General features: G+C 37.2%; 2 protein-coding genes and 1 pseudogene across 3 annotated transcripts in view; all 3 read left to right on the forward strand.

The window, feature by feature from the left end:
- Positions 1 to 19746: 19746 nt before the first annotated feature.
- LOC148878023 (putative NAD(P)H dehydrogenase (quinone) FQR1-like 1) lies at positions 19747 to 23923 on the forward strand. Of its 2 annotated transcripts, XM_088947927.1 has the most exons (5): positions 19882 to 19974; positions 21754 to 21815; positions 22129 to 22222; positions 23084 to 23346; positions 23483 to 23923. In XM_088947927.1, exons 3-5 carry the CDS (start codon positions 22139 to 22141, stop codon positions 23712 to 23714), a joined length of 579 nt encoding a protein of 192 aa, XP_088804053.1. In that variant the 5' UTR covers positions 19882 to 19974; positions 21754 to 21815; positions 22129 to 22138; the 3' UTR covers positions 23715 to 23923. The 2 variants fall into 2 exon arrangements, with proteins under 2 accessions (XP_088804052.1, XP_088804053.1); XM_088947926.1 differs by lacking the exon at positions 21754 to 21815 and having other exon boundaries at positions 19747 to 19974.
- A 26384-nt stretch (positions 23924 to 50307) lies between these two features.
- On the forward strand, positions 50308 to 50992 carry LOC148878024 (tetraspanin-2 pseudogene; annotated as a pseudogene).
- An 18498-nt stretch (positions 50993 to 69490) lies between these two features.
- LOC148878025 (uncharacterized) overlaps positions 69491 to 72089 on the forward strand; it is a 2758-nt gene continuing 159 nt past the window's right edge. Inside the window, exons 1-4 of the mRNA XM_088971358.1 lie at positions 69491 to 70146; positions 70328 to 70379; positions 70797 to 71093; positions 71688 to 72089. The exon at positions 71688 to 72089 is cut by the window's right edge and continues 159 nt beyond it. Coding sequence (XP_088827484.1) covers positions 69491 to 70146; positions 70328 to 70379; positions 70797 to 71093; positions 71688 to 72089 — 1407 coding nt within the window. The remainder of the gene's footprint in view (positions 70147 to 70327; positions 70380 to 70796; positions 71094 to 71687) is intronic.

A 72089-nucleotide genomic window follows, 5' to 3' on the forward strand; every position in this document is an offset into this window, starting at 1 on the left:
AATTCACTTTCATCTTCTGACAAATAGGATTCGGATTGGGCTAACCAAGGGGTAGACAAGGCATCTAAAGGATTGTCCACTATATCCACTTTGCACTCATCTTTCCCTAGGTTTGGATAGTTAGAGGCACTAAAAACGTTTAACTGGACTTTCTGCTCCCTTAATGAAATGTTCATTTCTCCCGATTTGCAATTGATGTTTGTATTGGTCGTTGCTAGAAATGGACACCTTAAGATTATTGGGATGTGGTTCAGTTCATCAGTTAGGGTCATGTCTGGGATGATGAAATCCATTGAGAAGTGACAACCCTCTACCCTGACAATGATGTCCTCAATAACACTTAGACGAGTCTTGACTAACCAATTAGCGAGTTGCAGAATTATCGGGGTAGGTTTCAACTCGCTGATTGTGAACCTGTCATGAATGGACGGAAGCATATTTATACTGACCCCTATATCCAATAAGGCCCGATCAAAGGTGATTCTAGAGATGACATAGCTTATGAGAGGAGCACTAAGTCTTTCATTTTTTGGGGAAAGTGGTTTAGGAGAGTTGCACTAACATTTGCCGAGAGCATTATTCTTTGTGGGGCCAATCATGGCTCCATCATTTGAGTACACAACTCTTTTAAAAACTTGGCATAGGTCGGGATATGTTGGATTGCATCGAGAAGAGGGAAGTTAATACGGAGCACTAAGGTCTTTTATTTTTTGGGGAAAGTGGTTTAGGAAAGCTGCACTAACATCTACTGAGAGCATTATTCTTTGTGGGGCTGATCATGGCTCCATCATTTGAGTACACAACTCTTTTAAAAACTTGGCATAGGTCGGGATATGTTGGATTGCATCGAGAAGAGGGAAATTAATATGGAGCACTAAGGTCTTTTATTTTTTGGGGAAAGTGGTTTAGGAAAGCTGCACTAACATCTACTGAGAGTATTATTCTTTGTGGGGCCGATCATGGCTCCATCATTTGAGTACACAACTCTTTTAAAAACTTGGCATAGGTCGGGATATGTTGGATTGCGTCGAGGAGAGGGAAGTTAATATGGGTTTCCCTGCTCTCCTCGTTGCAAGTCTCTTTCTTCTTTCGCACCAGCCTGACTATGAGTGCAGTTGGAAAGGGAACTATGGGTTGGTTCATTATGGACTCTTCTTCTATGTTTTCCTTTACTTCTTCTTCTCCCCCCAATTTAGGGTCTTCCCACTCCTTTTCTTCTTCATTAACTCTCTTTTTCTGACACTGGTTCTCTAACATCCTCCTACTCCTTAAGGTTGTAACAGCTTTGACATTTTCAGGCTGAGGGTTCTTAGGACGTGGATGAATTTGTTGTGAAGGAAAACCTAGTGGATGATTTCTAAGAGTCGCAACCGGTTGACTTGGTATTTGTCCTACTTCTCTCCTCGCCTTGGCTTTGGCTAGCCGTCCTATTTGGCTTTCTAATCTATCAATGGACTACTGCTAAAGCTGCATGCATTAGTCATCTACTATATGGGTTTGAGGAGGTTGAGGGTAAGCCTGATACAGTTGGGCCGGTTGGTTCCTAGGATACATCTACTGGAATTGGGTCTACCCTTGTGGCCTCTGAAATTGCTGGGCCATGGAGTTAGATGAATGGTACTACTGGGACTGTGTGTAGGTTTGATATGGTTGAGCTGGTTAAGTCCCAGGGTAATCATTGTATTCCCAGTGGGTCTGGCCTTCAGACCATTGAGAGTGCACATCTGGTAGGGCAATTTCTTGGGCTTGGGCCCTATAAGTGAAGTTGGGTTGATTTTCCCACCCGGGGTTATATGGACTAAAGAGTGGGTTATCATTGGGTTGGAAAAATCTATTGGCCACATGTACTTGGTTTGGACTGATTGGTTGACATGGGCCTGCCGTAGGGCACTGGCTAACATGATGGGCTGGGCTTGCGTAGATGGAACATGATGGATAAGGCTGACAAGGTTGGGTATGGACCACTTTGTTGCCAATATGCAAGGGCTTGGTCAATTTTGTGGGCCATCCCATTAATCTTGTCTAGTTGTCGAGACACATGGTTCCAATCTATCTGTGGCTCAGGTTGGAAGTAGTTTCTCATTTCACAAACTCTGGCTGTTGAATTAATTTTGTCTTAATCCCCCCTTTTTTTGAATTAAATTTTGATATTTAAATTTTGCAATTTAAACTCAAATTTGAATTTTTAATTTTTTCTTCTATTTTTTTCTTTTTTTAATTTTTTTATTTGAAGTTTGAAATTTAAATTCAAATTTTTTGAAATTTAAGTTCAAATTTGGATTTTGAAATTTAAATTCCTGAAAGTTAAATTCAAATTATATTTTTTAAATTTTTTAGTTTTTTTCTTTTTTTTTTCTAAAATTCGAAATTTAAATTCAACTTCAAATTTTGAAATTTAAATTCCTAAAATCTAAATTCAAGTTGAAATTTTTAAAAATTTTTCCTTCTTTTTTTTTTTTTAAAGCAAACAAATCAACCACACCACTTAGGGACTAACCTAGGGTTTCCTAAACTAGTGGTTCAACAAATGTGAATCCTTTTAGGTTCACTTGGAATTACACAAATTCCTTTGGTTAGCCAGGTAAGAGGTGGGGATGTGGGAGGCTCCCCTTGCTCTCGCAATGACTTAATTAAGTAACCACAAAACCCGCTTAGGTGTAGCCGTTTAATCTCTTTCCTTAGACACCAATTGCGAGTTATGGAAAATTATTACAAGCTTCCCTAAAATTCAGCATACCTTTGAACCAAATGTGAGGCTCCCTAACGGATCTTGTTATCCAAATTTTAAATTAGGGTTAGGGTGAATCGCAGGTGAATGGTGGTGATTTTTGGGCCAAGGAAGGGTGATGAAATCCCCACCTTATCTTATTTAAGTTGGATGCCCTTAAACGGATTAACAAAACAAAAACAATCAAACAAAATGAATGCAACTAATTACAATGCATGAACAATTATTTCTAAGATGCAATTCAGCAATTAAACATAAAAGAATAAATCAAACAACTAAGAAAAAGAAACAATTAAAATAATAAAAAGAACACCTAACACATTAACAACTAACAATAATAATTTCAGCTATTAAATAAACCTATATGATGCATGCTCTAGAATTCAAATTCAGATTTTAAAATTTTAAATTTTTGAAAGTTTAAATTCAAATTCAGATTTTAAAATTTAAATTCCTAAAATTTAAAATTGATTTTTTTTTAATTTTTAACTTTTTTTATTTTTTTATTTTCAATTTTCCTAAATTCCAAATTTTAAAATTTAAATTTAAATTTAAATTCAGATTTCAAGTTTAAACTCAAATTCGAAAATTTCAACAATTTAGTAATTAATTATTCAATTAAACAACTAAAAGAAAAGAAATTAAATAAAGAAACAAGTAATAATTGCAAACAGAAAATAAAACAACAATTAATTGTGCTAAACAGAATTAACAACTACCAAAAACAAATTCTAACAAACTAATTGCTAATCTACAAATTAAACTGAAAACAAAATGATCAAAAAGAAAATTACGCAAGAAATAGATAAAATGAAAGAAAAAATAAAAATCTAAAAAAAAATAAACCAAAAATAAAATAAACAAAAGAAGAAAAAAAATTATGCTGAAATTTTTTGTATTTATATTTTTTCATTTTTTAATAAAAGAAAAACAAAAATCTAAAAATTAATATGAAAATAAAATTAACGAAAGAAAAATATGCTGCAAAAATAAATAAAATATTTTTTATTTTGTTTCTTTTTTGTTTTTTATCTGAAATAAAAGAAAAAAAATGAATCTAAAATTTAAACTGAAAATAAAATAAAATAAAACAAACAAAAAAATGTTGCAAGAAATAAAATAAAATAAAATAAACGAATTTTTTTGCTTTTTTCTTTTTTTTTAATCAGAAATAAAAGAAAAACACAAACCTAATAAAGAAAAAAAATCGAACAAGAAATTAAAACAAAGAAAGAAGAATAGATCTAGAAACTAAATGGAAGCAAAATAATACTAAAAAATAAATCAGATTTAAAAACATTAATTAAAAAAATCAAAAATCACTATTCTACCAAAAAAAATTGTTTGAAAATAAAAATAAGAAAAGTAAAAATAAAATGTAATGACTACACTTGAAACGCAATCCAATTTCTCTTCTCTTCTCTTCCGATCCATAGTCCCGCAATGCTACGGTACCCCACCTTTTGCTATTTTGTCCTACAAAATCAAAGAAAAACAAGAATTAAACTGAGATAACGAATCAAGTAATCAAACGAAAAAGAAAAAGAATGAAACAAATCCGAAAAAAGTAAATAAAAAATTTTCTCCGTGCTTCCCCAACAATGGCGCCAAAAACTTGGTTTGTCCGGAAGCATGTCGTTAAACACTTCAAAACACCAGTTTAAACATTTATAATTTTATTTCGATTCTCAAACAACTACTAATGTAGTAAAGTGATGAGAACATGTCGTATCCACAGGGAAGTGAAGGAAAAATAATTATGTACTTAGATCGAGAGAAGAGAACGCAAGTGGAGTTACAGAAATATAAAATTAATTAATTAAAAAAATAGAATTCAATAAAACCAAATTCAAACAATATTGAGAAGAACAAGTGCATAAAAATAAATATCAGAAACAGATAAATAAAAGGAACGAAATAAAAATGTTTGAGAATCCGATCAAAGGTAGCAATCTCCGGATCTCTCCTTCGACCCTCGAACTTCTCGAGCTTGGCCTTCCGTCTTACCTGGCCGAATTTCAGATCTACAGAAAGAAATAAAACACAAGTTAAATCTAATAAAAATAAATTTGCAAGAAGGAAAAAATTAAACTGGAAATTAAAGAACATGAAGTAATTCTAAAACTGAAGAAAAAAAATGGTTGGGATTCCAGAGGTGGCAGTAGTGGTGTCGGTGAACTGCAAGTAGGAACCCTTCCTCTTGCTTGGGTGTCCTCCTCTTCCTTTACCCTTGAACTTTTCAAGATCAGCTTTCCTTCTTACCTAGGTGAATTGAGCAACCCCTTCTATAGCGCCCCTGGGACCCTTTTTATAGAGAAAGGTGGACACAACTGGGAATAGGGAGAAAAAGATGGGGGTGGCAGTTGGGTTTTAGCAAAGTTAGGGACGTCCTAGGGTTTCTAATGGATGGTTAGGATGGTTTTGAACTGATCCTATGGCTGAAAATAAAAGGAGAGGGCACCTAATATTATGTAGGGTTGAGATTTGGGTGCCCAGAATTGGAGGGTGTAGATTAGAACATTTAGGGTTGAAGGGTTAAGATTAAAAGAATAGGTAGCACCTTAGATTGAATGGTTGGAATATAAGATGGAGGGAGTGGCTGAGATTTGGAGGTGAGGGGCTGAATGGTGAGGATTAGTAGTTAGGTGTTGCCCTAGGGTTTAAAAACTACAAAAAGAATGCCCTAGAATAGATGGTGGAGATTAGAAGGAGGGAATGGTGGAGATTGCACAGTTGGGGCGGTTAGGGTTTGCTAAGGAGGAAAAAAATGGGTTAAAAAGGCTCCCTAGGGTTTCCTAAGTAGAGGGGAGCATGGTAATACACTAGGATGAGTGCTAAATGGGTTTAGCAGATAGGAGGCCCCCTCCTGTTCTCAGTTCTTTACAAAAACACCCCTTCTCTTAGCTGGTCTTCACACCGACTTCCCAAAAACTGCACTTCAGCATAGAAAATTTCCCAGTTTTCTACATAATTTGCATAGAAACTCTTAGACGTCACATAATTGCATTTAACTAGGAAAATGACACATCTTAACTATTCTAAGGCCGAAAATACCCTTGAAATGTTGCCCTTAAGGCATCAAAATGCAGAGTTATTAGTGGGCCATTAGTATGGTCAAACCTAAAGAGGATTCTTTAAGATCGAAAAGCTAAATGGAGAGGAGCGGAAGCCTTGCATGAGGGCTATGACAGCCACCGACTGGTTCAGTACTTGGACGTGTAAGGCTTCAGGGGTTGAACCTTGCTAGGTATTCTCTAAGGGACTCCCCTTTCCTTTACTACACTTGGAAGAGACTTGTCGAAGTTTTCCAGTGTTTCTTATTGGCCGTGAATTGGTTCTCTAGCTGCTTCCAAGAGGAAATAGAGCACGGGGGAAGGAAAGTGTACCAATTTAGGGCCACATTCTTAAGAGTTGCTAGGAAGGCTTTGCACATCAGGCCTTTGGATGAGTCGTGCACCATCATTTGGGCCTTGAAGGTTTCAAGGTGGTTATTGGGATCTATGGATCCATTGTACCTTTCGAATTGTAGGGCTCGCCAGTTGGCTGGGGGGAGCTCATCCATGATGTCCTAGGTGAAGGGTGGCTTCCTTTGCGGGCTGGTTGCTTGGATCTGTGGGTCGCACCATTGGAGGGGTTACTCAGATCTTTGCATCTCTGTCATTTGGAATTGCAGCAAGCGTAGGTTTTTCTTTTTTGGGCACTGTTGGGTGATCTTTGACTGAGTTAGACTCGATGATATAGATTGGACTAATGAGTTCTGTTACGGCTGTCGTGTTTGCGGCACTAGGTCGACGAGCTCGATCTTCTTGGAGTTTGTTGCTTTTCTTGGTTAGGCTGCGCCTTGTCCTTGTCCAACCAGTGCGCTTTGGGGTCCTTAGGGTGAGGATAGGCCGTGGTATGCATCGGGGTAGGAGAGGGGACGGTTTGAGGAGGCAGTGCTATAGACTCCAATGACTGCATCACCGCCAAGATTTGGTCGACCTTGCCATGCATTGCCTGAAATTGGGCAGGGTTGACCTTCGCCGGCTGTTGAGGTTGTTGAGTTTTGCAGTGTGGAGGGTTGTGATGAGAGTAGGATCCCTGAGATGGGGATCAACATGTTGAACATTTAGATGTGTTTCTTGGCATCTTTCTTGATTGCGTGGAGAGATGATTAGGAATAGCTTTTTGTGTGATTCCCACAGACGGTGCCAATCTGATACTACTTGACTCGAGGTAGTTCCTTAACCAAAGTCACAGTTAGATAATCTTGCCAACTGAGCGGAGTCAAGGTGGAAGGACAGAGTTGTGTTCCAAGATCTAAAACCAAGAAAACAGTTAGAGGCCTGAGGAGTTATCCCCGAGTAGATACTCTGACACTCAAGTTAGCCAAGAAAGGTGGGTGGTCAAGCCGAGCAGTTAGAGAACAGTGTCGGTCCGAGCAGAGTAACAATGGAAACTAAGAGTTTGATCCCTTATCTTGAGTAGGAGGTACTTTTTTATAACCAAGAATCCGTGTCCTGGTCGGATGAGACTTTCAAGGTTATTGGGATGAGGTTGTTCGACGTGGTTTTCGAGATAAGACATAATCCCCAACAGAATTATCCCCATTTCTCCTTTTGTGATCGTGCTTATCCTCATGACATGATGCCGACATGGCTGAAGCGACTGAAATAAAAAAAGAGGCCGCGGAATTGACGTGAGCGAGGTGATAAAGTAGCCACAAAAGTGACACATGGCACAGTAGGTACATGTAACTCTTGTAGGACCGGTTGTCAAATACATAACGTACCAGTGCAAAAATTACACGTAAACTATGAAGACACGTGTGAAATAGAATGATGCAGATGTTTTGAAGTAGCTGCAACCGAATGGTTTGCAGTGCTTTTACTATTCAAAGCAAAATTTTCAAAAAATTTTATCCGAACGATTTTCATAGCGAAAATAAGAAAACATAATTATATCAAATGCTTTATACTTTTCTTTTCAGGAACGAAATATATATTGCGTATGTATTAACCAGCACAGCAATTGTGGTATGCACTCAATGAATTCAGTGATCATCCTCATCCAGGTGATGAGTTCTCCTGAAACTTAACCCATGTTCTCAAGACAATTTAGACAAATAGGTCAAAGGATGGATTGGTGTGTGTGTGTTGCACAGAAACAAAAATCTCTCAGATAATTAATGAAGGGGATTGGTGATTAGGGTCACCCATGAGAGGACAGGATTCGGCTTCATGCTAGGAATTGAGACATCTCAGGTTTTCTAATTAAACAGGACGTGTCACTTCTCTATTGGCAGTAAACTACTGATCGACAACTAAAGCTTGAAACATATCTACATTTTTATGAGCAGAAATATCACGAGGCATATAAAAAGACAAAATTTTGTGGGCTTAGGGGTTACAATGGCTATGAAGCCACAATACCTATCCCCAACAATAGTCAACGGATTGGTAACAAGCACCCAATGGGCCGGTGTCTTAATGGAACTCTATTAACTGGGCCTCAAATCAGCTTGAAACGTGGTTGAATTTGTCTTCTAGATGCTGGAAAACACTTCTATAAGAGCCAGCAGGTCTTCTAGTGATGATGAACGTTTAAGAAGTTTACTTTTAGGTGGAGCCATCCATATATGCTGGTTCCAGATCCTCTGAATGTGTAATAAATGGCGCATGTTATAAGGTTTCTATACTTCTACTTCAATCTCAATTATGCGTTAGTAGCCTGAGACGCAAGCCACTAAAGCAGTTCAGCTATTATTGTCTATTAGCAGGAAGAACAAAAGGAAAAAAGAAAATTGCAGCTAATGGAAGAAACCCTAGAAATTAAATGGCTAAAAATAATCTAAAATGTATTTCTTTTCCTTATACCTTAATACAAAGCATGTTTTAGATGGGCCCATGACAGGTTGGGCCCTGATTGTCTGTTTCATCATATTCTGTATCAATGTCTTGGGGATTTAAGCTAAAAACCATCCATTATAAAAGCTCGAACTTTTTCAAACATTACTAAAAAAATTATCTTTATACTCAAACACCTGATCTGCTCTTCACACCAGGGCGTCTAAAAGCGACTTCACATGCGCATCCTATCAGAGGATATCTTTCTTACTTATAAATTATTATTCATGAGAGATGTTTCCAATGCACAGTGGATGTGCCTGTGAGGCGCAGATCCCATTCCGATTCAGATGAAGGTCGCAAACTAATAGTACTTATGTCTACCAATGTAGACCTTCCGAGTTGGAATAAACATCATCTGAAAATGGCACTCGTACTAGCCACGTTTTGTGTTTCTGATTTATGAGGTTAGGAGACATGGAAATTATATGATTCACATTTGATAACACCCCGATGTTTGGCCAACTGTTTCCAGATCAGTAGTTCAATCATCCAGTCCAATTAAATAAATCAGTCTGTGACAATTAAAAAAATTAAAATAATAATTGATATAAAAAACCATTGTGTGGGTTAAATGAGTTGATGATTTGACTGCCTACGTCAGTGAATTGCTGATCAAATCAACAATTTTAGACAGTTGGAGTAAAAATAGAACCATCTCTCAACCGATTTTCAGGCTGAATGGTCTGACGGTCCAAGTCAAAGATTGTTCGAAAACCATGGAACACCCGTTAATACAGGATGTATTCATTTGAAGATAGTCAAATAGGGGATTTAAATTTTTAATACATCACGTATTCATTTGCTTAATATTAACTAATTGTCGCTGTCGCTCCACCATTGTTACCACTCAAATCTCTTTCTCTCTCTCTCCCTCATTTTGGCCACTTCAATTATATGTTTATTTACATGAGAATGTTTTAATGCATGTTCTGATTTTTTACTGAATTTATTTAATTGATTATTTACGTTGTTCTTATGTTTTTTGGATTTTTATAAATTGCATATATTTAAATTGTTAACAATAAACTGATATGTTGTTTGTTAGCAAACTTATTAACAGATTTATCTATAAAATATGTTCCATTATTCTTTATTCAAATGTTCATAATTTCATATGTTATTTATTTATTAACATATTTGCATACTTGTTTGGGTCAAATTAAATATGAAGAAGAAAAAATGGTTTGGTTTGGTTATTCATGTTCATAAAAGGGTCCAAAGTCGCAAACACATATTAGAAATTGTACCAAATTATAATAAAACGGTTCGGTGGTTTCCATGCTAAAATAGTATGGTTTGGTCTAAAAATTTCCCAAACCACAATTTATTAGTTTGATTTAAGATATTCTCTAAACCACATCAAATCACACCACAAACACCCCTATTATGGAATGGTCAAACCCCATCATACATAATTACTTATCTAGGTCTCATAGATGTTATTTTAAGTTATTTTATTCATTACATACAAAAACCAAGCCAATTCTAAATCATTTTATTCATAATATATAATATTTTGATTATTTTGATTAACTTAATTAATAAATGATAAATTAAATTCAAAGCAAATTTGATTAAATGATATATGAATTTGTTTAGCTGATAAGATTCTAGTCAAAAGTGAACTTTCAAATTCAAAAGTGTTGTTTTTGCACCATTTTCAAAAGTTGACAATGAGAAAAATAGAATTTGCAGATCAAGCGGAAGCAGGCATGCAGGACGACGAGGCAAGATATGGAGAACAGACAGTCTACAACTGAGTGTTGGTCAACGTATATTCGGTACAAAACTTATTTAGTTCTAATAGATGAATCAGGAGGATTGAACTTATTTATTTATTTATTTTGAAACTATCAAACCAGTCAGGCGATAGGCTTAAAAAGAAAAAAATTGTTTTCTAATTACGATTTAGTCCATAAAGAAAAGGGTTGTTTATGGACCATTCACAGGAGATGTTCCCAATGCACAATGGATGTGCATTGGGAAATCTCAAGTAATTATTTGTTATCATTCACAGGAGATGTTCCCAATGCACAATGGATGTGTATGTGAGGCACCCATTTGTGAGGAGCAGATCCTGCTCCAATACTCAGCTTTATCTATTTATATTTGTATGGTTGATAGGGTTGATTATTTGATGTGATTATTTTTGTTAAAGCTATGCTTTTCCGCCAAGCTCTCTCAAGGTATAAGAATATAGGATTTGATAATCTCTCCTGCTAAAGAGCTTAGTAGTTCTGATTTCTGTTACTAAAGGTACTGCTTAAGGTCATTTTTTGTTCAATTCTTATTCTTTCTCATTCTCACCCAATATGAAATTTTAAAATGGAAAAGAATGAGCAAAAATAGGCAAAATGAGAAAATATTGCTATGAACCATACACTTTTTCCTAAAATTGAATTCCTTTAAGACTGACATGTGTCTTATGTTGCTCATTTTCATTCTTCAAAAAAAAAAATGTATTGGTATATTCACAAACCACCATCCTAGGTCTCCAATAGTTGATGTTTACCAATTGGCATAGATGTTTTGTAAAAGTATTTTTGTAAAAGTGCTTTATAAAAGTACTTTTATAAAAATTTGTAAAAATACTTAGGTAAAAGTGCTTTTATAAAAGTGCTTATGTAAAAGTGCTTTTATAAAAATACTTTCGTAAAAGTGTTTTTATAAAAGTACTTTCATAAAAGTGCTTTAGTAAAAGTGTTTTCATAAAATTACTTTCGTAAAACTATTTTAGTAATGTACTTTTATAAAAGTATTTTCGTAAAAGTACTATAAAAGTGCTTTTATAAAAGTATTTTCATAAAAGTACTGTAAAAGTGCTTTTATAAAAGTACTTCATAAAAATGCTTTCATAAAAGTGCTTTCATGTAAAAGTACTTTTATAAAAGTGCTTTCATGTAAAAGTGCTTTTATAAAAGTGTTTTCATAAAACTACTTTTGTAAAAATGTTTTCATAAAGTACTTTTTTTAAAATATTTTCATAAAAGTGCTTTCGTAAAAGTAAACATCTATGGTAACAATTTTATAGGTAGAGTTTCTTCAAAGAATGAAATGAGCAAGATAGGGCATGGTTATTTTTCATGTTGCAGGCTATCAAATTTTTGCGTTATGGGGCTGATTTTTTATTCTAAAAAGAATGTGGCCCTTGGCAAGAATTTTGTAACCAAACACTTTAATGTTATTCATTTTTACCCATTTTTGCCTAAAATGAGTAAGAATTAAGAGAATAAGGTCTAGAGTAGTGAATCAATGTGCCCATTTCTCTCTCTCTCTCTCTCTCTGATCTTGACAATAGACAAGATCAGCTAACATCTGAATTTCAATTTCTTAACTATAGCAGAACAGCCTAATCTTTTTTTTTTTTTGTTAAAAACAGCCTAATCTTCTATGCCCTAATTGTTCTCGAGTTTGTCTTGGTTTATGAGCACTAGCCATGCACCCTTGTTTCAACATAATAGTAATTTCTTTTCCTTCTTCTTCTTCCACAAAAGGGAAAAATAATTTTTATAAATGAATCCTACAAGGTATGTTTAAGTCTCTTTGAAAAATGCCAACTGTGTTGTTTAAATCAATTTATGAAAATTTAGGGTATGTTTGTCTTTTACCCTGTCATGGTAATGTGATTGATGCCCTAAATGAGATCACAAATTTTCTTAGACCATCACCTTCACGTGTATAATGTTTTGGCCCACCCACCTTTGAATGACCAGAACCAGTTCTTTCAATCATTCTCTCATTTTGAAAATACAGTTTTAAAGAAAGAAGCAAAAGGGGGAAAGAGAGGATTTCAAACACTTTAATTGCATGTCTCAAAAAACCATTAAACCTAGAAGCTTAAGCTGTTAGATGAGGTCCTTAAATAGGTTGATATTCTCTAATAGTTGAACCAAATTGACAAGGCCCCTTAATAGTTAAATGGCTTAAATTTGCCACACCATCTAACTGCATTAAAAAACCATGTTTGTATATATTAAAAGTTCATGGCGATGATGACACAAACAAATAAAAGATATGAGTGAATTTTCTCTTCCTAATTGAGTCATGAGCTCCATACCGTATTTACCTCTTATTTAAACAAACACATAAAAAGAAAAATTATCAACTCTTCTTATATTGAAAATTTTTCTAATCCAATAATCCAATATAATGATAGAAGCTTAGAGGCCCAAACGTTGCCCAATGAGAGCGCCCTCGGTGAATAAAGTAGTTTTTTTTTATTAGAATTACTGTGAATTACAGTACTAATTAAACATCTACATTCTTTTTTATTTTTTCTTTTAATTTTTATATGCGAACTTAACAGCATCTACTACATGCTGCAGGCACGTAAATGGACGGTTGGCCACAAAACAAAAAGGAGGGTTAGGCAGGCTGAAGGCATTATTTATTTATTGAATTTAGTTAGTATCACTAAATTATCAATTAGAAATGATAAAAGAAAGAAAAAGAAGAAGTTCAGACGAACATCAAAATTAATATAAGATTGAAATGTATAAAATAATCGCATCACGAGAGTCAATTTTTATGACCCATTCAGTGGCAAATTAAACTATTCAAAACCCCCAAGCCACAAAATTAATGAAAAATAAATAAATAGAAATGCTGCCCAAATAACTTACATGTACTGTCTAGTAAGTGTACATTTCTGTAGTAGAGAAAGAAATGCTGTATCAGAACTTAGAAGTTGAATAAGTCATCGTAATAAGTGGAAATAAAGAAAGAAAATTAATCTGAAAGGGTATAAGTCACAGGACAGGAAAGGTCTAGAATATAAGAGAATAGGTGAGAAGATTAATCTTTTACTACTAATTATGATTAGGGAACCTTAATATGATAATTTATTTATTTTATGCGTAAATGGGATGAAATTGAAGGCGTGGTAGGGAGGAGTCATTAAAAAGAAGCACACTTCAGGAGAGCATTGAATATTTGAATGCGAATGCGAGTTTCCTCTCTCCTCACTCCTCTCTACTCTAGTATCTCTGCTCAGAAAGAAAAAGGAAGGAGTGGATGACTTATGATTTCTCAGTGGGCTCCACAATGCGAAAGCTCATTTGCCTTGAATGTCAAGTTGTCATTCATGCCCCCAACTATTTTTTCATCAAAATATTTTGGATTGAAGCTCTAATAAACCAGCTCTAATTTGGAAGATACTAGAGGATGATTACAATACGAAATTGAATTGCTTGTGGATGAATTTAAATAGCCCCTATCTTTGACTTTATACTTAGTAAAAATTTCAAAAATCACAATATGAAGAGGACAAAAGGATAGATTGAGGTGTGGACAACTGTGTTTTAAGTATATAAAATAGATAGTAAACTAAAAATTCTACTCTATCCGCCCAAAGTTAATCCTCTCTTCTCGATTAATCATATAGAAGTTGATTAGGCGATTAACACAAGTTTGGAGATAGAGTAGAGGTAGGAATGACTCAAGCAGGCTGCATGAGTAAAGAGAGTGGGGAAAACAAAAGATTTTTTGAATTTACATCTCCTACCCACATGATACTACAGTTATAGTGAGGTGTGGTTAGGGTTCTATGCGTAGGAGATCCGAACTCGTAATTCTTCTATTAAAAGTTTAGAAAAAAGAACGTAATTAACGTAAAGTTAGATGTGCAATGAAGATTTATGAACTGCCAATTCCTGCTTAAATAAGAAATAAATAAGTAATTAAATAGCAATGATTTCAAATATCGAGATTGCATGGATTTGGAATTATTGGATTTGTTGATTTCCGTGAATCTCGAGACTGGGTGTTTAAATTTTTCGGTGCCTTGGAATGGAATTTAACAGAACATGGAAAAGAAAAGGGAAAAATACCGCAAATTAATTGTATTTTAGAAGTATTCGAAGTAATGCAAGGAGATAGTTATTTTACTCTTCATAGAATTCAAAGTGGAAACACAACTCATTTCCGTTATAATTGACGACACTCAACAGCATCCCACTAGCCACTGAGACTTGTATATTTGAAAAGGTAAGTACATGACTAGAAAGGAGATTTTTGAGTATTACCTAAAAAGGAGCTTTTTAACGAGAGGAAAAAAACTTCTGTTTCAGCAATCAATTTAGCACAAATTGAAAGACATGGCAACTTCTTTCACCTAACTCAGCCATGATCAGAGGTCTCTCAAATGTCAACCAAAGCCCAATTCAACACAATGAGTTGCTGCTGAAAATTAGAGATATCCTAGTATTTGGACAAATCCATTCTTCAACAGTTCTAATCTATCTATGGTCAAATCATTAATTTGGACAATTTAGTATTTATTTTCAGTAAAAATAGAGACCGAATCAGTCCCCCACAACGTCCCATAGCACATCCCTGCTGTGTATTGGGAACATCTCCCGATAATGATATTATCATTCTTGGTATTATCATCGGGAGATGTTTTTATACACGGCGGAGATGTGCTGTGAGACGTTGTGGGGGGCAGATTTGAACTTGTAAAAATATCCATCCCCGCCATGAGAGTATGATTGGGAGTCAGTTACATATAAGAAAATTGGATCCTCATTCCAAACATTTAAGAATTCTACTTGTTTGGGGTAGAAATAAGCACAACTCTCTTAGCTTTCTATTAGATAATATCAGTTCTAAACTTAATAAATGGAAAGATTATGCTATTAGTCAAGTTGGCAAGTAAACTTTGATTCAATCGTCAGTCCCTGTCTACTGTCTACTGTAAATGTATGATGTCCATTTTCCTCAAAAGTCCATTTCTCAAATTGATAAAAAATATAAGGAATTTATGTGGGCTAGTTAAGCTAATAAATCTCATCCTTACCTTTGGTGCTCCTGGAATAAAATCATTCAACCCAAGAAATTAGCCTGGTGTTGTATTAACGAACAACATAAACTTTGAGCTCAAGCGTGGAGGTCTAAATATCTAGAAAATAAAGCCCTTTTTCCTTATCGAATCAAAACCAATGCTTCCCCTCTTTGGAAATCTGTTCACCCAAATCTACAACAATTGCTTCAGGGAGTAGAGTTTTTAGTAACTCCCCTATCTGAGGCTTTCATTGGTCAAGTCCTTGGATTAAGGCCTCTAATAACTTTGTTATGGTTTCTCAACCATTGCCTAATCAGCTTTAGGATGCTCTTATATCATCTTTACTTGAGCGAAAGCAATGGAATGAAGTTTTACTTCAAGCCCATTTTTTCCCCCATGATATGTCAAATATCTTGCAAACCCCTCCCTATTTTCCCGAAGCAAACAACTTTTAGTTGGGTTTGGTTGAAACACCTTAGTAGAAAATTTTCGTCCAAAAATCTCCAACATCACACTTTTCGGGCTCTCTCCCCTGTCCAAAAATCCTGTTTTAAATGGATTTGGAAGTAACATCTTCCCCCTTGTTATCAATTGTTTATGTGGAGATTAGTGAATGATATTTTACTTGTTAAAGAGAAACTTTTTCATATTACTCCTAATATTCAATGTGCTTTATGTAATCAAGGAAACAGATGTATTAACCATCAATTTTTTCACTGCCCCTTTGCTCAATTTGTTTTCTTTGCGGCTTCTTGGAATTTTAATCTTCATGCTCTATGTCAAGGGTCTTAGTTAAAATGTATTTATTCTTTTATTCAATCATTATCGGATAGAAATCATGTCTTGAATATTTTAAGTTGGAATCCTTTGGTTGTCTATTATATTTGGTTTGCAAGGAATAAAAAGATTTTCAAAGACCGTAATATTTCTATCCATAGGACTCTATCTCGGATCAACTCTCTTTTTCTATCTATAATCCAACCCTCTATTGAATCCATTTCCCCCCTGTTCCGTAGGCAAATTTCACCTTTAACTTTCCACACTAATATGAGCTTAGTCCTCTTTACTGGTGGGCCGGGGTTTAATTTCTTCACAAGCTTGTTCTCTTAGAGGCATTTGCTTACCAAATTCACTTTTTCTTGTCTAGGTGTGTTTGGTGGAAGATCTTCTAGTTCGGGATCTATGGAGGAGGAATATTTATTGGCTATTTTGCAGGGAGCTCAATTCGCATCTTGGTTTCTTGATAGTCATATTGTCATTTGCTCTGACTCCCAAAATGTGTTTAATAGAGCTCTCTTGGCGAGACAAGCCTGGAGAATTTGTAAGAATCCTAACTCCTTGCTAGCCAAGGTGTACAAAGAAAAACATTTTCATGGTGAATTTTTTTTAATTCGGAGGCCAAAAGTGGGTGCTCATGGGGGTGGCAATGCATTTGAGCAGGGAATTGAAGGAGATTTTAAAGCAATGGGGTCTTTGGAGAGATGGAAATAATGGAGAATCCATTGACATTTGGTCAGACCAATGAATTCCTTCAATTCCAGGCTTTAGAGTTCAGATGGAGAAACCGCAGGGATGCATTCTCTCAAAGTCAAAAGTGTCTGATCTAATTGAAAGCAATTCTAGGAGCTAGAAAGCAAATACTATCAGAGATATGTTCCCCCCTGAGATAGAAAATGAGATCACGAAGATCTATATTCCGACTTCTACTTGTGAGGACAAGTTCTGTTGGTCTATTAGGAGTAGTGGAAATTTCTCTGTTAAATCTTCTTACCTAATTGCAAAAGCCAGAGGCAATGAAAACCCAATTCTGTTATCTGCTGCGAACTCTAACGGAGCCTGTCTGTAGTCTGTGGAAAGTGATTAGGAGTTCCCGTTCTGTGCCTGAAGCTAAGACTTCGCTTTGGAAAGGCATCCATGCATCTTAAAATCCCGTTCTGAGTGTCCTTTATGCAATTCAGGCCCAGAGACAGTTGAACATGCCCTCTTATACTGTCCTCTAGTTAAACCAATTTGGTTCGCTTACAGCCTTTCGATAAGAGTGGTTGCTGCCTTCGGTAAATGATAATTCGTTACCGGAAATATCAGTTAAAAGACATTATTTCTGTTGTTAACAATGCTAGCAGCAGGCAATTACAGGAAGGAACTCAAGCGACTCGGAAAAACCGCCGATACCAAACGCTTAGCAGCATCGCCATCCCTTCAGTTCATAATGGCAGAATCATTCGCAATGATATTTGTGGCAGCTAAAGCTTGTTGGACACTCCTCGATCAGCTTTGTTTGCAGAAGCATTAGCTATTTAGCATGGGCTTAAACTGGCAAAGGAACAGGGATTCTGTTTTTTAATTAATGTTTCCTCTGATTGTTCTATTTTGATTAGCATCCTCAATGGATTTACACTTACAGAGGTGGAATCTATGCATGCATTATCTGTTTTGTTTTAGGAGACGTTAAGGTTGTAGCAAGTAAGTACCTTTGCCTCAGTTAGGTGACTTTATGTTAGTAGGGAGGCAAATAGAATTAATTGCTCACATGCTTGCTAGCAAGTCTTCGCCTTTTGGTATATATATAATATATGGATGTCTTCCCCTCCCAATGAATTCGTTTTATACCAAAAACAAATAAAAAAAATGGTCCAATTCCTATAATTTAATTATTTTTATAAAAAAAAAAGAGCATTTTCCATCTCCAGACATTTTATCCAGGTTAATACTTTGCTTGTTGTCAATCTCTCTCGAATGGAAGATGGGATTGGGCAGCGGGAGCCCCACCTGGCGATAGTACTAGTACCACTCCATGGCGTAGATGACAATGCTAATGATAGAAGGGTAAGGCGGGGCGGCAGGCCGCAGGCCGCAGGCATGCAGCTACCAGACTGCAGACTGGACTACTACTTTTACATCTATTGTTGATCTTCAATTTCAACCTTTACAAATATATGTGTAATGGTTGATTGAGCATGGCCAACGAAAATGATGTCTCAGCTCGCCATGAATTGCAGCCACTAGCTGGAGACCAATTCAAATCCAGTGCTCTCTGCTCTGGTTGGCCATTGCCTGCTGTTTCTGGCGCATCCATGAATCATGATATGATATTTGTATATCCTGCACTACTCTGATATCATACTTCCAATGGAAGAATATATCATGTATGACAAGGTCCACATGTCCGTCCACATGGCATCAAGTAAGCAACAGCCACATAACACCATTTCTGTTTGATCATCTATGATCAATCCTTCTTCCAACATAATGGAGATTGGAGAGCTGCCCATGCTGTCGTGGTAGTAGTTGACCGTGAATGACGACGCCACGGTGCCGTGTTAGGCTTTAACACTTCGACTACTCGGGCGGGTCATCGTCATTCCAGTCCAGAGGCAGGATGCCCATGCCCATTTCTAGAGACCACAGATCACCTCCTAACAAGACACATTCCAACCCTTTACTAATATCATCTCACATCGCACATCTCATACATGTCAGGTCTCACTTTTATAATGTCTCAAATTAAGATGTGCAGTGTCAGATGATGTTGGTAGCGCTGGAACGTATTCTATTGGCAGAAATTCCCGATTCCCACTTCTGTATTACACGTCTGTATCTCTTGCTTATTTCCTCCTGACGTAAGCCTTATTTTTTTGTCCTGATTCCTGAGCCCTGGCGAAGAGATGACACATTCTTGATCTTGATACAGGTGCACAGCATAGGACCCATACACGTGTTCGTTTGTTTGGGGCTCTTTAACTTGCCACGCGGCAACGCCTTCCTATGTGTCTCCTTTCCGGTACACTACATTTACCCTTCCAATAAATATTCGTAGACCAGTTTCTTTTTCTCGGAGACGGAGAGATAAAAATTTTGAAGGGAAACATTTTTTTTCAACTGATTTTAATTTTTAAATAAAAAGTACTTTTAAATACTTTCCCAATTATGTATTACTATATGTGTATGTGTTTCCGATGCATGTGGATTGGATTAATAAATGTGATGAATCTGAACTGTTAAAGAGTCTAGATGCTCGGCGCGAATCCCCGGTCAAAGATAGACACGGCCTCGATGACGTATCACAGACGGCAGGATGTGTGTCATCAGATAAAATTACATACAATTCTTACAGCTAAAAAAAATAAAAAGTAAAAAAGTCTCGGTTGATGAACGGCTATGATCCCACTACATGACGTCAAAATTAATAACCAACAAAGTATAGTCTTTAATCAAGAAAAAAACATTCATTTTCTGCATTATAATTGAAATATGGAAACTGGCATGACATTTGACTCTAATATATTTTACTATTTTAGTTTAATTTTCGTTTTTTATGGAAAAAATAAATTAGGCGAAGAGAATGATGATGGGGCGTGACAACAGATCAATTATAAAACCCCCCACTAATGTTGCAATTAGTGACTAATTAGAATTAATTAAAAAGCTTAATTAATCTAGTGGTGCAATATAAATTCAACTGAGATCTTCCCCTTCTCTTCTCATCCCCTCATCCATACGATTTCGAAGAGACACAAAGAGAGACATTACTCCTACATTCTCGCACTTCGATTAATGGCGACCAAAGTCTATATTGTGTAAGCGTTATTCTCTCTCTCTCTCTCTCTCTCCGGGATGTTGGTTGATCACTGCACGGGCAATTCTTCTTTGATCATTTTCATTCTAGCATTTTTGGCTAATTCAATTGAATAACCTTCTTTCGTCCTGGATTTCTCCTTTTTCTGTCCATGCTTACATTTTGCGTTCTTTCTCTTTTTCGGGATTTTCAGATCGTTTTTTTTTTTTTTATTTGTGATCATTTTTATTTGAGCGAGAGATTCTGTCTTTATTTCTGTTTTCTCTTCTTTTCATTCCGGAGGAGAGTAAGATCTATCATTTCGAGTCAAGATCGATGGAACGTTTTATTGGTTTGAATTGTGAAGAATTTCTTGCAGTTCTTGGGTAGTTGTTGGTGTGACCTTTCTCTTCCATTTTTCGACGATTAAGGAATTAAAAATATATTTTTTTCTTTCTTCTTTCTGCTTTTCTTGGTGACCTATTCAAGATACAGCCTAACTTAACCAGTTGAGCTTCGACTTGCCGAAATTTCTCTATTTCTTTTCTTGCATTTGATATTTCTATTTTGGCGGCGGATTCATTGTTGGATTTTGTTTTTGGTGAAAGATGCATTCTTGGAATTTATCGATGGACAAAATGCAAATCAAAAGAAATAATTGTAAGAAAATGAAATTTCATCAACCCTAGGGTTTTAGTTAGATTCTTTTCCTATTTAACCTGGATTTCAGCTCGTTTGGGTGTTCGGCATTTTGTTTTCCTTCTTTTCTTTTTTAGATTAAAATTTCGTTAGTCTTATTTTCGTTAAGACTTCTCGACGAATCATTAAATTACATCCACCCAGTTAAATTGGAGCCTAGGGCTGAAAGTTCGCTCATTTGCTTAATCCTTACTCTAATTTCATCTTCCCTTATTTTTAGTAAACGGATGAAGAAAACAGAACAAGCTAGATGTTCCAGAACCCTTCTTTCCTCTTTCGTGCCGCAGGGTTTGGTCGTTTTGATGCTTTTACTTCATCGTCCTAATCTAGGTGGTTGGTCTGTTGGATTTTGTTTGTGTCTATAGAGGTTCCTTCCTGTCATTGTCAAATTTTCCTATAGTGGAACCATTCTAAATTTTAATTTGATGGTGCTAAAGGTTTCTTACTCGGATATTGATTCATAACCAAATTTTGTCTAGCTTTCTGAATTTTAGTTTGGATAGTAGCTTTATGTTATCCAATAATCTTGCTAAAACAGGTTGTTGAAGGAGATATTTATTTCTAAAGCTAAATTAAAGTCCACTAAGTAGAATCCGATGAGCTCAACCAAATCTATTGTCCACTTATCCATTCCAAGTTGGACCTCTTGGCTGATATTTCCAGTATCTTTGTGTTGATAGCCTTTCTTGATCACTGAGTAAATAGAGTTGGACCTCTTGGCTGATATTTCCAGTATCTTTGTGTTGATAGCCTTTCTTGATCACTGAGTAAATAGAGTGCAGACATATTATGTATCTATGCAAATAAAGAACACAATTTTTTTTTTTTATCATTTAGCTTATTAAATTCCAGTGAAACCCTTGCTTCTTTATCTTTCATTTTAATCTTATACCAAACTGACCAAGATAACGGATTGGAATATATAGTGGAGGTCCTCGATATAATGGTTTCTGCCTCAAGTATCCTATCCCTTGTGTCATGTCATGATTCTATAGGTGGATTCCTGCTGATCTATTACTCGTTATTTTCATACATGACACTTGGTGTGGTGGTCATGTAAACACTTTGATTTATGTTGGATGTTGATTCCGTGCATTTGCAGGTAGGCTGTCCATTTCGTTTTGACATTATGCATACTTTCTAGATTGTGGACCTCGGTGCACAGTATGCCCGCTAATGCTTTCTCAGCTTTTCAGTTTCTATTACCTTACCATGAACTTTGTTGTCTCTATTAATCATTATCTTGTAGGTTGAAGTCCTTTTTCATACTTGTTGAAGTAAAAGTTGTTTTGGTTATTCCTATTGGACCATTTTACTAGAAAACAATAAGTTTGTATTATTTCTTCCTTTCCATTGGAAAAGGGGATTAGAAACAGATCATTGATATTTCTCTCCTCATGTTTTTATCATCAATCTTCTTCAATAGATTTTTTTTTTCTTCGAATGATGGTGATTGAACACCAACATGACATTACAGGTACTATTCCATGTACGGGCATGTTGAAAAACTAGCTGAAGAGATAAAGAAAGGTGCTGCATCTGTAGAAGGAGTGGAAGCAAAACTATGGCAGGTGTGTTTCTTATCTCCCCCTGATCATTGTCCCATTAGCCCAATATTGTAAGAAATAGTGAAGGTATATTATGATATGGTGTGATGAAACCATTTGTAGTTTTGAGTGCACTTTCATATTTAAATATTTAACTGGAAAGGAATGGCACTAAATAAGCATCTGAGGGCCCCTTTCATTGATGTATTGGCAAGAGTGTGCTATAATTCCAAGAAATGCTGAGGTTTCAATTCTTCCTGTGTAAGTTGCTCATCAAAAATAAAATTTGTGGAATATACATTGCTGTAAGAAGAGGATGTAGTAGTTCAGTGATAAGAAGGGATAAGTTAAATTGAAATGTTATGTAGTACGATTGAGTATTTTTGGCATATGCAAACTGAAAGGCGATTCCAAGAAGGTGTGTACAATAATTAGATGTCCATAGGAACTGGACATATTTGAGTTCCTTCTGTTCTCATGCTGGGATTTTTTTCCATCAGGAATAGGAAAATGGAAAAGTGTGCACAAAATTAGAATAGAAGCTATTTTGCCTTCAAAAAAAAAAAAAAAAAAAAAACTAACGGCTATTTGATGCGGATGCATCCCACCTGGGCAATGCTACGTCCGAGTTTCCTCTTCACATGCTTCTCCGATGTTCTCCCCTCCCCATTTATTTAATGTGTGTTTTGTGGATTTAGCATTTTTCACAGGATTTTGTCCTGCTTTTGTGAGTTTCTCCGACCCTGGTGCTAGAAGGCAAAAATTCCTATATTTCAGAATGTTTGCAGTCCCTGTTCATGTGATGATTGTGGATTTTATTTATTTTTGACAAACTTATAGCAGATCTAGGCAAATATCCTAATAGTCTTTGATTATTAAAAACAGGTCCCAGAGACACTCTCAGAGGAGGTGCTAGGGAAGATGAGTGCTCCCTCAAAGAGTGATGTTCCAGTCATAACACCAGCTGAGCTTGCTGAAGCTGATGGGCTCATTTTTGGATTCCCCACTAGATTTGGGATGATGGCTGCTCAATTTAAAGCATTTCTAGATGCAACTGGAGGTCTATGGAGAACACAATCATTGGCAGGAAAGCCTGCAGGGATCTTTTACAGCACTGGATCTCAAGGCGGTGGACAAGAGACTACTGCGTAAGTTCCTTTGCATGCTCATCCATATTCCTTACTCTGCCTGGAAGGGATTTTTTTTTTTTTTAGTTTAAATATCCATGGAAAACAACATTACATTTTTCTTTTTGTATTTTGATAATTTGGGGATATTTCACAGGCTAACGGCCATTACTCAGCTGGCTCATCATGGGATGATCTTTGTACCCATTGGATACACATTTGGTGCTGGCATGTTTGAGATGGAGAAGGTGAAGGGTGGTAGCCCATATGGAGCAGGAACTTACGCTGGGGATGGTTCTAGACAGCCATCAGAGCTTGAACTGGCGCTAGCTTTCCACCAGGGGAAGCACATTGCTGGCATCGCAAAGAAGCTCAAGGGAACTGCTTGATTTCCATATACCCTTATACAGCTACTGTTTGGCATTGTATACTTGCAATTATTTTTTAATAGAAATTTGAATTCCTAGTTCCTTGTGCTCATAAAAATAATGAGCTCTTTGTTGGACGTGTATTTTCCAATCACGAGCTTTTTATGTGCTTTTTTCATTACAGTGATTTTGACTTTTAATGATACAGTATGTTACTTCTGTTGTCTCTACCTTTACTATTTTTCAACATCTTTACTTGATGATATATCTAGATTGTCAACATCTTTCCTGCCAAGTGCCAACTCAAGTGTGACTCGGCTAGGTTTTAGGTCTTCTAAAATATGTTTTAAGGCTCGGGCCTGATCGGATGGGTCGACCACGAAGGTTAGGAACCAGTGGCCTTTCCGGGACCTGGTTAAATGACAATTTTTGCTGCTTGGACAGACAAACTGCCTGGTTAACCTGTAAAAATTAGGGCTGTATTTGTTTGGTTTAAATATCGGAATGGTGTTATATTACACTCGAGTTCCATTTTGTAGCCATTTGGAAGGAGTGGAATGAAACACCAAAAGTCGATGTAAAACTTTACTTGCATCAAGTTTTATATCGATATAATCAATATCAACATTAACTTCAATACAAACGATATAAGCATTTGCATCGAAAGTAACCTTTTAAACCAATAGAATGGTGTAAAATACATTTACATCGCTTTCCGTAGCCTAGAGCATTCGATTTTTAAATTCAGTCAGTACTAAAAGAATTAATTATAAACAATATTACAAGAAAAGTACTTAAAAGTTTTTGTTTTTTTTTGAACTTCATGGAATCATGTGGGCTACACAGCCGGGGGTAGGCAGCCCATCCCCCATTCCTTTAATCCCCACACCCTTTTGTGGCATATGCTATGGGGAGATGAAAAAAAGGGAATATTTTAAAAATATTTTTTTTTTCATATTTGTTTTGAGGGAAAGAAGGGGATGGGATGAGAAAAAAGTAGGATGCAAGATCCTAAAATGGTAGATTTGGAGTCGCATCAAAACAGTGTGACTCCAGTGAAGAAACTCGAATTTACATCTCCTTTCTCCATAAAATGATCATACCAAAGGTCCCATGTGCAAACAAATCCGGCAACACAATCCTGTTCAAGCGTAGGTGTTCGGCATCAATGCCACCACTATGCCAAAGGTTCCATCCACAGGTGAGGTTTCGCACGCTAATGCGATAAAATTGAGAGCTCGGTTACCCATGAGTCATTTACACAGGAAGCTAGCCATCCAAACCTAGCAATAAAAGGAGGAAGGTGAATAAAACTAAATATTGGAATGGGAAGAAATCGTGAGAGGATGCCAAATCTGTGTTTATCTTTCAAAAAAATCATTTGACAGCATCTAAGAAAAAGACCACACTCTTTGAATTGTTGGTTGACAAAATTTTTTCACAAAGACTTTTATTTTGGTGTGACCCTACGTATTGACTTTCCGGAAATCCCATCCCAATTTCTTTTTTCAAAACAAACAAAAGAAAAATGAAGTATTCTTAGAAAGATTCTTCTCTTCCCATTCTTTTCTCGACAACCAAACATACCAATATATTCTTCCCATTCTTTTCTCGACAACCAAGCATACCAATATATTGTTTGGAAAAGTCCATCAGCCAAGACAAATAGAGAGATGTATGGATGTTGCAAATGTAGACAATCCATCTGATGAAGAATCCTTTAGATAAATCGAGTCCTCAATCCTCATGGTCGGCCCGCCACCGCCATGTTGCTTAACACTTAACACTGTCAATTCTGTATGTCATGGCTCAGGGGTGGAAATTTGCAACCTTTACCACGTGTCAAAACAACATAAGCATGCCAAAAACTTCGCTGTAATATTCCACAGATTTGATCGATTAGCACCAACCTTTGGTGCTTATTAATGCTTAGGCGCAGCCGAACCTCAAACGTTCAAACCAATAGAAAGCCTAACAACTAATTATAATTGATCCTCTTTCAGAAAATAAAAAAAAAAAAGTTATAGATCGAACGAATCTCAACCGTTCAAACCAATAGAAAGCCTAACAACTAATTCTGTATGTCATGGCTCAGGGTCCAAGGTGCACTCCTATTTGGGGATCCATCAACGGATCTCACTCCTATTTGGGAACAACATATAAATACAAAAGATGTTTTCATGTGTGAGATTGGTGTAAAGAGCATTCTATGAATAACAAATATGGATTTTAAGAAAAAATGTAGAAAAAAAAAATTGTCATTTCATTCTGATAGCAACTCTAACCACATGCTTCAAAGAAAATATACCTGCTTTAATTTTCAACGTTGGCTTTTCGTACTTTCTACGGGTGCAAATATGATCCGATCCTATTTTGTCGAATAATTATATATTTATAAATATATATATATATATATCATTTATTTATTTATAAATATATTTTTTATTTTATATTTTTATAAATCTGTTGTATTATTTATTTTTTATAAAAAATATGTATATATATGATGAAAATAATTAAAAAAATACTTATATTTTTTTGTTTTACTTTAGTTAAATTAGTATATTTTATTTTTCTTTTAATAAATTATTAATTTTTAAAGAAAACAAGTCAGATTGGATCAGATCCGAAGATCCGACTCACCAATAGGATTTGAATTCAAATCAAGTCCTATCAGATCCTATGTCAACGAATTTAAATATACCTTGATTCGAACCCAATCTGATCCGTTTGATCCCTAATACTTCCGCTTAGCTGAAAATTTTATAAAGATGGAAAAATCTATGCTGCCAAAAAGAGATCATACCAGAAGAGCTTTCCCCAATCAACCCACTTGTAAATTTTGATTAATATCACCTGATTAATTACCACTTCTATGATAGCGGTTGATCGGTTACAATTTTTTCAAGTATCACATCTTTACTATATGTAAGTTGAATCCACCAGAAATAAATTTTTTCAACTTCTTTGTTTGAAGACGGACTACAATTATTAAATAGGGATTTATATTTGGACTTCAAAATTGAAATAAGCCAAATGTTTCCCATACCTCCTTACCTGGTCAATCTATCACTAAAACTTGATTTTGGGCTTGAAATGTAAAGTTTTTCTCCGGTCAAGGTGTTCAGAAAACAGCACCCAAAATCATATTCTGAATCAATTTTCTATCTGCTATTGTGAGTGTTCTTGAATTACGTTCTGCGTAATTACAATGATGTTAATGGAGTAACTTTGGGAGGAAAGGAAGGAATTTTGTTTATAAACAGTCTCTCTGTGTATCTATAAATCTATATGGCTTACTTTAGGAGTAGAAATATAAATATGTAGAGTGTAAAACTTTGTATTTGTATTTGTACTCCTTTCAAACTGAGCAATAGGGATAAGGTTGCATATATTTGCACCTCCCCGGCTACCTAGATCTTGCATTGATGAGAGCCTCGTGCATCCGGTTATTCTAAATGTATTCATTTTTTGTCTTTTTGTGCATCCGGCTGTTTTAAATGTATTCTCTTTTAGTCCTTTATTTTTGTCAGGTTGAGAATTTGTCAAAATTTGAATTGGCCCAACCCAAAATCCCAGATTCAACACTGTAAATTCTTCAAATCAGATAGGGGACTTGACTTGCACACCTAAACCATGGAAATTGCATCCCTTGGCAGTTGGAACTAACATCTTCTAGTTCCAATTATTGTGAGATTAAATTCTCAAATTAGGTAGCATAAACCCCACCAGATGCTCTCAGATTTAATAATATAGAAATCTGCAAGTTGAAGATTTTGCCTTGTCTAATGTGAGGTTCTTGATGAGGGTGGATTCGGCCCTCCAGTGAAATGTGACACATGATACCTCATGCAAACCAAGTGCATCCTCTTAACAGCTGGGCAGCTCGGGCAGCTCGATAGAGCTTGCCACAACTTGCCACTTACAGACAGCTCAGCCTCGCCACAAGCAGCTCGGCATAGCTCAGGGATCTCGGCATAGCTTTCCCCCAGGCAGCATGCCGTAGGCAGCTCGCCACTTGTAGGGTAGCTCGGTACAGAAGAGCAGTTCGGCATATCGCAAGAAGATCTCTTGCCCGACAACCGTACCTGACAGATTTGGAGACCTACGCCCACGTCTCTCACCAGGTGGTGCTGTGCCTGCCAGACCTGAGAGTTGTCCCTTGCCTGGCAGAGCCATACTCTGCAACAGCAGACTGCACCCGTCACCTCAGCTCTGGAGGTAACGGCTGCGGCAAAGAGACAGAGGCAGTTATGCTTGACTTGACAGAGGCAATTACGCCTGATTTGATAGGACATCGCTATATAAGGACTCCAACCCCGAAAGACAAGGGAGAGAGAATGGAAAAAATGGAGGTAATCCCTGCTCTCTAGCTCTCTCATTTCTCCAATATAATCTTTAAGCTCTCTACAATCAGAGTGATAACTTAAGCGTCGGAGAGTCCCCACCAGGTAAAGACCCCCGGGTCCTCTGATTCAATTCTCGTAGGTTCCTCAGCTCCTGTCACCTACAAAGAGGAGGAAAAGATGGAGTTCTCGCACGTTCCTCAGCTCCCGCCGCCTACAAAGAGGAGGAAAAGATGGAGTTCTCACATGTCCCTCAACTTCCGCTGCCTACAAAGAGGATGAAAATATGGAGTTCTCGCAGGTCCTCAGGTCCCGCCGCCCACAAATGAGAGAAGATCACCTAATGCAGAGGGGCAGTCAGGTTGCGCTACACCAAGGAGCTCCACCATTCTAAAAGTCACAGGCCGCCTAGGAGCAGGGCAAATGACGAGTCCACCAAGGTAGCTCACCACCAGGGTGTTAGACAATTTTGTATGCCCTTAGCTTCAATCAAAATGATGTACTTTATGAGTTTATTGTAAATAAATAAAAGTGCATATTTGATTCATGTTCCCTTGGTATGTTTCTATGTAATACCCTTAAACTGGACACTTAATGAGACTCGTGTTAGTTTAGAATGTTCACAGCCAGTGGGTTGGTCTGGGGAGACCTATCCTAACAAGGTTGACACTGTGGTGCCACCAAGTCGGTTGGGGTGGCTTGTCTCAGCTACCAGGGTGAGACCCTAGGCACACACAGTGTGAGATTTTTTGAATCTTTGAACTGGACCAGAATTCCAGTATTGCCCTAGACCTTGGAGATTGATGGGCAAAACTGGAAAGTTACACCCGACCCCTAGACTCGATTATGATACTGCACTAGGTGTTGGATTTGGCTGTCTTTGATGTACCAATCAGTGAGATCCTTAGCGGGGGTCAAAACCTGGGTATGTTGGGACAATCTAAGAATTCATCTGAGTGGGTGATCATAGTGACAGGATCAACCCCTTTGTCGGACAAAGGTAATGATCGGGGATGCACTCTCACTGATGGAAACCAAGACTGTCGGCAACTGATTTCAATCGTTGAGATTTGTTTTGCAAAATATATTTTATATGAGATATAAAAGTATATATATTATGGTTTCGAAATGTTTGCAAAAAGGTTTTAATTCCCGGGATCCATATTTGAGAGAGTGCAACACTGTTCCTTGTAGCCGAGGGAGAGGTCCTGTCTTGTCGGGCAGTGTATGATCATTATGGGCTGAGAGGTTAAGTGTAAGGCCATTGAGGATAATGCCTGATGGGCTAATCTTGCATCTGCCCACAGTCCCTGGGTGTTACAAGGTGGCTTGGCCCAGGGACCACTTAGGATAAGTGTTGGGCCCATAGAGCCCATTTGATGGGTTTTAGGGGGTGCACTGTCCATAACAGTGTATTCGGCCAGGTCTTGTAACAAAGGCTGGGCTGGACCCATGTGGCTAATGTGTAGATCAATGTTTGGGTCCCACGTCATACAAGGAAGCCCAACTGGGTAGCAGTTTGGAATGCTTAATGAATACATAACCCTAAATGGGCCTTAAGCCCATTTTGAACTTGGCTAATTTGATTAGTCTTTAAGGGGGCGAATTCTGAGATAAGATCAGCTGATAGGATTGGGCCCACACCCTATCCACTCAGAGAGTCCAAGATCTAAATGAGATTTAGATTTGGAAAATTCCTAATTAAATTAGGAACTAGTTGATCTAATCTACAGATAAGATAAGGATTATCCCTTATCTTAAAGGGACTTCTAATCCAGATATGATTTGGGTTAGCAACTCCTAATGGGATTAGGGGCTGATCCATTTAAGTCTACAAAAGGAAGAGGGGGCAGCAGCCTTTAGACACAACATCCAACAGACTCAAGTCTTGTCTTTAGAGTGGAGATCACAGAGGAGAGAATTCTACACCCTGCAAATTCTCTCTAGCCGCCTCCTTCCTGCAGCCGTCGCCTATAACAGTTCAATCTCCATTGCTTGGGAGAACTCAAGATTGGATCTTGATTCCAATCTTTTGCAGAAAAGATTGGTAGGAGTTGTATTCACTAGCCGTCCAGGTGATTCTTGGGAAGAATCAAGTTCTTAGGAAGGACACTGCTGATTCTGCTCCACCTTGCACTGCGCCATCTTCAGTGGGAGCAGATTTTGGTTTCTACCTTGGGCGTGAACACCTCTATTGAGAGATACTATTTCTCTATATCAGGTATTATCTCTCTCTCCTCCTTTTGGTTCAGATCTGGGTCAGTTTGTGATTCAAGAATGATCTTTGAAAATATGATTTTCTAAATAGGGAATTCGATTCCCAGTTGAAGGGAGAAAAAAATTTTTGAAATTCACCATCTTTATTCCACAATCTTGGGCGTCCATGTGATAGATTTCCTATCCCTTGAGTGGTATCAGAGCTATGGTTCAAATCTTGAACCATTCTGTTTCAGATCTGAACCTGCGCAATTAGGGAGAAGGCGTTCTACCCAATTTGCGCAGATATGGGTTTTCGGAAATTTGTTCCCAAAACAGATGGACAAATAATCTGAAATTAATTTTAAATAAATTTGATTATTATTTAGAATAGTTCTTTATAATTTTCTTGATTTATGGGCTGTTCGTACAAGAGGAGATCGAAATCTTGGTTTGTGTAGGGAGAACTGCAAGATTTGCAGTTTATTGAATTTATTTATTACATTTGGTCTGTAAATTTGTTTTTTTTTTTTATTTTTAGACTCAATGTAGAGAAGGAGATTTCGCAGATGGGAGATTCGCTATCTGCGATTTGTAATTTGAGAAACTGCAATCTGTGATCTAACCTTTGTTTTGTAGGATGGAGTGTGCGAACAACCCTGATTAACTGTTTTTTGTTTTCCTTTATCAGTTATTTAATTTCAAATTATTTTCTTGAATTAAGGATTTAATTCAAAATCAAACCCTAGACCCATTCGAACCAAGATTGGTTCAAACTGTTTGGATTGAAAGTCAGCCCTAATTTTCCCACTAATGGGCCTGAGGATTGATATTTAATTAAATGGTTAATTCAGCCCAGCCTATAAAGGCCCAGTTTTAAATAGTTAAAACTACAAAATCCCATTTTAAAGGATAAAGCTATATGGGCCGAACTGGGTAACCCTAATTCAGCCCATATACCTAGATAATATTAATGGTTAATTTTAACTGGCTTCCAACGGGCCTTATAGATAATTAATTGATTGGATCAATTTATCCTTGCATGAGATGTATGGATGTGTGATGTGCTGCGTACATGGGCCATAAGTACTTGGCCCATGCTCATTCGATAGTGGCTCTTGCGCACACCATGGCTGAATGCACATCATTGCCATGGTGTCCCTTTTGGTCATTGGATGACCTCCCCTCAGTGGTGGGCCCCACACCTCATCGAGAGGTTACGTGTGGAACCCTAGCCGATTTAAGGCCCACCGAAATCTGGCTTTGTGAAAGTCAGTGGGAGCCACTTTGGTTTGACCTAAATCAAACTAGAGCGTAATTATTTGTTCCCTCCAGCTAATATGAGTGCATGTGATAGGGAGATTCATATGATGAACTCTCTAAATGCCTTTCCATCATTAGCATGAGGATGGGTCATTTAGTAATGAGGAGACGCACCAGAAAATGGGCTATCCATTTGCTGTTGGGCTTGTCTGAGTGTTTCATAAGATAATAGGGGCATCATAGACTGATGTGAGAGGGGTTTCACTAGAAAATGGGAACTCTCTCACAGTACCTTGGCATTCATGAATATGATGGGTAAGCACTCACTGGACAGAAAGGTTTACCTGAAAATGGCTCTGAACCTTGTCTGACAGAGGCCAAAGGGAAAACTCATATGATGAGTGGATATGATCCTTCATAGAAAGGTGGTGGGGTTATGCAGCTGAAACAGTTGGCTCCATGCACCCTATGTGATTTTCCACATTTCCAGAGACAACCCATAGTCTCCATCACTGAGAAAGGAGGGAAATCTCAGAGATGAATAAATGGAAATGGATCGTAGATTAAAAGCCATATCTATGTAATGAAAATGAATCAAATTAGGTTGTGGACTGATGTTTGCTCTTTTATCAGAAAATGGCAAACAGATCTTTTGCAAAGCTTCTTGATGACAACAAGCTTAAGGGCCCAAACTACGCCGACTGGTACAGGAACCTTATTTGGTCCTAGCTTCAGAAAAGCTAGACAAAGTGGCAAAGAATCCTGCCCCAGAGCGTCCGGGTGACAGGGCTTCTTAGACCCAAAGGAGAGACTATCAGGAATGGGAGGAGAAAAACTCCCTAGCCCGGTGTTACATCATCGCCTCCTTGGACAACCCAATACAGAGGCAGTTCGATCAGATCGAACTTGCCAAGGACATATTGGACAGCCTGAGGATGATGTATGAAGAGCAGAATCGTTCTACTCGGCAAAAGGTCTTGAAGTAGTTCATGACCACTCAAATGTCTAAGGGCCAACAAGTTCACGACCATTGTCTTTGGATGATGGGTTACATTAACGAACTGGAGGCTCTTGGATCCGGGCTAGACCTCGCAACCCAAATAGATGCTATCCTTAATTCTTTGCCTCCTTCCTTTAATCCGTTCATCATGAACTATAACATGAACAAGTTGAATGTCAACTTGCAAGAGCTCAGTAATATGTTGCAAAGAGCTGAAAAACTGATTAAAAAGGATGAGCCTGTAGCTATGCTTGTTGAAGCCAGCAAAATGGGCAAGAGAAAGAGGAAGGCAAAGAAGCCCCAGAAGAAAGCCACTAAGGGCAAAAGGCAGAAGAAAGACAAAGTATTGGATGCTTGTCACTTCTGCAAGAAGACTGGCCACCAGAAACAGAATTGTCCTGCCTACCTGGAATCCAAGAAAGGTAAATTTGAAACTTGTGTTATAGAAACCAATTTATTGGTAGCTTCTGCGTCCTGGTGTATTGACTCCGGGGCTTCAACTCATGTGTGTAACTCACTGCAGGGGTTCAAGGTAAGCAGAAGGCTGAATGAAGGAGGAGTCACTCTCTACTTGGGGACTACTGCAACTGTTGCTGTCGCGGCAATAGAAACTGTGGAGTTAATTTTTAGAGAATGAAAGATTGTACTCAAAGAATGTCTTTATGTACAAAACTTTAGAAGAAATTTGATTTCTGTTTCAAAACTGTGTGCAGATGGTTATTCTATCTTCTTTAGTAATACGATTACTATTAAAAGAAATAACAGATTCATCGCATACGGGGAACTGGAGAATGGTCTCTATGTTCTACATCCTTCTCTAGAAACTAACATAGCCGAAACTACGTCGGCTGAAATCCCCAAGAAGAGAGCCCGTGATACAGTTAATCCCATGTGTCTGTGGCATTACCGACTTAGCCACATCGGTGTTGACCGAATCACAAGGTTGATAAAGGATGGTCCTTTGGATTTTCTAACTGTAGAAGATCTTCCCACCTGTGAGCCTTGCCTACAAGGCAAGATGACAAAACAGCCATTTAACGGTAAGCCTGAAAGATGTACAGGCACACTTGACCTAATACATACTGATGTATGTGGTCCCCTGAGTGTTAGGACACGGAATCAACACATGTATTTCATCACCTTCACAGATGATTTCTCACGATATGGTTACGTGTACCTAATGGGACACAAGTTTGAATCCTTTGAAAAGTTCAAAGAGTTTAGACAAGAGGTCGAGAAACAGTTGGGGAGAGAAATTAAAGCCCTTCGATCTGATCGAGGTGGTGAATATCTCTCTGACGAATTCGGTGACTACTTAAAGGACAATGGGATAGTATCACAATTAGCTCCTCCTACTACACCACAACTTAACGGTGTTTCAGAGAGGAGGAATAGAACCTTATTGGATATGGTCTGATCATTTCTCATACACTCAGTGTTACCCACATCCTTTTGGGGTTATGCATTAGAGACTGCGATTTACATATTGAATCGGGTTCCAACCAAATCAGTTCTGAACACTCCATATGAACTTTGGACCAGAAAGAAACCAAGTGTCAGACACTTGAAGATTTGGGGTTGTCCAGCACATGTTAAAAGAACGAGTGCAGACAAGTTGGAATCCAAGACCAATCGTTGCCTATTTGTAGGCTAACCAAATGGCGCTGTAGGTTACCTTTTCTATGACCCAAGTGAGCAGAAAGTGTTCTGCAGTCGAAATGCCCAGTTCTTGGAGACCGAGTACATCCTAGACACCCATCGTCAGGAATTTGTTCTTGATGATGAGAGCTCAGGAGCAGTGGGAGATGTCCCACAAGTTCCAGGTAGTGACCAACCTAGAAGATCCACTCAGAAAGAGGGCATCGATTATGAGAAAACCTTTTCGCCTATGGCCATGCTTAAATCCATTAAGATCCTGCTAGCTGTAGCAGCATACCATGATTATGAGATTTGGCAAATGGATGTCAAAACAGCATTCCTAAATGGAGATCTTACTGAAGATATCTATATGTAGCAGTCGCAAGGCTTCATAGCTGCGGGTTAGGAAAGCATGGTATTTAAACTTAATAGATCCATTTATGGACTTAAGCAAGCTTCTAGAAGTTGGAACATCCGATTTGACTCTGCCGTCAAATTGTTTGACTTCGAGCAGAATCCGGATGAACCATGTGTTTACAGGAAGTACAGTGGAGATAAGATTACCTTCTTGGTTCTGTATGTAGATGACATTCTACTCATTTGGAATGATGTAGGAATGCTGACTACCGTGAAAGTATGGCTTTCACAGCAATTCTCCATGAAAGATCTTGGAGAGGCCTCCTATATACTGGGTCTTCAACACTATAGAGATAGATCGAAGTGGATAATAGGATTATTCCAATCTGCCACATTGACAAAATAGTCAAAAAATACAGTATGAAAAACTCCAAGAAAGGAAATGTTCCTTTCAGACACGGAGTCACTCTCTCCAAGAAGATGTCTCCCAAGACTTCTAAGGAGATTGATGGCATGAAGGACGTTCCCTATGCCTCTGCCGTAGGGAGCATCATGTATGCCATGCTGTGCACTCGCCCTGACATTGCTCAGGCAGTGAGTGTAGTAAGCAAATTTCAAGCGAACCCTAGGGAGAAGCATTGGGCTGCTGTGAAAAACATACTTAAGTACCTGCGAAGGACAAAAGAGTTTTGTCTAGTATTCGATGGTAGCTCACTACAGATCCAAGGATATACAGATGCCGATTTCCAGTCGGATCCAGATGATAAAAAGTCTACATCTGGATATGTTTTCACGATAGGATCGTGTGCTGTTTGCTAGAAAAGCAGCAAACAGGGGTCCACTGCAGACTCCACGACTGAGGCCGAGTACATTGCCACAATTGAGGCTGCCAAAGAAGCCGTGTGAATGAAGAAGTTCATTCACGAGTTGGGAGTAGTTCCATCCAGCACATCACCCATCCCATTGTTGTGTGACAACAATGGAGCTATTGCTTAGGCTAAGGAGCCACGAGCCCACTCGATGTCGAAGCACATCGAGAGGAAGTACCATGTACTGAGGGAAATTGTTGGTAGAGGGGACGTCCTGATTCAGAAGGTAGCGTTAGCGGAAAATGTAGTAGACCCATTGACAAAGCCACTATCACAGAAAGTGTTTGAGAAACACGTGGAAAGCATGGGACTTCAGCTTGTACCTAATTGGACCTAAGTGCAAGTGGGAGTTGTTAGACAGTTTTGTATGCCCTTAGCTTCAATCAAAATGATGTACTTTATGAGTTTATTGTAAATAAATAAAAGTGCATATTTGATTCATGTTCCCTTTGTATGTTTCTGTGTAATACCCTTAAACTGGACACTTAATGAGACTCGTGTTAGTTTAGAATGTTCACAGCTAGTGGGTCGGTCTGAGGAGACCTATCCTAACAAGGTTGACACTGTGGTGCCACCAAGTCGGTTGGGGTGGCTTGTCTCAGCTACCAGGGAGAGACCCTAGGCATACACAGTGTGGGATTATTTGAATCTTTGAACTGGACCAGAATTCCAGTATTGCCCTAGACCTTGGAGATTGATGGGCAAAACTGGAAAGTTACACCCGACCCCAAGACTCGATTATGATACTGCACTAGGTGTCGGATTGGGCTGTCTTTGATGTACCAATCAGTGAGATCCTTAGCGGGGGTCAAAACCTGGGTATGTTGGGACAATCTAAGAATTCATCTGAGTGGGTGATCATAGTGACAGGATCAGCCCCTTTGTCGGACAAAGGTAATGATCGGGGATGCACTCTCACTGATGGAAACCAAGACTGCCGACAGCCGATTTCAATCGTTGAGATTTGTTTTGCAAAATATATTTTATATGAGATATAAAAGTACATATATTATGGTTTCGAAATGTTTGCAAAAAGATTTTAATTCCCGGGATCCATATTTGAGAGAGTACAACACTATTCCTTGCAGCCGAGGGAGAGGTCCTCTCTTGTTGGGCAGTGTATGATCATTATGGGCTGAGAGGTTAAGTGTAAGGTCATTGAGGATAATGTCTGATGGGCTAATCTTGCATCTGCCCACAGTCCCTGGGTGTTACAAGGTAGCTTGGCCCAATGACCACTTAGGGTAAGTGTTGGGCCCATAGAGCCCATCTGATGGGTTTCAGGGGGTGCACTGTCCATAACAGTGTATTCAGCCAGGCCTTGTAACAAAGGCTGGGCTGAACCCATGTGGCTGATGTGTAGATCAATGTTTGGGTCCCACGCCATACAAGGAAGCCCAACTGGGCAGTAGTTTGGAAGGCTTAATGAATACATAACCCTAAATGGGCCTTAAGCCCATTTCGAACTTGGCTAATTTGATTAGTCTTTAAGGGGGCGAATTCTGAGATAAGATTAGCTGATAGGATTGGGTCCACACCCTATCCACTCAGAGAGTCCAAGATCTAAATGAGATTTATATTTGGAAAATTCCTAATTAGATTAGGAACTGGCTGATCTAATCTACAGATAAAATAAGCATTATCCCTTATCTTAAAGCGACTTCTAATCCAAATATGATTTGGGTTAGCAACTCCTAATGGGATTAGGAACTGATCCATTTAAGTCTATAAAAGGAAAAGGGGACGGCAGCCTTTAGACACAACATCCAACAGACTCAAGTCTTGTCTTCAGAGCTAAGATCACAGTGGAGAGAATTTTGCACCATGCAAATTCTCTCTAGCCGCCTCCTTCACTAGTCGTCCAGGTGATTCTTGGGAAGAATCAAGTTCTTAGGAAGGACACTGTTGATTTTGCTCCACCTTGCACTGCGCCATCTCCAGTGGGAGCAGATTTTGGTTTCTACCTTGGGCGTGAACACCTCCATTGAGAGATACTATTTCTCTGTATCAGGTATTATCTCTTTCTCCTCTTTTTGGTTCAGATCTAGTTCAGTTTGTGATTCAAGAATGATCATTGAAAGTATGATTTTCTAAATAGGGAATTTGATTACTAGTTGAAGGGAGAGAAAAAATTTTGAAATTCGCCCCCTTTATTCTGCAATCTTGGGCGTCCATGTGATGGATTTCCTATCCCTTCACAGGGAGCTCCACCATTTTCTGAGTCACAGGCCGCCTAGGAGCAGGGAAAATGACGAGTCCACCAAGGTAGCACACCACCAGGAAGCTCGGCATAGCTCTCCCCCAGGCAATTCGCCACCAAGGAGCTTGGCATAGCTCTCCCCCAGGCAGTTCGCCACTTAGGGGCAGCTCGGCATAGCTCTCCCCCAGGAAGTTCGCCACTTAGGCGCAGCTTGGCATAGCTGTCCCCCAGGCAGTTCTCCATCAGGGAGCTCGACATAGCTCTCCCCCAGGTAGCTCACCACAGGGAGCTCGGCATAGCTCTCCCCCAGGAAGTTCGCAACTTTGGGGTAGCTCGGCATAGCTTTCCCCCAGGCAATTCGCCATCAGGGAGCTTGGCATAGCTCTCCCCCAAGCAGTTCACCATCAAGGAGCTCGGCATAGCTCTCTTCCCAAGCAGTTCGCCATCAGGGAGCTCGGCATAGCTCTCCTCCAGACAGTTCGCCATCAGGGAGCTCGGCATAGCTCTCCTCCAGACAGTTCGCCATCAGGGAGCTCGGCATTGCTCTCCCCTCAGGCATTTCACCATCAGGGAACTCCACTATCCTCTCCTAGGAACAGGTCAAATGACAAGGTACTTAGCAAAAAATAAAATATTTGATACGTGACCAAAACCAGTTACATCAGTTCTCAAATACATTATGAGTCTTTTTCAAATACAGGATCTGATGGTCAGCAAAACATGAGTCCTGTCCAAAGGAATAAATACTGCATGACAAAAGACACACATGGATCATGTACCAACCGGGAACATCCGTTTGAAAAGTCTGCATATATGACAGTCGATAGAGATGTACAAAAATTAGGTCCTTGCCGTGCGATATAGCATTTCAACTAAATCTACGTGGTTGAACCATTTCAACAGTAATAATTTTTAGGTGATGCTTGCCATCGATGCTAATTTTTCCTTATGGATTTTCCAGAAAGTGGTGAATTTTGTTATTTGATATCATTTTTATCATGTATATCAAATTTTGACAAATTGGCTTTAAGTTTATTTAGTATTAATTCTCAAGGGCCAATTATTTTTTGTATTAGAATTATTATTCTATTCCACATCAGATATTATGTCATTCTCAAAAAAAATCAGAATTAGTTAGAATTCAAGGAATCACCGAAAATGGTGATCCCTGAAAATGGCCAATTTCAAGAATGAAGTTTTGACTAATTTCCAGAAAATAACAAAAATTGACCAACCAAACAGAAATTTTAACGTCGATTCCTCTAGTGCTGACGCAGTTCTCACATAGTCACATGACAATGATTTTCAAGAAGTCGACATCAATGTCAAACATTACCTTAACAAGTCAAAGACCATTGATTTAATCAAGAATTTGAACCACAAATCCGTTTGACCAAAGAGTCACTAGTTGTAATTAAGTTTAATTTTTTCAATAATACCTATATCTAACATGTATTTATGTACGTGACATGAAACCATTTGGTATGTCTTTCTCTAAAAGATATTCCGACAGCTAAAGACCCTGCAGGTTGCATGGGCTTAATATAAAGTATGGGACTCGTTACCATTTGATTGCAGCAATTGTACTGAATAAATATATGCTAAGCACACATGTGAAATATAAAGTATGGGATTCGTTACCACACTCAAACATGCAAATAGTATACTTGTGGTTCCTATTTACACAATTACATATGCCAAATACTAAAGTGAGTCCCTTAATGCATTTCTTTGTATAATACATCAATGTGTTTGATGGGTTGTCGAAGCCCTCAAAATTAATGCTAGTCCTACAATGAAATTTTTGTAGTAATAGTGGTATTAGGTCGAATCCCACAGGGAGATAGGGAATAATTTCTTAGCCGAATGTGCAATATAATCAAGTAGAAAAATTAAATAATTAAAATTTCTAAAAGAACAAGAAAGCAATAGCAATATCAAACAAGAGAAATTAGTCTTACCGAATTCTGATTCAAGGGTTCGGATTAATCAATTGGTCATCGATCATAGGTAACATTTGGCAGTCTTGCAATCCAAGCATTTAACCTTAGATTTATTAGGATAGCCCTAATAAACCTTGTGTTTTCTTAAATCAGCTGACCAAACCTAGCATTCGATCAACACTTATCACTAATCAACTGGGTACGATAGCTTTCCATATTAACTAGTGATAGCATTAAGCTTAGTGAAAACAGTTAAAACAAAATAACAATAATTGAGATAGATGCAATTATCGAATCTTGTTCCATTGATTCCCATTAGGTTAAAACATATCAATACATTGGTCAAAGGTTGTCACGAACAATTGACCCAGAAAGATATTAACCTAATTGCTACTTGTACCACTATTCGTGACAATTACGGATCACCGAATCATGGATAACAGTGGGAAAATCAACATTAATTAATTTGTCAGACTAATTAATATTAACATCTATAGAGAATAAGCACAAGAATCAATGAATACTTGAATTAAAAAGCAAGAACTTGAATTAAATACTGAACCTCACAATGACACAATTGAACATCCCCCCTTGAATTAGAAAATGAAAGCTTAGCTGCTCAAGATTTTCAAATCCTCCAAGCTTTGCTTCTCAGAAGGCCGAACTGATCTTTCTTGATGAAGTTGCTTGATGCTTGATTTCTTGATTGATTGAGTTGATTGATGCCTAAAGCTGGTCCCCCCCCCCCCCCCCTTTATATAGCTTTAGGAGGAGGGGCTCTCTCCAACTCCCTTTAGGAAATTAACTTTAAAATTAGAAAGTCTTAATCTGATCTACTTCTATCATATCCTATCTAGTAATCTCAATATCTTATCTTTTTAGGATTATAATTGAAATTTATATCTGATAGGACTCTTCATTCTTGAATTCGAGTTGGGATTCTTTAATAACTTTGGCCGCTATAGAACTCTTCTGCGAATTTGGGCTTCAACTGTAGGTTGGGTTTTACTACGAAATTGTTCTGACTTCGGGTCCGATTTTGATCTTGATGCAGACTGAATCTGTCAAAACCTAAAACATGAGAGTTGTGAGCCTTCCCCTTATCTTTCCAGTGCATCTTGAATCATCCAAATCAGAGTCTGGGATCGAGAGTTAAGCTCAGATTACTGAATGGTGCCGAAACTGTGCAAAATCATCCGATTAGCCTTGTTTTCTTCCAATCGCCTTCTTCCTTGCCCTGAATCGAAATACAAGAGTAATGAGTCCAATTGATTGCTAAATTAATGTAAAAGAACGAATATTTAGGGATAAAAATAGGGTACTTTTTAGTCTCATCAGTGTTCCCTACTTCCCCATATGCATATTTGACATATACAGTCATCACCCATGGTCCCCACTCATGCATTCACCTGTACAAATATTCAAATGTGGGCCCCACTCGCATTTTGATCTTACACATATATCTGGGGTTATTCATGCATTCATGTATACAAATATTCAAATGTGAATCCCACCCTCATTTTAAGCTTGCACATATATCACATGTGGCCCTCACTCTTTAATTTACACCTATGCAAACATTCAAATGTGGGCCCCAGTTATATTTTCGATTGCACATATCGTGGTTTCTAAAACCGACCTGAACATTGAACTGGTTAGGGATCTGGTGATTGGGTCAAATAGTACTGAATGCTCAGACCGTTCTGACAAAAAATAAAAAAAAAATAAAAATAAAAATGATCAAAATCATTCAAACAATTAACCACTCGGTTCAATGACTTACTAACCGAAATAATGGTTTTGGAGGAAAATCCGATTTTTGGGGAAGACGGAACCGATCACCTAACCAGTTCCCGATTTTTCCGGTCTGACAATCCAATCCAATCCACTTTTGAATACTATGGCACATATGGTACCTGTGGGTCACACTTATGCATGCAAGCATGTACAAAATAATACTAATTTTTTACACTTGATTTTTTTACAAGTTAAACACAATCCCATAGAGACTTTCCTTCATTTTAATATTATCTCGTGAGATCCATAACTATCTCAGAATTATTTCATATGACTAGAGATCCGCTACTACTAGGACTATCACCCCCTAGATCCTAATCCTTTTCCACTAAAATTTTCAAGCCATAATGTTTGATCAATCCTTATATAACCATCAACATTCCACCCTAAGCTAAAAGGAACTATTATGTTCAGAACCTCCTAAAAGGCCATGACCAACAATGGACCTAACTTTCATCAGTTTTTGTTAAAAAATTTGCCAAGATTTTATCATATACCAATAGACTTGATAGTTGATTAAAAACTCAAAGCTGCTATACAACTAGATTTGTTTCTAGAATGGGGGATGAGATGTAAGAAATGGAACAGCCCATTAGGGCAGAGGTTATTTAGTAACCCTGAAATTCTGTCTAACGTTGGAAAGCATTCCAAGTTTTACAACCTTCAAATATGTTAATATGCTCTGACTGCCATGGAGGATTTACAAAAATAGGTTCTAATAATTCAATTAGAGATATAAAAGAAGGGAGCTAACAGCCACCTACTAAAGATACACAACAAGAGGACACCTGAAACCTTCACCTTCAGATATGTAAATATGCTCCAACTGCCATGGAGGATTTGTAAAAACAGGTTCTGATAATTGCACCAGAGGTACAGAAAAAAAGAAGGGAGAAAATAGTCACCTAAAATAAATCAAAAACAGGTTCTGTTTCGTTTTTTCACATAAGAACTGATGAAAACTAATAGTTTAATACACTTATACACCCACCAACAGTTCCCTCCTTTTTTACAGTTCAGAACATCTCTCTTTTAATGGTAATATATTTGTTTTTCTATTACTTTGCTGTATTAGTGCACGTTCAGTGACATCTCCATTTCCATTCCAAATTTAGCACAATATTAGATAGTAGGGTAGTACCTTCAAGGCCACAATTATAGATGAAAATGGTAGATGCAAAATACTAGTTAAACCCTAAATCTATCCTCGTCTAAGTTCTAGGGGTGGATTCAAGTTGAGCCGAATACTTGGTTATTCGAGTTAGTCTTGCTGAAATAGTCTTAGGCTCGAGTTCGATTCGAACTAGAGACTTGAGTTCGAGCTCGGCTCAGCTCGAGTTCAACTACAAGCCAAGTTTTTTTTAAAAAATAAAAATTATACATATAAAAACATTTCTTTATTTTACGTACAACAAAATAAGAATTATAAAAATTATTTATTACTATACATATAAAAATAAAAAATATACATATAAAAAAGTGTTTTTATTTTACATACGAAAAATTAGAATTGTAAAAATTATTTACTATTATACATAAAAAATAAGAACATTATATAAAAAATATTATTATATATAATAAAAGTTATTTATTATATATATATATGCATATTTATATATTTATATGTATATATATATATAGATATATATATGTATGCATGTATGATTGCATGTATGTATGTATGTATGTATGTGTGTGTGTGTATAAAATAAAAATTTATTTATTTATTATACTAGGCTCGTGAGCCTCATGAGTTGTGTTTCACTAGGCTCAAGCTCGACTTGATTAATAGACGAGCCAATGTATCAGGACCGAGCTCAACTCAAAGCTTGCTTTAAACTGAGTTGAGCTAAGCATTTCATAAGCCAAGCTCGAATAGCTCGTGAGAAGCTCGGCTCGTGGCCACCCCTAAAGTTCTCACATTTTGATCCAAATAAAAAACATGAAAAAGAAAGTCCAAAACCATCAAAGTATAAAGAGGTTTACAGGGTAAATTTACCTTTTAAAGGTGAAACTTCAATTGCAAAGGAGAAAGTGTAATAGTTATCTTCATTTCTCTTCACCGAGACCCCTTTTGAGAGAAGGGTCTCTTCGCCGAGACCCTTTTTCAATTATTAAGAAAAAAAATGAAATTTTATTAGCAAAAATAGAATATAATCATTACTCTATGCAACCTTTAGGCTCTGTTTGGTTTGTGGGAAGCAAACCAAACGTAGCCTTAGGTGGCGTTTGATAAATCTGAAAAGTTAAAAAGATATTAAAAGTGTCTAAAATCTGTAAAAGATGGAAGAATGCTTTTCTACTTTTTATAGGCTTTCAATAGATAAAGTTGTTTGTGTTGGATCAAACTTTCAACATCTGAAATTCCCTAAATTACTATTTTACCCCTAAAATAGAATATGTGGTAATTTGAGTTCAAATTTCATTATTTCATATAAATAATTTATTAAATTCAAAATAGTATTAAAAAATATGAGTAAATTATAAAAAAAATTATTAAAATAAGAATAAAATTGAAAAACACATATAAATTTATATTAAAAATAAATTATTAATAGTTAAATTAATAATGAAAATAGTAATAAAGTCCATGAAACAATGAAAAAAATGTTTAATAATTATCGAATTAATAAATTAAAAATATTTAAATATTTAAAAATTTATAAAAATTAAAATAATTAATATTTAATACATATAAAAATTATAAAAAATATAAAACATTAATATTTAATAAATTTACAATTTGATAATTATTATAAATAAATTTATAAGTTATAATTGAACTTCTCTCTACCACTCTTGAAACCTTCACAGACACAACCACCGAGCTAGACTCAGAACCCAAGCCGTTCAAATCTCCATCAACTCGCTGGTGTTATCTGAATCCCCATTGGAAAAGAGCATAGGAGTTGTCATTGTTGGAATTGGGTTTCAGATCTTCATTACTGCCTGGGTCGAGGGTTTCCTTCGAATAGCACCACCACCGGCTGACTGAAAACAACGAAAGTGGCGACTGGCAGGAAGATAGGTGAGAGAGAGAGAGAGAAATCGAATAGGATTGTCAATTGAGAATGCCATTGTTGAGAAATCGAATAGAATTACCGTTGGCCAACCGAGAACAGCGATAGTGGCAACCGACGGGAAGACTGGGGAGAGAGAACGTGAGAAAGAAGGAGGGAGGGAGAGGAAAATCAAACAGGACCGTCGACTGAGAACGCCGTTGCTAAGAAATCAAACAGGACTGTTGCCGGCCAACTAATAACAGCGGCAGTTGCAGCCAACAAATATAGTGTTTCTTTGAGTTCTCTGTCGCCATCTTCCTTCGATTCTTGTCCCTGCATCACCGATAGTTAGGAGTCGAATGAAAAAAAAAAAGGTTTAAAAAGGGATGTTCATTTCAATATTATGAGGGGCATTTAAGACTTTCAAACACATTTGAAATGCATGTGAGCAGTTCAATGATGGCCCGTGATCTGAACATTTTAGATCTAAAACTCAACTTCAGATCAACTTTAAGATGCATACCCAAGGAGTCATTGAAAGCGTTATCAAACACCACCTTAATCTTCCCTACTTCCTTTACACCTTGAAATGATCGCAAGGTTCTTAGGCACTCATGTCTGAATGTATTCTGGCTACACATCAGGATGAGGGGCTCGAAACCCTAGGCGTTCTCTCTCCTCCCCTTCTCTCATGGAGAATCCCAATATGTGGATCTGCCCTAGAAACCCTCGTTTGTTGTAGTTCTCTACAAGCTGTCACCGATTTCTACACCCTCTCTTTAGGTCCTTGTTATTCAGACCACTCTCAAACAAGGGGAACCAACTATTGTCTTCCCCGATGACATTCTTCAACAATCGTATGAGATCTTCAAGTGGGCACTCATTGGTAAGTGCATGCATGGTAGGCCGGCTCTCCCTTTGCTGAAAGATTTTATCTGCAAATCCTTTGATCTTAAGAGTGAAATCTGGGTGATTGCACTAGAGACGAAAAACATACTTATTCGCTTTGTAGTGGAGGACTGTCTGAAGCATTGGCTTAGAGAAGTTTTTAGAATTAAATCCTTTGTGTTTAGGCTCTTTAAATGGATACCTAACTTTGAACCCGGGTGGGAACCTAGTATTGTGCCAGTTTGGATCAATTTTCCATATCTCCTAGTAAATTTCTATGTAGAAGGTTTGCTGAGATCAATTGCACAGGCTATAGGTCCAGTGTTGAAGTTCAACCCTACCACCATTATCCTTTCAAGAACAATGGCGGCTAGGGTTTGCGTAGAGATTGATATGCCTTGTTCTCACCCCCAAAGAGTGTTGATTAGTTCTGGTAGGGATGGCTTCTAGCAGAAAGTGGAGTATGAAAATCTTCCAGCCTATTGCAAGACATGTTATAAAATTGGTCATGGATCAATTGATTACAAACATAACAAGGTGTCCAATCCAACACCTAAACAAAATAATGATCTACCAACAAAATCGAACCAAGAATGGATCCTTGTTCGGGATTCCCAAAACGACAAGGTCCTGGCTCCTGTTTCAACGAATGATAATGCTGAGATTATTCTTGAAAACCCTTGCCTGTGCCAATTAGATAATGTCTTGCCGGGGAAGAATAATGTTGAATCTGGAACTCCTTTGGCTGACACAGCGACAAAGACAAATACCGTCACAGTGTTGTCTTCCGATGAGGATGATCTAAACCTAGATATGCTGAATTCCATAACTACGAATCTTAGGTGTGGTATGTCCAATGATTAGTAGTTGCAATTGGGTAGGTTGGGTTGGGTTTTGTTTGGGTTGAGCTTCAATCCAATCCATCTAACCGGCCAATTAACCTATTAATGACCCAATTATATAAAATTAAATGGGTTGGGTTCAATCCATACCTGCCTTTACTCAATCCAATCCGCCCAAACCCACTAGTCTTATACTTATGTACTTAAAAGGAAAAGCTAACTCCCAAATAACAAGCAAGTTGGTCATAGCTTTGTTATAATAATAGTAATTATTTACACAAGTGGTGAAGGTTCAAATCACATTACATGCACATTATTTTTACACAAGTGGTGAAGCCATTGACTATTATGAGTTCCGAGAAGCTCATAGCTGACTCAAAGAGATGAAATCGCCACCCATTTTTTAGAGGAAATGGGCTCTCATTTTTAGATTCGAAAATCGGTTTACTTGCCTCCGTCCTCTATGGAAAAGGCACATAACCAAGAGATTTCGGGTCCCAAAGATCTGGAGAGGGAAGGTATTAGGCACCCCTCTCTCCAAGTTGCTGTAGTAGCCCAATACAGGATTTGTTCAGGCTCAGCTTCTTTTGGAGAAAAACAGAAATGGTTGCAAGAATTTCCTAAATTTGGAGGAATACGCTTTCAACTTCTCCTAAGATTGATTTTGATGTGTTGTTATCGAGTCTTAGGTACTGATTTTCCTAAGACCCTCACCTCTCCGCCTCTATTCTCAGTCAATAAGGAATTGAAAACGATAGTTCTCCAACATTTCAGAACCTCGAGCAACCCAAAAAAAAATAAAAAAATAAAAGACTTACCTTTCATATTTTCCTTGTCAAAAGTTTTCAGAAGTTAGAATGAGATAAAATGAAATTCAAAAGGATGCTTGAGCTAGGGAGTGCTTCTAGTTGCAATGACTTTCACTTGAAGATTGAGGAAATGAATTTGGAATCTATAGTTTAGAGTGCTTGCAAATTTCGGGTGAACAAGAGGCAATATATAGGCTAGGAGAAAGATTTCTTCTCCCTTTGTCTCTCTCTCTCTATGCAAGGGGGGCTCCCTCAGGTTTCCTCCCTTCAGTCCTTTGTTTCCCTTCTTCTCTTCGGTCTCCCTCTTCTCCTTGCTTTCCCCCTTCTCTTTCTCCCTCTTCTCTTTTTTTCTCTCAGGTTTTCCTCTCTTATTCTCTTCTTTCTCCCTCTTTTCCCCCGGTTTTCACCACTTTGAGTTCGAATTAGAGTAATATTTATAGAGAAAGGGAGGGGGGCCAGGTCTAAATTCGTTTAGCTATAGTGTTTGGCATTCAACAGAGGTTTTTCACACAAATAGATAAATATTCTTCAAAGGAATAGATGCCTAATCAAGCTTTCCTATTTTGTGAAATATTTTCTTTGATTTCGGGGTGATTTTCTTGGGTTTTAGGATCTTGGAGTGTGCCTTTCATGACAGAAAATGTAAATTTGATGAATTTTTAAATGTGGTTTTGTCTTTTCTTAGCTTTAAGTGGAAGTATGTTTAGTATTTTGAGCTTTTTAAGCCTATTAGTCTCAAATTCATTGGTCTGGGTGTTTCAAGGGGTTAAGTAAGAAATTAACGTCAGTCCCTACCCTCTTAAGATTCTAGGTTGGACAGGTGTGTCTAAATGGTGTATTTTTAGTTTAATGGTCAAATGGGTGAATTAGGATATTAAATTTGACATGCTAGAGTTTTAGGTCTCTAAATATAGTGGTGATGCCTGATTGATCAAATGAGGTCGGGATGATTGAGATCTATGGCTGACAAGTTTGGGTCAATAAGATTTGTTAAAATATAATTTTTGTTTGATAAATGGTCAAACTGGGGAATTTTGGGATGCAATTTGGTGGGTTAACACTTTTGAACGTCCTAAATCTAATGGAAGTGGTGGATCTTTGATCAAAGGTGTAGATTGATTATTTTTTAATGGTCAAACGGAGGTGCTTGGTTGTAAAATTTGATGTGATGAAGTATTTTGGGTCTCTGAATACAATGGTAAAGGTCTAATTGGTCATATAAAGTTGGGATGACGAATGGTAAGATCTAATTAAAAAGGCTTGTTGAAATAGGAACTAGGCTTGATAATGGGTCAAGTAGGGGAATTTTGAGCTACAATTTGGTAATTTGGCACAAATTAGTGTGAGGAATCAAGTGGATGGTTCTGATTTGAGAAAGATATGATCAATCTTGGCAATCATTCAAGGCCATCATAATGGAATCTTGATATTTTTGTAGTTGATCATCGTAAATTTGTAGTGGGATTCACTAGTTGATTGCTTCCTAGTGATCTTCAGGGCCATTAGAAAGGGAGTTAGCGTAATGAATGGTGGACTTTTGGAGTTTAGTCATGAAAAGTGATTTGTAGTTTTCCAAGTTTGGGGGTGATGTATTGATCGAACGTTGATGCTGATCTCAAGGTTCTTATTGTGTCAAAGGAGAGTATTTTATGCTTTTTGGGTCTAAGAGGAGGGTACAAAGAGGTAGGGTAAAAGGACCGAACAAAAATTGGGTGCTAACAACTATGTTCGTGTTTCGGGTTTGACCGAACCACTTAGGATGAAATCAATTAGACCAACTTGAACGATCTAACTGGATTTGTCTTCAAGCTAATCACATCAAGAGTGGTTAAATTGTTTGGATTAGGATTAGTCCGGTCGGACCAGATTGGACTGTTTCAGCCAATGGCAGATTGACTCGAATCAGCCCATATCAGGTTGTGCATGGATTTGGGACTAAACTGACTAGTGCGAAGTAGGGCATGTGGGCATGCCAGTCCAAATCCAAGTGGGGATGCACATATTCGGGTCAGACCAAATCTGGGCCAAACCGGCTTGCCCATGACTATTGTGGAACTGGGTCGGGTTGATCCAAAGCATATCCGAAAGCGAGTGGCTATGCAACCCAACCCGAATCATAAATAATTATGAAGAAACCGGTTCAGGCCAAATTTGGTCCAACCCAAAAGCGGGTGGCCCATGTGGCTTCAAGTTGGACCGAATCTAGCCTGAACCGGTTTGTTCGCAAAGCAGGTGGGCCAAGTTGCTCCAGGCCAGATCAAATCGGATCTAGTTGAACCGATCCGCCTAAACTGTTCCAGACTCAGGTTGGAGAAGATTGCTCCATGCTAAATCGGGATGGGTTCGGACTAGGCTGATCGACCCAAATGAATCAAAACGAGGTGATCATGTCTACTCATATTCAAACCGGGCTGAATTGATTTAGACTGGTCCGGACTCGGGTTGGGTTGATTTGGACTTATGTGGATTCAGGTGAAGTGTGTTGATTCAAGGAAAACTAATTTTAGTAATTAATTAATGCATTAATTATAAATTATTTCACTCAAATGAAGAAAACTAAAAAATAGGCTAAGGAATTCAAACTTGTATCTTTAGTGGTTAATCCATGATTACCCACAACCCAACCCATTTAAATTGACCCAATGGGTGATCAACCCATTTCCAACACGCCAAGTAAATGGGCGGGTTGGGTGGGTTCAACGGGTTGGGTGAAAAATTGCCACCCCTACCAGTGATGATTTAGTTCTTTTTCATTCTATTTGTAGTGCTCTTTGACAGGAAGATCCCTCATAAAGAAATTATGGTTGCAAAACTACATGATTTCCATGCCAAGATTGGCCCTCATGTCAAAGCGCTAGAGTCAATAATCTTGAATGAGACAAACATTGCTACAGATTCTTTGGGGCCTACATCCGAGAGGGATTTTATAGAAGATTTTTTAGAAGGAAAGGTAGAAAAGATGAGGGATTCTTTGGGTAGTGTCAAGTTAGTACCCGAACTTTCAAAGTGTAACTGCTGTACTTAAACTTTCAAACTTTCAAAAGGTGTCAAGTTGTTCTCTGTCGTTAACCGACTTAATTGACTGTTTGTTATCTGTTGAAAATGTTAAAACTATCATTCAAAAGAAGACACTGTTCATTGTCTTCTACTTTGATATTGAATGGTTATCTTCAAAGAGAGAAGAAACATGAAATATGATAGAGGGAAACAATAAATAAAATCAAAGAAATAACTAGACAAGAATGTATTTCAAATCTAAAGGTAGAAGACAATTACTTTCAATATTCAAAACAAAAGCCCAACCATCCACAAAGATGGAAGGAGTCCTTCTTTACACACCTCCCACTCCCACTTCTAGGGCCCAGATTTTCTGTGTATAAAGTGAAGACTAAAAGGAAAATCCTTCTTCTCACTCCCTCCCCATCCCAACCCGCCATTAAAAATCCTTCTTCTCCCATCCCACCATGGCAATAAGTAACAACATCATAGCCATCCTCAACTTCCTGGCTCTCCTTTGTTCAATCCCATTATCGGCACCGAAATCTGGCTAGCCTTGAAACCAGACAACAAGTGCGTCCACTATTTCCAATGGTCGATCGTCCTCATCCTTCTAGTATTTCTCGCGGGATTCATCGATGCCTACCGCCAGTGCCTCCTGGCCTTCTAGATTTTTTACATGGTTGTCCTCATTGTGCTCCTCGCCCTACTCGTCCTCGCTTTCATCGTCACCAAGCCCGACAATAGTTACGTTGTGCCTGGTAGGGGCTACGAGTACAAGCTCGAAGGTTTCTCCTCGGGGCTCCGTAACCACATCACCGATTTTGCAAATTGGGACAAGATTCGAACTTGTCTCGCCAACTCTAATGGTTGTTCTAAGCTTATCCAATACTACATCATTGTCAATCAGTTCTTCATGGCTCACACCTCTCCTCTTCAAGCAAGTCCTTCATTGTTGATCACTTACTTATTCTACATAGCATACTACTATAGTCTCCAAAGTATAGTGGAGACTAGGAAATCTAAAAGGCAAGCATGATTCTCATAGTCGCCCCAATAGCTCTGATCTAGGTCTACCACATTGCTTACAATGCCTTCAAGAATGCTCAGATCGAGAATCTTTCCCAACATTACAAGTAGGGTTGGGCTTAGGTTTAGCTCCTCTCTCTCCCTCTCCAAACTCCCAACAGATTCTAGATTTTCATTTATCAAGTCGACCAATCAGTCACAGGTGTATGTATATTCAATATTCAAATTCCACCACTCTATAGTTTCATTTCATATATGGAATTTCTCTCTTTTAATTGAGTCCAAGTTAAACAGGTTGGGGAATGATCCTTCTAAAAGTGATGAATAAAGTTTTGTTGACTTGTCACATAACCCATTTCTCATTTATATGCATTTGGCAAGGTAGAAGACAATGAACATTGTCTTCTTTTGAAGGGTTGTTTTGACATTTTCAAAAAATAATTGATGATTAGTTAACGGTGGGGACCAACTTTACACTTTTTGAAAGTTTAGGTACTGCAATGACACATTTGAAAGTTTGGGTACTAACTTGACACTACCCCCAAAGTTCATGGTACTAGAGTGGAATTTTCAAAAAAAAGAAAAGAAAGTCACTGAGTCAATAATTGGTCGGAAAGTAGCCATGAGATCCACTACATGTCTAGGTACACCTTTCCTTTCTTTATAATATGCATTTATTGTTCTAGAATGCCCAAGGATGGAAAATCCTCCCACACTTTGGAAGTTGAAGAAATTAAAGAAGCTTTGTTCCCTAGGAATTGTTATCGAGGAGACTAAGACCTCCTATATATAATGATCTCTCTTGTATTGATGACAGGATTAATTTAAAGTCAATGTTAAGAAATAACAGTGACACCCCAAGACTTGTTATTTCCATGCATTCAAATATTTCCCTTTCTTTGATTAATGTTTCAGATAATATAATTGTTTACCTCGTAGAGATATCAGGGGTCAACCCCTTGATTCTAGTTGTTGTGCATGCTAAGTGTTCTATTGGTGAACAAAGGTAGTTGTAGGATGTGTTAGGGACCTTCCTAAATTCGTTGCACCTGCCATGTCTAGTAATAGGTGATTTTAATGTGATTTTACACTAAAAATAAAAGTTAGGGGGTTTACCACTAAACAAAATCTCTATGGGGGACTTCTTTGACTTTACCCAAATAGTGGGTCTTCATTATTTGGTTTTTTTTTATCTAAATTCACCTAGTGTTATCATCAAGAAGATAGTAGTTGTGGGTGGGCTTGGCTTGGTAGAGCCTTGGTGAACTCCGAGTGGTTTTCTTCTTGTAAAATGATACAAAACTCACAAAAAAAAAGACCACAGTTTGCATAGAAGAAACAAACTTATTAAAGAAAGAATCTGTCTCATTCAATATATACCTGTCGAATGACGACACACACACACACATAGAAGACAACATCGTGTGAGGTGAAGATTTGTCAGGTATCCAGATCAAAAATTTTGTAAACCTTTTGTGTAAATGGATATTCGACAAACACTCCTCTGATTGCACGAGCAATAAACTTGGTGTGAGTGCAACTATGGTTTCTGACATAAACCATGCAGTCGAATACACGAATATTATCGTATGTCAATGGTCGATTAAACAACAATTTGAAAGGTGTCTTGCCGTCGAATACTTGATTTGGGAGATAATTGATCAAATGTGTCATTGTGGTCACACACTCTCCCCCTAAAGGAAAGAGGAAGCCCTACATGGAAGCGAAGTGCTCGAGCTATTTCGAGAAAATGTCTGTGTTTGCATTCTACCATGCCATTTTGATGTGGCGTGTCGATGCAGGAGTGTTGATGCACTATTCCTTGTTGTAACAAGAAGCTCTTCATGGGATGTGAAAAAAATTCCAATCCATTATCTGTCCAAATGATTCGTACAAAACATTGAAATTGTGTTTTGACCATATTGTATTCGTACAAAACATTGAAATTGTGTTTTGACCATATTGTATTCGTACAAAACATTGAAATTGTGTTTTGACCATATTGTAGAATTGAGAAAACTAGTAAAGAACTTGAATTTTATTATGCATCGAATACAACTAAGTGCTACGGGAAAAGTCATCTACTATGGTGAGAAAATATCGTACACCACTATGAGAAGGAGTAGAATAACCGCCCCAAATGTCAACATGAACTAAATGAAATAATTTCGTTGCTCAAGAGCTGCTTATGGAAAATGGCATACACGATTACTTTTTATGGTGACAAGTGTCACATGGTAAACCTGTAGGAAGAGTGGAAATGTCAGGAACTAATGAAAGAGAATGTTGAGAAGCATGACCCAGGCACTTGTTCCACGTATCAACAGTAACTTCATTGTGAGCATTTAAAGTAGAGGAGCATGGAGCATCAACAGTAAAGTGGTAGATTCCGTTTAGTGCCTCACCATACCAATCACTTTCCTCAACATTAGGTCCCAAATCACACAAGTAGTTGGAAAGAAAATGGTAGTGCATCACAATTGATCAGTTAATTTGTTAATGGAGACCAAATTGCAATGAAAACCAAGTATATGGAGAACCTCATGAAGAAGTAATATCGAGGGTCAACATAACCGACCCTTGATGAGTAGCCTACAAAACCACTCCATTAGGAAAGCGAACTAGCTTAGGTTGGGCAAATACTTTGTAAACAATAAGGAATTTCATATTAGATACCATATGATTTGAAGCTCCACTATCCAAAATCCAATAAGGTTGGTTGGGAAAGGTAACAAGAGCCTTACCAAAGGCATTGGCTGTGACGATATCTAGCGTTATGAGAGACATAAGCCAATTGTATTGTTCTAGGTTTAATCCTTGTATGGGAGATGCTTCATCATTCTATGTACTAACTAAAGCAAATGCGGATTTTGTTCCCTTGCCTTGTGCTTGTGCTTTACCTTTGTTCTAGTTCAGTGGGTATCCGACAAGTTCAAAGCAACAATCTTGTGTATGCCCAGGTTTCTTGCAGTGCTCACAGTTTACCTTAGGTTTGGTCTAGATATTAAACATCGAACGGTTCTTAGAAAATTTGCAAAAAGTGTTGCTCCAGCATCAAGATCGGTATTGATTGGTGTGTTATCGACAATAAGGTGTTTTTCTTCTTAGACTACTAGAGAATATGCTCCTATTAATGTTTGGCAAAGGATTTGATCCAAGAATATTGGATCTAACATAGTTAAACACATCACCGAGTCCCATGAGAAACCAATGCAGCTTCTAGTCTTCTCGCATGGCCATAAATTGTTTAGCTGCTCTGCAAGTGCACTTAGGCACAAAAACCCAGTGTTTGGAGCTCGTTCCATAAGGCCTTCAATTTGGTGAAGTAGGCTGCTACCAAAAGATTTTCGTGTTGTAATGTTGGAAGGTTTTTCTTGTGTTGGTAGGTTCTTAGCACATTCTTTAATGAGAATCATTCTTCAAGATCTTTCCAGATTTGACTGGTTATGTCTACATAGACAACACTATCACGGAGTTCACGCGCCAATGAATTGAAATTCCAAGAGATCACCATCAAATTGCATTTGATCCAAAGTGATTCTTGCGGTGATCCTACATTGGTCTTTGACAGTGAACCATCAACAAAGCAATACTTGTTTTTTGCTCTTAAGGCATTTCTCATCGCACACTGCCAAGTCAGGTAGTTATCCCCATTGAGTGGACAAGATACCAATAGATTCCCTGGATTACCTGAAGTATGCAAGAAATAGGGTGAATCGTGATTCAACTCCATCACAAGAAAGGTAGACAAAAAAACGAAATACAAAATCATAGAATGGCTCTAATACCATGTAAAATGATACAAACAAAAGAAACATAGCATAGTTTGCACAGAAGAAACAAACTTGTTGAAGAAAGAATCTGTCTCATTCAATATCTACTCGTCGAATGGCAACATCTATATATATATATATATATATATATATATATATATATATATATATATATATATGATGAAGTCAAGCTGAAGCCTAGCTTTTTGGAATATTCGGACTTTCTTTAACAGAATCTTGTCAGTGTTAACACTTCTCATGTTACCTCTCCTATAACCCATTTAAATTGCCAACATTCAGACCATGCTCTGTTTGGTTTGAGGGAAAGTTTGGGTGGGATTGGATGGAATGGGATGGATGGGTTGAGAAAGTGTGAAAGTCTTACTTTCCACCGTTTGGTAGTACAAAGGAAAATAGTGGAAAAATTCATTTTCTCATGTTTGTTTTTTGAGAAAATTCATTTTCCCATGTTTCATTCCCTCTCATATTATGAATTAATGAAGTGAATTAAGGGCCAAACAGCCAAACTAGTTGATGTAATCCAACTTATATATATTTTTAGAATCATATTTTAACGATGTTGATTGTAACCATCACATTTGATACAAACCAATGATGGGCCCACGTCATTTGAATTTCATATGGCAAGTTATGGCCCCATGCAACAACAGCCTAGTAGTCCTATTTTGCAACCAATCGACCTGTAACTATAATTGTGCTACTGCCCTTGGATAATAGAGTTAAGTTGGACTCCTAATGATAGACGTTCATTAATCAGTAAAGCTTAAGGCTTGTGTTATATATGCGTCAAAAGATTTGCAAGTATTGGAATGATAGCTTAATGGCATAAGAGTGAACACTGAAGCGTTGGGATTAGAGTTTTGTAACTTTACTGGTAAACAAAATTTAGACTCATCCAAACATTTATATTTTGTCTAGACTCCCCACTTAAATCATTTCGATTATTTAGTTTTGTGCTCTCCACCATAGTAAGATGCAAGAGCATATCTAAGATGTCGGATCTTTTCTGTGCATATTGCCAAAGACCACGGTAATTATGATTTCTTTGCATATCAAACTCGCCACACATTTGATACAAATAAACTAAAAATAAAGGCCAAGAGATCCTAACCAAGGGTCTAAGTTTTGAGGCATCAAATCAATGAAAAGTCCATGCTTCAATTAATTTTATAATTAGGCTAGTTCCTCCTCTTAAACTAAAACAATCAAAAAATTCAAAAGCAGAATTAGATGCCATCAAACTTGCAAATTTCAAAGATGTCAAAGCCTAAGAGTTGTTTCTCCATCATCCAACTTCAAAACATCTAAATGATGATCTGGATGATAGGAATTACATAATCTTGGCATTGTGGACTCTCTCTTGCAGAGGTTAGACGGAATGGTGGTACTGCTGAAGGAAAATTTTGCAGCATTAAGAAATACACGGATGATGTACTGTTGTGAAGTCAATCCAATTTCAGCATTCTTTCAAGGAAAAATAGCATCAAAGGCTGCAATTGAAATAACTTCCAGAGCAGACCTGACAACTATATATTAATAGCATCATCACACTAATAACATAGAATGGTGATCAAACAATATAAATATCCATTGCATCACATATGTTTACTACATCACCCTCCATTGCATCACATATGTTTACCAATGGAAGTGTTGGTGTGTTTTTTGTTTAACAGGAAAAAGGTGGGGTTCCTCTTGTAGTACATGAGAAGTTTCAGGAACCTAGAGAAGTGGAGGTTCTCTCTTTTCCTCTCTCTCTCTCTCTCTCTCTCTCTTTCTCTCTCTCTAATATACATGCGTATTTATCAAACACACACACATGCACATAACCTAAAATCCACATCCACCCCACTCCTTGGCCATTATAGTTCTACTAACATTAAAACATTTTTGTTGGAATATTATTCTAGGTTATAGCCCTAGTTAAAAAGGAGGTTGCATTTAAAGGAGCCCAAAAGAATGTAGTTGAAGCTTTGGAGGTAACCAAGGATGTGGAAATCTTTTACTTATAGAAACTTGGAACTATTCTATATCTTTTGCCTACATGTCCTTTGTTGATTTTTTTTATAGGCTATGGATGAAAAAGAAGCTATGGAAATGAAGGCTACTCTAGAATATAAGTCTCCATTTGGTTTGAGGGAAAGTTTGGGTGGGATAGGAAAGGGTGGGATGTGATGAGAAAGTGGGGGGGAGTTCCTATTCACAACTCACAAGAGAGTGACGGGGGGGGGAATCTGTTGGAATTGATTCAAGAGGCTCTAATTAGTCCACAATCCAACCAGAATCCTACTTCTACTGGGGATTTCATACAGGATTGGCATCAAGACCTTTTCGGTTCAGGAAACACCATGGTTACTCAAATTTTATAGCCATGATGGATTAGTGGTGGATATTTAATCAAGTAAATGAATTTTCAGATCAATTTACTATTTATGGTAAATATTTAATACACTTCCCAATTTTACATTCACTCACTTGCACCAGTAAGTGATTCCTACTTGGTAGGAATTCAAGATCAGATATTAAATAAAAATCATGAAAAACACCATTCAGTTCAGGGATCCATCCCCATGAAACTTCAAACTATGTTCTCTCTAAAGTACAGAAAAAACTAATGCAGAGATGGAAGCAAGGAAAGAAACCTTAAGTTTCTCTATATATCCAGCACCTAGGGCTTTTTTTTAATTTTGGGTGATCTGATTTTTTTTTCTTTTTTTTGTCAATTTAAGTTTTTTAATAGTTACATTCTGATGTGCTAATTTCTTAGGAATGGGATTGTGATCTTAAAGCGTCACAATAGTTTAAAGAGTCTTTTCTTCCCTTTTTTTAATCCAAAGTTACTCCACAACCCCGGAGTGGATCCTTTTTTTAAAGGAATTTTATTAATACAGAGAAAATGGCATTTTTAAGAGATACAACTACTAGCACCCAATGAGCCGGTCCCATCCTCAACCAGTCATCATTGTAGATAAATCTTAGTTAACGTGTAGCTAGCTTTAGAGTCACCAACATAGAGTCACCTTCGACCTCCAACTACCTTAAATTAGGATGTTTAGCTAGCTTTAGACCAAGACAGTAGAAATTTCAGGTGTAAGGGAGTCTTCTAACCCTATTGGGCCGACATAGAGAACTACTAAGAGAGAACTGCAATCTTAGTTAGACACTCAGATTCTAGGTGTGACAAAAATTAAAAACAGGGGTTATATTCTGATCAAAATTAAAAACATATGCACAGATAAATCTGCCCATTCGGTTCCCTCTTCTAACCCCAGATAAATCTATAGTAAATCAAGGAATGAAGTCATCACTTCAGAAGAACCAATCGGTTCCCTCTTTTTTTGGGGGGGGTAATAGCTCCATCGTCTTCTTTGACCATGGTAGAGAAGGGTTCTGAAATCGAACCAAAAGAATAGACAGTCTTGTTGGAAGTCATAATGGAAAAAAAAATGTACACCACCCCTTCGTCACAACACTATAACGTGAATCTCATAGAAAAGCCTTGTACTTTGTGCATGTCCTGAAGAAGATGAAATGGAGCTTCTCCTTTGCTCGCTAAAACAAACTGTCCTACCAAATCTCGCCTACACAAGGAGAATGGAGCTTCTCCTTGCAGAAAATATTGAAGAAGATGAAATGGGATGAGTCATTGCAAAGACTGGCGCAACTATGGTAAAAACATTCTTATCCACCATAATATACAAGAAAATATAGGAAATGGCTCGCCAAAGCAAGAGGAGTGTAAATCTGGTCTTACCTTTGCTTGATATCACTAAAGAAGTCGCTGGAGATATGAATGTTGGAATGCTTGGCTGAAAAAGGAGACTCTCAAATTCAGGCCTGCCAAAGTGCGATAACTTTTCTTAGTCGCGTCTCACGTTTTTCCTTTCTCACTAGGGTCACACCATTTTAGTGGGATTCCATTTACTTATTTTTGGGATCTTGCTTTTCCTATCTCTAGGAAAAAGGAATATTCCTCTTTTCCTATCCCTTTCCCTCAAATCAAACGAAGCCTTAAGGTGCTCTTCGGATTTGAAATAAATTTGGTTTTGGTGATCTTTTTCAGAATATTAAAATAATAGAAGATGAAGTTTAAAGATGTGAACAGCTCCACATGCAAATGAATGGTTCAATTCCCTACTTCAAGAAGAAATTTTTTAGAGGCAAAAGTCACGGGTTACTTTGTTAAAAGAAGGTGATAGGTATACAAGTTTTTTCATGCCACAGTGAAAGCCAACCGGTTGAATTCCAAGATTCATCAGATCACGCTCGATTCTGGAGCAGTAACAAATGATCCTTAATTAGGATATTATTGGAGAAGCTATCACTTATTACAGTACCATTATTTCTAAAGAGCCATGTCGAATCTCTGAGCATTTACTGGAGCCGATTTTTGCTTGTATCTCGGACAATGAAAACAGCGCCCGGATGGAAATCCCTAATGATGAATAAATTCGAGCTGCAGTTTTTGCACTCTCAGGTTTCAAGGGATAGTTCCCGCTGCCCAGATGGTTTCACAGGTCACTTTTACTGTAACTACTGGAGCATCTTTCTATAAAATTGGATGGGTGCTTACACGGGTTCTTCAAATCACAAGGGCCTTAAACAAGGTGATCGATCCGCTCTCACCATATCTCTTCTGTTCATCATAGCTAAAGAAGTTTTCAGTTAGAGGTCTCTCCAGTTTATTTGTAAATAATTTGGCTATTCTATACAAGACTCCAAGGTAATTCCCCGCTGTCGCTCACTACCTGTTTGCAGATTACACCATAATTTTTGTCAATGGGTCTAGAAGGTAATGAATATTTTATTTGAGTATGAAGAAAGTTCTGGTTAGAAGATCAACAAATGGAAGAGCTCTTTTTATACTTCCAGTAAGTTGTCAGTTACTCGGGTCAACATAATTGCTTCTACCCTTGGTTTTGTGAAACAATCCCTCCCTTGCAAATATCTTGGGGTTCCAATTCACAAGGGCAAATTCTCCAAGTTATATGTTTGAAGGCCTTCTAACAACCATTAATAACAGAATCAGTTCTTGGAAAGGGAAGCTTCTATCCACAAGGGGCATTTAATTGATCTTATTGAAGCATGTGCTATCTTCAATACCTCTTTATTTGCTTATGGCTTTTGATGTCCCAAAAAGTTTTCTCATGAGACTTAAAAAAGGTATGAGAAATTTCTTGCGGCCCAATTCAGGAGATGGTAAACACAATTGGGTGGCTTAGCACAAAGTGTGTAGAATTAATGTTGGAGGAGGGCGGACCGTGCATCGGAAAGTTGGAAAATGTTAACAAAGCATTTCGGTTGAAATCGTTATCGGGAACCACCATATATTGAAGACGGCCTTCAAAGATAAACTCTCAGCAGCAATCAAGAGGAAGACGGGTTTTCATGGATCCTCCACTAGGAAGAAGAACTTCAGTTTTTTAGATTTCTTGTCTGAAAATGCAACTTGGCATATGAGGGAGAATTGGTCTCCAGCTGGCCCACTTATCAAATTGATTTCAGATCCTTGTTACTTTGTCAGGTTGATACTTCTCTCTAGATAGCTGATATTTTGGACTTTAATGGTGTCTCGTCAAGTGTATTTGAGAAAGCCCACGAACCTAAAATTTTGCCCAACCCTGAAAATAACAACGGATCAAGTTGGGCTGGGATATCGGGCCGCCTGGCCCATGAATATACCTAATTGTATACATCAAAATCATATGAAATGAAAATTTAAATATCTTTTTCAACTTTTTTTTTTTAAATGGACCTCTCATATCTTCACCCGATCCACGGCCTGGCTTGGCCCAAGGCTCGGCCTAGCATGACCCGATTTACACCCCTACTTGAACCCGCCCAATACTGGGGATGGGGTAGGGAAATTCGAGGATTCCCCATCCTTGATGAGGAGTGGAGTACCTTGCCCCTGAACCCGCCTAATGTTGGGGACGGGGCGGGGATGGGGTAGAGTGTCTTGACTATGGGGTAGGGATATGGATGGGGTGCCCCGCCCTAAACCCATCCCATTGTCATTCCTATATAATTGTTAGTTATTAGTAAAATTAATAAAAATATTAGCTTTTGTATTTATTTTTTGTTTATTTAAAGTTAATCAAAATTTCATTTAAAAATAATAACAATTATTAAAATTACTATAAATTATTAATAAAATTAAATTTATTAAAAAATATTTGTTCATATTGAATTAGCAACAATTATTTTCTATAAATCAACATTAAATGAAAATACAATTATTAAAATTTTAGATATTCACAATAACTTTGAATACTTTTATTTAATTAACAACAAATTTTGATTATTAATTTAATATTAATTAATAATAAATAAAATTATTAAATCTTTCAGATTTTCCTGTGCATTGTACAAGTCCCCGCTAGTTATGGTATAATCTTAGAACTAAGCTAAAAACCATGAAATCAAAGCCTTCAATTAAATGTCCACTTTGAAATAGATGCAGTGACATTGTGGTAGGGCCACAACAAAAGATGAAAGGTCAAAATTCACAATTGCTAAAACTATGTCTTAGTAAAAGTGAATTCATAGATTTACCCCCAAATTTTAGTGTAAAACTCAATTACTCTCACATGTATAATGGAACACAAGTAACCTAGTGATTGGTTAGTGCAAGGAATCCTTGTTGAGCACTCACCAAATAGAACATAAGAATACACAATTGTTTTACATTTTAAATTTTTAATAATTAATAATTTTTTATTTTTTATATACTACTTTTAATAATTTTTTGCAATACAAAAATAAAAATAATTAATTTCAGCTAGGGTTGTTCATCAAACCAATGAAACCTACCAAGCCAACCAACCCGACCCAATTGAGTCCAGATTTGCTCCTCACACCGACCACACAACATGTACTAGTTGTGCATCGAGAACATCTCTTGCGCCTAGATGTTATTATTCATGGGTGGTGTTCCCAATACACGGTTAGATGTGGTACTAAGGTTGGAGTGAGGAGCACTATGTTCGAAGTAAATCCCCATTCGACCTGAGTTAGTCGATTTTCTAGTATTTCTAGTCGGCTTCAATTCAACAATTTCCCAATTAGTTTGACCATTTGTAAACTTACCAAAACCGAACCAACCCGACCAAAGATATATATTAATATTTTATATTTTAAATATAATCATTTTAATACAGAAAAGTGGGAGAATTCCCATATTTCTTAGTGTAAAATATTTTATAATGTAAATTTAATATTTTTTTAATTTATTTCTTCATAATACCACTATAAATTTTTAATTTAAATTTTTAAGTTTAAACCTTTTGAACCAATAATTGACAAAACTAAAAACCGACCCAAATCAATACAATCCGAGTTGGTTTGTTTTCACTAATGGTCAATCGGTTTCGGGTGACCAATTCCCAAACCTATCTAAGTAGGTTTGGTTGTGCAAACAACCTACAACCTAATCGAGCTGATCCATGAACACTACTAATTTCAACTAAATCAATAGTCTAATCTTCAATAAATAACCATGGTTTAATCTCCAATAATTTTTAAAAATTTATAGAAAAAACACAATCAATGAAAATAATTTTATAACAAAAATACAATACATAACTAATAAAAATACAATAATTAGGAAAATATAATAAACACTGAAAATATATAAAATTAGACTAAATAGTGTAATATCCAATAATACTTTAATCTCTAATAAATATTAGTCAATAAATTATAACAAAAATACATTATTACAAAAAATAAATTTATAACAAAAATACAATACATCCAATAAGTATAATAAATTAAATTTCAAATTTTAAATAACAATAATCTCCAATAATTCCTAAATTTTTTGTTAAATAACAAAAGAAAATTATATTTATACATAATTATTGAGAATATATTTATCACAAAAATACAATAAATAATTACTGAAAATAAAATAAATATTGTTTTTAGTATATATAAATATTGATAAAGATTTTAAAGTTATTATTAATAAATATTAATTTTTATAAAATTTATTTTCTAGAATTATCAATTGATATAAGTGAAATAATGTTTTTATTATTAGTATGTTAATAATTGCGATTATTATTCTATTTTTAATATCTATTAAAAATATTTTTTTAATATATATTATTTTTGTTATTACATATTACATATTAAAAATTATTTTTAATAGATATTATTTTTGCGATTACATATTTTTGTTATTTGGAAGCTTCAATACCTCTAAATTCTTTAATATATTTTTCATTAAATCAATAATATTTAATTTTTTTGAAATTATTGATCTTTTATATTCTTATTATCAAATATTATTAAATCTATTGTAATTACTTTTGTGCTTTTGATAAGTTTTTAAGGTCATTACATAATTTCATTATTTAATATATTTTTTATTTTTTAAATAATATTTAAAATATGATTTAGCTATTAAACATTTTGATATTAAAAATATTAATTAAAAATAGTTATTTAAATAATGTCGTTATTTAAATTAAAATATTAATTATTTTTTGAATTTAATAATCTATAAAATTATAATTTATACTATTAATTTTGTAATATATATATCCTCCAACACTGCATACCACATCTTACATGCATCTAGAAATATGACAAGCATGAGCCCTCAAAGACATGATTTACATTGTTTCCTGCACGAGAAGTGACGGAGATGATTCAACATGATGGAATAGACCTTCTGCGCATTTCGTCTAGGGTAAACTAAGAAAGTCCGAGTTTCTAACCAAACAGTAAACCAACTCTGAAAGCCATAGCTTCTGCTTCTATTGATGATTTGTGTGCACAGGTATTAAGAGAAAGCCGTTACAAAATTCCTCCGGAATCACGAATGGTCGTCCCCACTCTGATCTTTCAAACCAGAATGCACCGTCCACTACTTTAACTTCAACACTATACCGATAGGAGTGGAGGACTATTCCGCCCCACCACACTGTACTTGGACTCCCATAATTATTTATTTGTGGGTGGATCAACAGGTTTAGCTGCAACCTGCGAGAGATAGCTCTGATAACTGCCTGACAGCCGAAATGATTGAAGATGGAATAAACTCTCCATCTTCCATTACGTACCCTCCTCCAAGGCTCCAACCCATACCCCAGGTGGCCGGGTTTGGGTTTCAGATTATTACACACCCACTTTAGGCAAAAATAAGATAGAGATTTAGAAAGTTTACTCTCCACGTTGTCGGCAAGAAAGGAAGGCAGATTAATTGGGAGAGGGTAATGGAGAGGAACTTCAATCAGGGACCGAATAAATGCTACGTTTTTTATCAAAAAGAAATCAATGCTACATTTTACCATAGATTTGTATTGATTTTGATAGACTTAAATATTTAACAAGTTTGAAGTACTTTTATACTTTTTGTCTCCGAGGAAAAAGTTCTTAGAAAATAATAAAATAAGATAAAATCTATAAAAAAAAAAACGTGTAACCACTTAAATAACGTGAAAGCATATTTTTCAAGGGTCCAGATGTATTGGCACGTTAGGTAAGCACAATGAGTCAGCATGTAATAGCTGTGTGACACATGTCCCAGTTAACGTGTCTTTCATCTAAACAGTTTTGTTCCATTAGATAATTTATCCAATATTTTATTATCTTTGTCAAAATAATTAAAAATAAAAAAACAATGAAAAAGGAAAACGTAAATGAATCCCAACTCCCAACACGTTTACGTTTTCATTTTTTATTATTTTTATTTTTAATTATTTTAACAAAAATAATAAAATAATAGATAATTTCAGTCTAATGGAACAAAACCGTTTGAATGAAAGGCACATTAATTGGGACATGTGTCACGCAGCTAATATGTACTCACTCACTGCGCCTACTACATCCGGACCCATTCTTCAATTACTAAATCAGATGAATTATCTAATAGCAATCCTGAAAAATTGGAGAGTTAGTAATGGTTTATTATTTAGGCGCAAGAGCTGCTACTAGTTTTAATTAACTGCATGCAGTTGCATTACCGGAGACATCTAAGACATATCAGATAATCAGGTGTATTAAATTTCAATTTGTGTTCTTAAGAAATCTCTTGTTTAGTCGCTTTGTGTCTCTGCAAACAGGGGCATGTTACATTATAACTGCACATCAAGAACATCTGATGTAGGGTGAAACATTATAACTGCACATCAAGAACATCTCAGTTGTCAATGATGGAGAAATGTTTTTATGAATGGCTGTAGTAGTGTCTTATGGGTACGTGTGGATAGAACCTGCTTTGTGGGTAGCAGAGATCTTATTTTTTCAAGGAAAAAGAAGGGGGGCATAACCCTGACCCTCAAATCCATATAGGAAGAAAAATCTCTAAAACTATATTAAAAAATAAGAGAAATTTCTCAAGAAGCAAAACGGGGTGATAACCTTTGTTCGGTCTTCATGATTGTTGAACTCCTTTCAATTGATTGATGGGTATCATCTCTAGATCCTCGACTTGTGATCTTTTCTAGGTTTTAAAGTAAGGAGAATGCACCTCCAGCCCAGTGTCAGAACTCATAGGCCCAAAGTACAGTTGGGGTAGGTGATAGCTCGGAATTGATGCCCATTTAAGGGTGGCTATGTATGTTTGCATAGAGCATAGGTTTTCGACCTTATGGATGTTTATAGATTTGTAGCCGAATTCAGAAATCTGCATTAGGCATGTCCATACTTCTCCATTTAAAGTATAGATACACCCAAATGTATCCGCAAGGGTGTATCAATACTCTAAACCAAGCACATTCTACTTTTTCAAAAGTTTTATTTTTATAGATGTTTTTGTATTATTTAATAAATAAAATAAATGGTTTCCCATAAACACCTTTAAAGAGGTGTATCAAAACCCTTAGGAACAGGCATGTCATATCAATACTTTGAACCTTGATCCTTTTCTTCTTCTCCACTATCACTCATTCTTGATTTCAATCATTGTTTTCATTGGATGTACATTCCTTTATAGACTTCTCACCATTGGCTTCCCTCGCAAGAGTGGTTAGACAATTAAGATTTAAGGTTTGTTTCACCATTGGAGAGTTTTGAATTCCAAAATAACAAGATTGGTCATTACGCTTTTGAAGGGTTGCACTAGCTCCATGTACCATGTCTTCCCAACCTCTTTGCTTCACAACAAACATAACATATTTCTGTCTTTTGTCATCACACTTAGGGGGTGTTCTGTAGTGTGGATGAGGAATTGATGGGTATGGACTAGTCCACACCACACCCTATTGGCAGGGACCAATCCACACCACACCACAGTCCACAACTATTCAGAGCTATGAACAAACTGTGTGGACTGGACCAGTCGACACCCACATGGTGTTCTGTAGGCGTGGTGTGGACTGGGTCCACACCACACTTTTTGATTCCATGTATCTCATATACATTTACGAATGATCCAAGCAATGTTTAAAAAACAACTCAAAAATTGAACTGTTCTAGCCACCGGTTTCTGAGTCGACGGTCCTACCGTTCGGTTCAAATGGACAGTCCATTTTGACAAACAAATTAAAAAATAGTTAAAAATAAAAAATGGCCAAAAACTTTTGAACAAGTCGACGGTTTGACCATCCGGGTCAATAGGTTATTGAATTTTTCAACGGTTTTTGGCCAAAAATCGGGATTGGGGTAAAACAGAACTGCTTGCCTGGACAGTTCCCGGGCCGAACGATCTGACCGTCCGAGTCAACGGTGGTTCGAAAACCTTAATCTACACAATTAATCGTAAATATCTATTTTTTCATTTTATATGATAAATATATTGAAAAATGCATCAATGAATTAATAATAACCAATAAAAATTCATTTTGTATAAAAACACAATAGTAAAATAATTAAAATTTTAAAAAATATATTTTAAATATTTAAAAATACTATTTTATTGACAAAAATATTAAAATGTGAAACAGGCAATAGGGCTTCAAACTTTCAAGGAGAGAGTGAAGCAAGAGATCAAAAATAGAGCGTGGATGGGACCGGTCCACGATAGCATAGCCAGCCGAACAGGTGTTCATCCCATGGAACGGTCCCATCGATGAGATGAACACGGTGCCAAACACCGCCTTACTTGATACCTTTGGCAATCTTGTTTCTTGATTTTTGATTGGAGTATTCCTAACCACAACATTTTTGTTTTTGAAGACTTTCAATGTCTTGAACTTCTTGCCCGGATCCATATGGAATTATCGACATTTCATTGAGCACCAAATACACCCTCCCCGTGGTCTATTGTAGATTCGGCAACCTTTATAGCAGCAGTCATCCATCCTTCATCACTAGTAGGTTGGTTATCCAAGCTTTCGTAGGGTTTCTTCATCACTCACCGCAATAACCACTACATGGGTTCACGGTTTCCAAAACAATCAGCGGAGTCTCAAAGTTTGGTTTTCCTGTAGCAGCCTCTCCTTGGATCACAATCACCGTAATTAGAGGAGTCTCAAAACTTGGTTTTTCTGCAACAGCCAACATGGGATTGTGGGTTTCACCCTCATCAAATTAATCTCCCTGAAAATAGCATTGTCAAGCACCTCTTACCTTTTCTATTCTTCACCGGAGCCTCTCTTGAAATTTTGTACTCCATGTACTCACCCTATCATGTTTACAAGTTGATGCTTGACGATCAGTCTTGAAACAATTGAGGTGCTCATACATTACATCCTACCAAAACCCATCTCTACAGTTTTTATCCAAACACAATAAGGATGCTTCTTCAATAGATCCAACTCCACACAAACCCTAACCGCCAACATGAGAGAGAGAGAGAGAGAGAGAGTTGCAGTTGTTGGATCTATCTTGAGAAAGGATAATTGGTCCATAATAGAATTATAAATTGTTCCTAGCCTAGTTCAAAATCTAGTATCCACTTATATAAAAAGAATAAAAAATTCTTAATCTTGAGCGCATCCTTCAACCATACCTTAAGGTAATCCTCTTTAGATTCAAACATAATGAGGATATGCTTAGAATTGATTGCAAGTAATGATCAATGGTTTTCCATACATGCATTTGGTGATCACTGTCTAGTTGAAAACCCTACATAAACTGAGAATAATGGAATATCAAGCGAAAGTTTGAAAATGGGAGAGAGCTTGGTGAGAATAGCAACAAAAGAGGGCTTTGGATCACCATCCCGAGCAACCATGGGAGATGATTAAGGTTTCTCCATTCCTTACCTAATTTTCTGAATGTCGCCCCGGTTTTGGTCATATGTTTGTAGGTAGCAGAGATCCTGATGTAGCATAGAAAGTGGCGGGAAATTCTGCTGGCAGTTATGTTTGTTATATTAGTTGGGATGTTAGACAATTATGTTTGTTATATTAGTTGGCATGAGTTGAGTTGGCAGTTAGTTGATCTGGCAATTGGTTTTCTTGTGCTAACCATACCTGTAGGATAATCCAACAGTTCTCGAAGTGCTTCACAACCTGAGCTGCATCATTGGTATCAAAGTTTGTTCTGATTCTGGATAATGGTGGAATCGACATGACAACAAACCTCCATTCGAGAAGTAGAGGCAGCTTTAACAAGGAAGTTGAATGAAACTAATGCTCGATTGGATCAATCCATCGCTGGGCTAAAGGATATGATATTGGCACTAGTTAATCAGCAAGGCATGAGTAGACAGGAGAGACGTCAAGGAGAGGACACCCAAGAAATGGTGGAGATGGTAATTCTTTTTCTGATTCTTCCTTCTCCACGAGGCTTATAAAGGTAGATTTCCCGAGATTCAATGGAGACCATGTGAAGGATTGTCTTTACAAATGTGACCAATTCTTCTCTTTGGATAACACTTCATCTGCTGCTAAAGTCAAATTGGCAGCGATCCATTTGGAAGGTAAAGCACTGCAATGGCATCACGCTTTGATGAAGTCTAGACTCACTAATGACCCCATGAATTGGGAGGATTATGCTAAGGCCATCGCGAGTAGGTTCGGTCCTACCTTTGATGATCCGATGTCAAAATTAATGTCGCTCAAACAATCAGGATCTGTTGTTGAGTATATGGAGCAGTTTGAGAACATCTTGACCAGGGTGGAATTGACTAAAGAATATAAAATCATTTGCTTCATTACCGGGTTAGAATATGAAACACAGATGCATGTGAGAATGTTTCATCCCACGACTATTCAGCATACTGCCAACTTAGCAAAGTTATTTGAATCTGCGCAAAAGTACAAGCAGTTGAAGTATAATTCTCAAATCAAGAATGTGTATCCAAAGGCTGTGAGTAATAATCAGACATCTAAACAAGGTACTATTAAAACCCCACCATCTATTCTTCTCAAGATTCAGGGAACACCTATCTTGGACAAGCCACCTACGGTGTATTCAGCTGTAGAAATAGCTGATAGAAGTGCTAAAGGGTTGTGTATGTTCTGTGATGAACCCTTTACACCAGGATACCAATTGAAACACAAGAGAGCCCAACTATATGTTGTGGAACTAAATGATGATGAGGATGAAGATGACACTGCAGTATAATTCTCAAATCAAGAAAGTGTATCTAAAAGCTGTGAGTAATAATCAGACATATAAGCAAGGTACTATTAAAACCCCACCATTTATTCCTCTCAAGATTTAGGGAACACCTATCTTGGACAAGCCACCTACGGTATATTCAACTACGGAAATGGCTGATAGAAGAGCTAAAGGGTTGTGTATGTTCTATGATGAACCCTTTACACTAGAACACCAATTGAAACACAAGAGAGCCCAACTATATGTTGTGGAACTAAATGATGATGAGGATGAAGACGACACTGCAGAAGAATGTAAGGAAGAAGAACCCCCTATTGAGCCTTGCATATCGATGAATGCAATTACAGGAAACTCACATTTTTGAACTATGAGGGTGACTAGGTATCACAAGAAACGACCACTACAAATCTTGATTGATAGTGGTAGTACACATAACTTTGTGGATGAGCAAGTTGTGAAGAAGTTGGGGTGTAAAGTGGAGACCACTAAGCTAATGGTTGTATTAGTAGTTGATGGTAATAAAGTGTATATAGCAGCAGTCTGTAAAGGATTTATTTGGCAGATACAAGGCACCACTTTTGTAGCAGATTACATGGTCTTACCTTTAGGATTCTGTGATGTGGTACTGGGAATTCAGTGGCTGTCAACTTTAGGAACTATAGTTTGGGATTTCCAACAGTTGAGAATAGAATTTAGGGTTGATGGGAAGAAGCATGTTGTCAGAGGAGCTACCACTAATAAACTAAAAGCAGTTGATGGAAAAAGAATATCTAAATCACTGCTGCAAGGAGGACAATTAGCCTTGTTGCAACTCTACAGTATTGAAGAGGATGTTGATGCTATTGCTTCTCTATTCTCTATTACTCTGAATAATGCAGCCATACCTAAAGCAGTCTGCAAGCTCTTAGACAAGTACTCTGCTGTATTTGAAGAACCGGTGGGCCTGCCTCCTTATAGAGAAGGCTTTGATCAGAAGATCCCAATTGAACCTAGGGCTCTCCCTGTCAATAAGAGGTCATACAGGTACCCATCTTTACAAAAAAAATATTATTGAGAAGTTGGTAAATGAAATATTGGAGAAAGGTATTATACAACCTAGTGTAAGTCCTTATGCTTCTTCCATTGTTCTAGTGGGAAAGAAAGATGGTTCATAGTGCCTTTGTATAGATTATAGGGAATTAAACAATAGAACTGTGAATGATAGGTTCCCTATCCCTCTTTTGGATGATCTCTTGGATGAGCTATCTGGTGCTAGTGTATTTACTAAACTGGATTTAAAATCTGGTTACCACCAACTTTGAATGCATAAGGAAGTCACAAATGCTCCATCTTCATTTCAGAATTTGATGAATCGTGTCTTTAAGCAATATCTTAGAAGATTTGTCTTAGTCTTTTTTTATGATATTCTAGTGTATAGTCCAAATTTGCAAACTCATCTACATCATTTGGAAGTTGTTTTTGAGTTATTGCCACTACATTCTTTGTATGTCAAGAGAAGCAAATGTTCCTTTGTTGCTTCTAGAGTGGAGTACTTAGGGCACTTTATTTCTTCCCAAGGGGTTGCTACTAATCCTACTAAGATTTCAGCAGTCAAGAATTGGCCTCCACCTACTATCTTGAAACAGCTGAAGGGATTCTTGGGATTATCATGATATTATAAGAGGTTTGTGTAGCATTATGGTCATATTGCTAAACCTCTCACTGATCTTCTCAAGAAAGATCAATTCTCATGGAATGAACAGGCCCAAGTGGCTTTTGATCAATTGAAGGAAGCTCTCTACCCTGCCCCAGTCCTAGGTCTTCCTAATTTTTCCAAGACTTTTGTCATTGAGACTGATGCTTCAGGTGTGGGTATTGGTGTAGTTCTTATGCAGGATAATCATCATATTTCTTATATAAGTCGCACCCTTAGTCCTTTGCATCAAGCAAAATCAATATATGAAAGAGAGTTGCTAGCTGTCTTGTTTGCGGTCCAAAAATGGAGTACATACTTACTGAATAGACATTTTATTATAAGGACAGATCAAAAGAGCATCAGATATTTATTAGAGCAGAAAATTTCTACTCCAACACAGTAGGAGATAATGGCAAAACTAATGGGCTGACTTTTAAATTCAGTACAAAAAGGGGCAGGAAAATAAGGCAGCAGATGCTCTTTCCAAGCTGCAATCTTCAAAGCTTCTGTTATTGGCCTTGAGTGCATTGGATGCAGACTTGTATCAACAGTTGCAGCAAGCTTGGATACTAACTCAACTTTACAGAAACTGATCCTTGAGCTTCAACAAAGTCCAACAACTCACCCTCATTATACTTAGAGTAATGGCTAGTTGTGTAGAAAAAGGAAAATGGTTGTGGGGTCTTCTATTGCTCTTAAGCAGTCTATTCTTAAATAGATGCGTGATTCACCATTTGGAAGTCATTCTGGCCATACAACAACTTTGCAAAGGATTAAGTCAATATTTTATTGGAAGGGAATGTCTAAAGATGTTCACCAATACATCCAGTCCTGTAGTACATTTCAAACTTGCAAATATGATTCCTCAGCCTATCCTGGTCTACTGTAGTCCTTACCTATCCCTGAAAAAGTTTGGTCTACAATATCGGTGGACTTTATTGAGGGGTTGCCTACTTCTTTTGGGAATGATGTTATTTTTGTGGTAGTTGATCGCTTAAGCAAAGTTGCCCACTTTATGGCTTTACGGCGTCCATATACAACCATGCAGGTAGCTCAACTTTATCTTAATGAGGTCTTTAAGCTCCATGGGTTTCCAGATACCATTGTCTCTGATAGGGATCCAGTGTTCCTCTCTGAAGTTTGGACTAAGTTGTTTAAATTGCAAAGTGTTGAATTACTCCATTCCTCGACGTATCATCCTCAAACGGACGACCAAAAGGAAGATGTCAATCGCCGTCTTGAAACATATCTTCGTTGTATGTGTCATCATCAGCCTGCTTCATGGAGTAAA

This window comes from Nelumbo lutea, chromosome 1 (genome assembly GCF_056320005.1).
Source record: "Nelumbo lutea isolate HS-2025 chromosome 1, American lotus-T2T, whole genome shotgun sequence".
Lineage (NCBI taxonomy): Eukaryota > Viridiplantae > Streptophyta > Magnoliopsida > Proteales > Nelumbonaceae > Nelumbo > Nelumbo lutea.

Bases quoted from the DNA above. Each gene is read 5' to 3' on its own strand.
- LOC148878023 (XM_088947926.1), top strand. From the start codon at position 19,952: ATGGCGACCAAAGTCTATATTGT. The intron at 19,975-22,128 runs GTAAGCGTTATT...ATGACATTACAG, and splicing joins GCGACCAAAGTCTATATTGT to GTACTATTCCATGTACGGGC. The intron at 22,223-23,083 runs GTGTGTTTCTTA...TATTAAAAACAG, and splicing joins TGGAAGCAAAACTATGGCAG to GTCCCAGAGACACTCTCAGA.